The sequence below is a fragment of the Pteropus alecto genome, unplaced genomic scaffold (assembly GCF_000325575.1).
Source record: "Pteropus alecto unplaced genomic scaffold, ASM32557v1 scaffold398, whole genome shotgun sequence".
Taxonomy (NCBI): domain Eukaryota; kingdom Metazoa; phylum Chordata; class Mammalia; order Chiroptera; family Pteropodidae; genus Pteropus; species Pteropus alecto.
In genome coordinates, this window is record NW_006442497.1 from 4085040 (window position 1) to 4155314 (window position 70275).

Genomic DNA, 70275 nt, shown 5'->3' on the forward strand with positions numbered 1-70275 from the left:
TCCCTTGTGGGTAGGAGTTGGGGATGATGACATTGGAGAATGGAATCATTTCCTAAGACTGTTCTCGTTAGGCAAGACCTGGGTGGCCAGCCTCTCGTGCCAGCTCCTATTCCAAGAATGGACATCCAGCCACCAGCACGACCATCATACTCTGGGGTAGGTTATGAGGAGTCATCTGCAAAACTTGCTCTCTGTTCTCTGAGCCCCATGGGAGCATCTCATGGGAGCATGAGATGACTTTGGAGATGTCACTGTCCCTGAATCTCATACCCTGGGAGTGAGACCAGACTGCCTCTCCTTCTACAGAACTCACTGCCTTTCAGTGTCTTTTTAGGAGTTGCAGTAAGCAAGACCTAGTCCTAGCAATAAGCAGCTGTGTAACCTTGAGCTGTCACTTCCCCTCTAGGGCTCAGACTACAGACTTTTCACCCAAACCAGATAACTCAAAGGGGCAGACTGTGAGATTATAATTCTGTGATGCCCAAGACTTCCCCTGATCCCTATACTTGTTGCGGTATTACTCAAATTCCTCATTTCCTACACACAAATCCAATTCCAACCTCAGTATCAGGTTATGAAGGCCTAGGCCCCCATCCTACACCAAGGGTCCACAATGAAGGCCTCAGGCAAGACCCTTTTTCTCACCATGTAGATAGGGCTTCCCAAGTAGGCTCCAGTGATCCCAGTCAGGGCTCCAGTGGCTGCACTGAGAGCAGGGTTGACGGTGCCTTCAGCTGTGTGTAGGTAGCCCCCAGCCTCAACCAGCCCATAGGTGCCAAGCCGGATGCCATTCATCAGGAACTGGTATAGGAGGGCAGGGGCCAGGCCCTTCTGCAGGGCCGCCAGGCCATCCACTTTGCCTATGGTGATGAAGGCATGGAAGACATTTTTGTAGTGTCGCTGGTAGGTGCCAGGGGACTGCAGTTCTCCCTGCAACTGCATCCTGGTCTTCACCACCTCCAGGGGGTTGGTGAACAAACAGGCCCCGCAGGCTGCCAGGCCGCTCATCAAGAAGTCCATGGTGGGGTAGCGTTAGCAAGAACTGGTCCAGGAGTAAGAAAATCAAAATAAGCTTCAGAAACGGGGTCAGAAATCAGGGAAGACTTCAGTTTCAGCAGTCCAGATTTTAAGAGGTAGGAATTTAAAGCTCGGGAGTCAACAATATCAGGGGCGGATATCAAGAGGTTAAAAGTTCGATGAAATTTGGGAGTCAGGAGCTGGCAAAGAGTAGAAAGAGGGGTTTAGGAGAGTCTGGCGAGAAGGTTATGACAGGTCAAAGGAGTTGAGGTCAAGGAGGGGCTGAAGCCAGGAGGCCGGCAGGTGGAATGCTGAGACTGGCCGGCTACTGGGGGGCCGGAAGTAGGGAAGGGAAACGCAGAGCTGGGAAATGAGAGCCGGGGAGGAAGGAAAAGGGAAACCCGTCAAGTTATGGAGGAAAAAGATCCAGAAGAGTAGCGTCTCTGGAACAGCAACGAGATCTGGAACCCGGAAGTAAGTCGAGACTCCAGCCAGAATGAATTTCTCCAGGCAGCTGAGGGAGTCCGACGCAGCTTCCCTCCAGATGGCCTGCGGCGGCCAGGCCGCCATACTCCAGTCAGTGGCGTGCGGTACCCAATGGGGAGCCTTGGAGAGTCGTGGCCAAGAGCCTCAGCCAATCAGTGCCGAGCTGGCTCCACGACTCATTCCGCGAAACCAGCTGAGGGGCGGTTGGAATTAACTCTCTCCGCTCAGGCGCAGGGCCAGGGTCTCCGTTCACTGGAAGGAGTGCCGGGGTGCAGAGGTTTTATTACTGGCGGGGAGGGGTTGGACCCTGGGTACTGGGCGGGCGCAGAGGTTGAACGCGAAGGCAGCAGTCCACTGTTAGAATGCTTGGGGCTGCTCTTCCTGCGGACGGAGGGCTCCTTCTATCCCGGCTCATCGCCGGATGAAATTGCGCAACTGTAGATCCACACCCTGCTGGGTTCTGGCGCCAGGATAGCCGGAGGCTGCGGCTCCGCCTGCGATGCAGATGAGATGCACCTGTTGGACTCGACGGATCTCCTGAGGCTGAATAAACTATTTGTAGGTTCTAGATCCGGGATATGTGTGTCTGCCGGCACGCAGGAGAGGGCGCGAGGGAGAGTAGTCTCATCCCTACTTCTTTTGATCCTCAGCAACCTGGGGGAGAAGGTTGGCCACGCCAAGGCAGAGATTTAGATCCCTGGGTTTAGGTTACTTATACACAGGGCCAGCAAGTGGTGGCAGAGATCCTGAGAATCTGGACTCCTGTCCCTTGCTCAAGAGTCTGGTAATGGTTAATTATGGAAGAAGTTCTGAGAAGAGACTAGGGAAGCTAGCTGAGAAGAAGGAGAGGGCTTGGAGAGAAAAGCCAGGAGGATAGGGGATGTCATCTGGGATTGGAGAAGGAGGTAGAGGGCCCAACTGTATGTGAGGCAGCCACCAGACTTAGAGCGTCCTCTGAGAACCAGTTTGGTTCTTCTTCCTTACCAGCTGGAAGCCTTGAGTAAGTTACTTAACATTTCAGAATCTTCTTTGTAAGATGGGAATGATAATTATATATTGTACACACCTGAGTGAAACTATTAGACTTCCACCAAGTGTTCAGGTTTCAGATTTTCTGAAAAATCAAGAGCTGTTGGACCCCTGTCCTTGTGTGTTCTGTTCCCTGCCAGATTTGAATTTCCTTGCCCACTTCTTTTGTTGATCTCCAAATCATTATGCACTTTGAGCTTCATCTCTCCTGACCCTTGAAGCTTTTCAAATTCTTTGAGCCACTTCCATCCTGCTTTGCTTCTCAATCATTTACCCACATGTCTCATTTTAATTAGCAATTGTTTACTCTCTGACTCCTTCACTACACTGGGGATTCTTGGATATCCTGCTAACTTGGTCTGAGTCATTTCTATCTCACTAATACTGAGTCTTAGGATGAGGCAGGAGGATGGAGGATAAAGGAGATAATGGGACTTCTCCTGGGCTCTGGAAGTATCCTCAGAAAATTTCCAGGGAGTGCTCCCCAAATACCTCCACCTGCTGAATGGGAGGAGAGTTACTCATTGTTTTAATCCTTGATTTTACACCAGTGGTTCTCAAAGTGTGATCCCTGGAGCAGCAGCAGCAACAGCACTTGGGTTCTTATCAGAAGAGTGCATTTTCTAGTTCCACCCTCTATCTTCTGCACCAGAAATTCTGAAGTGAGGCCTGACAATATGTTATTTAACATAACAAGCCCTGTAGGTTATTCTGATGTGTGCTAAAGTTTTAGAATCACTGGCTTAAGCCTTTTATCTTTAACATTAGATGGCCTAGAGATAGGCCACTTTTAAAGTGTTATTTTTAAAAATAAGCTTAATTTTTAGAAGTTTTAGATTTATAGAAAAATTGTAAAGATACTATGTATGTTTCCATATACCCCACATCTAGTTCTCTTATTAACTGTTAATATGATATTTTGTTAGAATTATGAACCAGTATTGATATATTAACTAAAGTCCATACTTTATTGAGATTTTCTTCATTTTTGATTTAAGTTTTCTTTCTGTTTCAGGATCCCATCCTGGATACCACATTACATTTAATTGTCATATATCCTTGTTTTTGATAATCTTAACAGTTTTGAGGAGTACTGGTCAGGTATTTTGTAGAATGTCCCTCTATTGGATTTTTTTCTTATGATTGGATTGAGGTTATAGGTTTTGGGGGGGAAGACCACAGAGATAACTGCCATTTATCACATATCAAGGGTGCTACTAGATACATACTATCAAAATTACTTGTCACTGTTGATGTTGACCTTGATCACCTGGTTGAGACAGTGTTTGTCAAATTTCTCCATTGTAAAGTTATTCTTTCTTCCTCCTTTCCATACTGTAGTCTTTGGAAGGCAGTTACTATGCACAGCTTACACTTCAGGTATGCAGAGTTAGGCTCCCCCTCCTTGAGACAGAAGTATCTACATAAATTATTTAGAATTCCGTGTGGGAGATTTGTATCCTTTATTTATTTATTCATTCACTGAACCATTTCAATCAGTATGGACTAATGGATATTTATTGTATACTTTCTTTAGGTTAAAATCAAATATACTTTATTTTGTTGCTCTAATTGTTTTAGCTTTGACCTTTGAGAGTGCTTTTACTTGATTTTTGTGTTTCTTTAACATAGCTTCATCAATAATTTTTTTAATTAAAAAAATTTTAAAGCATTTTCTTACTTTCTGGAGCAATACAAAATGCTCCAGGCTCATTTTGTATATTTCCTGCCCCAGTCCTAGAATCAGCCATTTCTCCAAGAAGCTCTCATCCTGTGATTGAAGAATGGTATTAGAAACCAAAGTCTGGGCACTGGGTGTGCTTGTTGCTATTAGGTTGTCATTGCTTCTAGCCCTCTCAGCTGGAAGAGCATTTAAATATGTATACTAACATATGTATGTCCATATATCTATATATATATTTCTATATGTAACCATCTACCTATATTAAGTTAAACATGAGTTCATACTATTGTCTCCAACTCTAATTTATTACTACATGGATCATTCTAGCCACCTCTCTGTGCTTATCTGTAAACTCTCACTCCAACAGTGAATAAACTGGTTCCTACCATCTGCTGTCCACTTGCTTAATTGTTTATTTCCAGTATACATGTATAGGAGTATCATAATTGTTAACCTATAGCCCCATGGGAAATCACCTTATGAATAAGAATACAGTGCTTATGTACAGTTCCTTTTGCCTTTAGTCTTAGAGACTCCATCATTTCTAAAGTTATTTAGGCCAGCACCTTTCCCCTCCAGTCCTTTTAGTAAAGTCATTTCATACATTTGTAATACAGTTATTACAAATACCTCCTAAATAATTGTAATGCAGTTATTATGAATACCTCCTAAATGATTTTTTAAAACTTGCATACATTTACGTTCACTCTTTGTGCTATAAATTCTAGGAATTTTTCACAAATGCATTATATTATGATACAGAATAATCTCACCACTCTAAAAAAAAAAATCCCCTGTATTTCACCTACTTAACCCCCCCAGCAATCACTGATCTTCCTACTATCTTCAGTATTTTTGCCTTTTCCAAAATATCATATCTAAAGGTATATAGCCTTTTCAGACTGACTTCTTTGACTTAGCAATATGCATTTAAGTTTTATCCTTGTCTTTTTGTGGCTTGATAGCTCATTTCTTATCACTGAATAATATTTCATTTTATGGATGTACCAAAGTTTGTTTATCCATTCATGTGTTGAAGGACATCTTGGTTGCTTCCGGTTTTTGGTGATGAATAAAGCTGCTAGAACTATTTGCGTGCAAGTTTTTATGTAGACATCAATTTCCGAATTAGTTAATACCTAGGAGTACAATTGCTGGATTGAATGGTGAGACCATGTTTAACTTTATAAGAAACTGCCAAACTGCCAAAGTGGCTGTACCATTTTGCACTCCCACCAACAACGGATGAGATTTGTTGCTCTACATCTTCATCAGCATTTGGTTGTATCAGTTTGTTTTTTTTTTAATTTTAGCCATTCTAATAGGTGTGTATTAGTATCTCCTGCTGTTTTAATTTGCAATTCCCTAGTGAAAAAATGATGTTGAGTATCTTTTCATATGCTTTTTGCCACCTGTAATCTTTTTGTCAGCTTTATTGTGATATGGACATATAACATATGTAATCTTAAGGTGTACAACTTGAAGATTCGATACACATATATTTTGAAACGATTACCACAATAAGGTTAACATCTGATTCCTTCATATAATTACCTTCTGAGTGTGTGTGTGTTGATAACTTTTAAGATCTATTCTCTTAACAACTTTCAAGTATATAATAGAGTATTGTGGTTAATGTTGACATTCTGTACATTAGATCCCAGAACTTACTCATCTTACAGCTGAAAATTTATACCCTTGTATATCTCATTTAGTGGGGTGTCTATGTAGATCTTTTCCTCATTTTAAAATTGGGTTGTTTTCTTATTATTGAGTTTAAGAGTTATCTGTGTATTTTGGATAACAGTCCTTTATCAGATAATGTGTTTTGCAAATATTTACTCTCAGTCTATGATTTGTCTTTTCATTCTCTTGACAGTGTCTTTTGCAGAGCAGTTTTTAATTATTATAAAGTCTAACATCAATTTTTTTTCTTTCATGGATTGTGCTTTTAGTATTGTATCTAGAAACTTACTGCCAAACTCAAGATGATCTAGATTATCTCCTATATTTTCTTCTAGAAATTTTATAGTTTTACATTTTACGTTTAGGTCTATGATCTTTTTGAGTGTGAATGATGTAAGGTCTGTGTATAAATTCGTTTGTCTTTTTTTTTTTTTTCATATGATGTCCAATTGTTCCACCAACTTTTCTTTAAGAAAAGTTCTTTCTCCATTGAACTGCCTTAGCATCTGTGTCAAAATCAGTTGACTAGATTTGTGTAGGCTTGTTTCTGGGCTCTCTATTTTCTTCCATTGATCTATGTGTCTGTTCTTTTGCCAGTACTATGCTGTCTTGATTCCTGTAAGTTGTTACCTTTTTTTCCTGGGCATGAATATCCTGAAACAAATGTGAGAAGAGTAGAGGGGAAACACAAAGGTGGGTCCCAGGTGTCTGAGAGAAGAGTTGGAACTACAGAGAGTGGAAGGAGTATGAGTCAGAGGATTGGTGGTGGGCACCGGGCTATGCCTCTTTTGCACCTCTGCCTAGGGTGGCCTAGACATGATGGGTTCATTTTGGCTTCCAGGCCCCACACCTGAAGTGCTCAGACTCCACCTGGTGACAGTTGGGCAGAATCCTCTATCCTTACCTAGATCAGAACATGTATGGATTCCCAGAGCAGGCCAGCCTCTCCTTACTGCCCGCTTCCTGGTTTATTCCACACCACAGGCAGGCTACCTACCGCTAATGGCTTTCTAGACAGAAAAGAGGGCTCAGGTATTCTATACTCCATGAAGGATTCTACTTGAGTTCAAGGTCCTGGCCCTACCAGAAGCCAGATAGACTCTACACGTCTTTTATTATGAGATCTTCTCCCCTTGTAAATGATTTTTTTTTTTTGGTTGTAAGTGACAGAACCCCAACTCAAACTAGCTTACAAAAAGGGAATTTATTGGCTCACATAACTGAAAAGTGCAAACACAGATATGACTTCAGGCCAGTGGGATCAGGGACTCAGATTCGTCTCTCTATGCCTCTCCCTTTTGTTGGTTTTATTTTCAAGCCACATCATTGTTGGCTACCAACAGCTCCAGGCCTATCTTCTACCAGTTTAGCATCCACAGTAGAGAGTGTTTTGATTATCTATTGCTGCATAATAAATCAACTGAAAACTTAGTGGCTTAAAACACAGACCATATTGTTGCTCATGAGTTTGTGGATAAAGAATTTGGGCAGGGATTAGTGGGGCTGCTCCGTGTCAGATGGGTGCTTGTCTGGGACTGGAAAATCCAAGATGGCCTTGCTCACATGTCTTAAGACCTAGATGATGGCTGGGGCATCTTGGTTCTCCAAGTGGCTTTTCTCTCCACATGGCCTCTTACCATTCAGTAGTATAACCCACATTGCTGTATATGGTAGCTGGCTTCTAAGAGAACAGAGAGGAAGCTGTAAGTCCTTGTAAGGCATAGGCCCCAAACAAACAGTGTCACTTTCTTTGCATTTTCTTGATCAAAGCAAGTCACAGGGCCAGCCCAGATTGAATTGGAGGGGAAATAGATTCTTCCTTTTAATGGAAAAAGTGGCAAAGCCATATTGCAAAAGGGCATTTATGATGGGAAGGATTGTTGCAGCCATCTTTGAAAACAATCTACCAAAGAGAGTAGAGTCTCTTTTCTAATAATTTGAGTAGAAGTCTTACGTGGATTATGCTTTGGCCTTGTTAGTCACACACTCATTCCTGAACCATTCTTGGTAGTTAGGGAGGAGAGAAAGTGTTAACTGGCTGCTTCTGGGTTATGCTTTCCTCTCCAGAATGGGCCATGCGGACCTAGAATGATGGAGGGATAGATCCCCAGAAGAAACCTAGATGCTGGTTCCAGAAGAGGGGGAAATAGGTGTGGAACTGGTTTAAACTATGTCTGTCTACTCCCCTACCCCTACTCAGAAACCTTCAATGTCTGTTCTGCCCTGTTGGGTTGCCCACTGTATCGACTCTACTTGTTCTTCCAGCCGCATACCTCTCTCTATATTAGCTAAGCTTTCCTTTCACAGTTCTCCATATAGGCCTAGTTTCCTCTTCACTGTGCCTATGCCTCTGTGGTTTCCTCAAATGGTCACACATGCCTTGCCTGTGGGCATGTCCAAACTCTACCTGATTTTCAAGGAACAATTTAAGTGCCTCTCCAGTATGAACTCTTTAACAATCAGGTGAATGAAGAAGAGTCAAGGCTATCTGATATGGAGGTAAGGAAATGTTAGAGAAAGACCTGAGGACTTCTCCATCCTTCCAGAAAAGAATCTTCAAGCAAAATCAAAACCAAACACATTGAAGCTTCTAGGATTACTGTGTTAATCATATTTCAAATTGAAAGTGTTTTGTTTTGCACAAAGATGTTCACTGCAGCATTAATTGTAATGGCAAAAACTAGAAGCTACCCAAATATCCTGTACAAGGGAATGAATTAAAATGATCAAGCTTCTTTCAGCAGCAAGTGACAGAAACCCAGCTTGAACTAGCTTAAACACAATAGGGAATTCAGTGGCTCGGGAACCTAGGCAGTCCAAGGGGCTCAAATGATGATGTCAGGTTCCCCCATCTCTTGGCTCAGCTTCCCTCGGGTTTGGGCTCATTTTCTTCCACTATTGACTAGTTTCTTTTATTGTGGGGAAAAGAGGCTAAGACACAGATTGCTCCAGACTTATAGATTCCTGCTTTGTGACCTTGGAGGGAAGATAAAGCTGTTCTTTCCCAGAGCCCCAGGATGGAAGGCTGTCCTGGCTTGAGTGACTTGATAATTCCTGGGTCAATATCTGTGACCAAAGCAATGGGATACTGTGATTGACCAAACCTGTAGGTGGCCACGAGGAGTCTGTTGTGTTTGGCCATTCCACTAGAACCATATGGAGTGGGGTGGGAGATGGAGAGTTTCCTAGAAGACTTTTACTGCTATTACCAGGATGGCAAAATCTAGATTTTGCAATATTAAGTTCCCAGAAAAGGTATAGTTAGAAAGACCACGTAGCAATGTAAAAAATGGTTATATAGCAATGCTAAGAGAAGAAGGCAGAATACAGACTTGAAACTGAATGGCACCTTTGGAAATATAGAAAACTTCTGCTTTGTGAAGATGGCAGGAGAATGTATCATTACATCAATAATCTTCAGTACCTTTGCAAAAATATTTGTACAATAAATATGTGCAAAAATAATCTGGTGTATATAACATGATGTGATTTTCAGAGCTCAATTTCTTTTTGGAATGAGATAGGGCATAAATAAATAGATGGTGATTTGTATAGATCTGAAAAGTTATGGTTTTCATCTTTGTGGTTGCTTTGAGCAGTGGGCCTAATGGAACCTCTTTGTCAGGAGTGTTAGAACATTCTCACTGTAGCTCCAGGGAGCTCTCGTTCCCCAAAATATGCTGTCCTGACTTTGGGAGTGTGGGAAGTCTATTCCCCAACAGACAGGTGAAAAGCCTTCAGGCGGGTCTCTTAGGGATAGAGAGAAGAAAAGGAAATATGCTCAGACAACTCAAGGAGGACAGGTGGCCCAACCTATCCAATTCCTCTTCTGCCAACATCCCCACTCAGACCTGGGGTGGTTCATGCAGTACAGGTGCTACTCATGTTTGCAGCTAACAACCAGCACTTTTGGTTAGTTATCTTTTTAAAATATTTTTGTAAGTAGCAAAGCTAATAAAGATATTCCCATAAAAACTATACAAAACCTGATTTATTTGTATATCTAGCTTATTTAATAAGGTCTCTGAGGCACTCTTGGAGAGAATTCCTCTTCCAGGAAGCTCAGAAAGATCTAGAGTTGAGGGCTCGGAGGTTAGGTGCCTGGTACGTGTGTGTGTGTGTGTGTGTGTGTGTGATGGGAAATTGGTGGAATCAACAGAATTATGGAAATGATCTGTAGGGAAGAAGAGTCAGGGGAGTAGTGGGCTGTGGGGAGGATTCAAAGCAATTTGGTTTAATTCATCAAATATTAAGCACCACTATACTTCTGACCCTGTTCCAGAACTTTGGGGTACATCAGTGAATAAAACAGATGAAGATCCTGCCTCCAGGAAGCTTACTCTCTAATGTAAAAGATAATTAATTATAAACATGCCAATTTAATAATAAGCTATATGGTATTTTATAAGAATGATAGCTGTGGGTAAAAAGGGAGGTCAGGAATGTGGTGTGAAGTTGTGGGTTGCAATTTTAAAGAGTGGTGGGGCAGGCCTCATTGAGAAGGTGACCTTTGAGCAATGACTAAAAAGAGGTGAGGGAATCATCCATGGGAATGTCTTGGGGAGGAGGTTTCCAGGCAGAAGGCACAGCCAGTTCAAAGTCCCTGAGGCAGAAGTGTGTTTAAGAGGAGAGGTTAGAGAGGAGGGAAGATAGTATAGGGTCTTGATCATTGTAAAGACTTTGGTGTTTATTCTGAAGAAAAAGGGGTTAAAACATATTTTTATCCCAGCTTTCTGGATTTTCTTCCCAGTGTCTTGTTTGGAGGGTGTGTGTGTGTGTGTGTGTGTGTGTGTAAAGGTCTGGCAAATGCAGGCACCTGGGTGTGGGCAAAGGCCCCAAGAGTTCATAACTGCCCTTCTAATTTTCCTCCCACTACCCTACTTCCCAGGCTGGGGTGTGGCTCATTCCACCCCCTCAGTTGTTTTTATGACACACACCCCTAGCCCTGGAACTCAGCTCCTCAACCATAGAGCAAATTAGAGGTAAGAAGGACCCCTGCTACTCCCCCGCCAGGGGTACCAAATCCCAGCCAATGAACATCAAAGCCTTCCAGTGAGACATGGAAAATCAGAGGCTGGGACCAGAGAGACAGGGACTGAGAATGGTGAGCAGGCAGGGGGCCCAACAAAGTCATAGCTTCCTGAAGGAGGCAGATCTCAGATCTCTCTCCTCACCTCCCTACCTCTCCCCTCCTCCCCTCCTCCTTCCCTTCTACACACACACACACACACACACACACACACACACACATGCACGCACGCCTGACACAATGGCCGGGTGGGGCTGAGGAACTGGCTTCCTCTGTGGAGATCTCAATCTGGGCCCTCAGTTCCCGCCTGAGAAACACAGGAACAGACACTCGGAGACCTGGCCCCACACTCCTTGCTCGCCCGGGCAGGCAGGACAGGCTGAAAATAGAAACTGCTTCCAAAAAGATAAAGGTAAATCCAGGGGGAGCTACTGCAGAGTTAGGGAGGAGGAAACTTGAGGAGGGGGTCTTTCGGTGTGAAATAGTGGGCTGGCTCACACCCAGGGAAACAGGTCGGAAGCTAAAGGAATAGGCCGTGAGGTGTGGGAGAAATAGGCACACTGTGGAAGAACACACATACCATTCCTTAGCTGATACAGAGGTGTCCTACTGTCAGTCCAACCCTGTGCCATTTCTACCCCATCTTTCTACCCCCACTCCTGTTCCCCCCCAGCTGGTGAGCCCCTGTCCAAACAGCAATGCAGGCAGAACATGCGCATACAGAACAGCCCACTGTCCACACCCGAGTTCCAGCCTTTCCCCACACCCTATTAACCACCAAAACCCAGGACATGGGGGTCCATCACATCTTCCAGAGCCCCAGTGCACGCATGTGGAATACGGTGTCGTTTAGGGGGGAGGTGTCCGGTTGAGAGGAGGATCCGATTCCTGTTTCCTGCTCCTACTCACTCAGCCCTGGGAGGTGACTGAGAGTGGAGAGGACTCAAGGGTGAGTGCTTGGTCTGAGTACCTGGGTCCCTGTGAGAAGTCTGAGTTGGGGGTGGGAAAGGAAGTAAATGAAGGTACTTGAGAAATGGGGTGGGATCCCTGAGGGGAGCAAGGCTGGGGAGGAGCTGGCCAGCTGACGATGACACTACCTGGGTCATCTTCATAAGGGGCTTCCTGCCAGGATACAGAGGCCACTGAGCCGTAAGACTCACAGTCTACAGCCCCCAGCCCCTACCCTGAGTCATTTCTCAAGAACCTAGTCTGGAGCCTGTGGGGTCTGACTTTCCTACTGACTCCAGAAGAGAGTTGGGGGTCACCCCAGTCTCTCAGCCCTGACCTTGCAGTCTTCTCAGAATTACAGCCGCCTTCCCAGAGGGAGGAAATAAAGCCTAGGCTCCTGTGTCTTGGCCCTACTGGTCCTCGCCTTCAGTCTGGTCTCCCCACTACCATTCAGGCATCCTGGCCGGCCCCAGGCTTCCACTAGGGTCTCTCTCTCTGTGACCACATGGGGGGTAGGGGGCACTCAAGGATAAGAGTATGGGCCACAAGAGACCATACCATGGGCTTCCTGGTCTCTTGGGGTCAGAGGCTCCAGGAATCTTCATGGCAGGAAAAGGATACTAAAAATAATCCGGAAAGGGAGAGTCCGGAGAGAGGAACTGGGAAACGGGGGGCGGAGGGCCTGTCGGAGCAGGGAAATAGTGATGCATCCCTCACAGCCCAGGCGTGGGCGTGCGTGTGCACAGATGCACACACACTGCACATACCCCCATACAGACAGCACATAACACACATAAACCCTCTCACCCTCTCCCACCACACACTATCATATACTGTATACCCCACTCTCTTATTGCATATCCACCCGGTAAGCACATAACAAATATACTGTTGAAACACATTCTACAACACCCCTTTCGTATAGCAGTAGAAACAGCACACAGACACTGTGTCCACACATACTTAAACCACACATACAAACCTATACAACACACACTATGGACACACAACACACAATTCATCAGGCAAACATGTGGTGTCTCCGCTGATCCAGTTCTCTAAATTCCCCTCATTAATGAGGTTCTCTTGTACCCTCTCCTCCTTACTCTGCCCCACAACTTGGGTCTCTATCAAGGCACCCTCCACCCCAACCTCACTGTCTTTTCTGACCTGATTGTGGCAGCAGAGAGAAATAGAGTCTGGAAGGGCCAAGAAAGGCTGAGAGAAATAGAGTCTGGAAGGGCCAAGAAAGGCTGAGAGAAATAGAGTCTGGAAGGGCCAAGAAAGGCTGCCTGGGAGGGTCTGGGGACCTTGGGAATGAGAAGGAGGAGTGAGAAGTAAAGAGAGAAGACTGGAAATGAGAAGGAAAGAGAGGAAGTTAATCATCAGCTTTCCCTCCTGACTCCCAAATCATGGCTGATTAGCTTGCAAACAATTTCTCCTCAGAGGCCTCAGTCTACCCATGGCAAGGCAGAGGGCAACACTAAGGGTCTCTCTTTCTCCCTCCTTCTTCTTCAGGGGATGACTCCAGCAGAGCACCCCACTCCTTTGAAGAGCTCAAAGGAAGATGTCAGACCAATTTCTTCCTATAGCAACACCGCCTACCCAGAAGCCCCCTCGGATCATCCGCCCCCGCCCTCCCTCTCGACCACGGGCTGCCCAGTCCCCAGGGCCCCCCCACAACGGCTCCTCTCCACAAGAACCTCCCATCACCTCCAATGATGCACCAACCCCAATATCCACCCCCATCTTCTGGGAGCCCCCAGCCTCGTCCCTCAAGCCCCCTGCCCTTCTGCCCCCTTCAGCTTCTAAAGCCAGCCTCGACTCCCAGAATTCCCCAGACTCACCTTCCAGCACACCCAGTCCATTGTCCCGGCGCTCCATCTCCCCAGAACCTGCTCCCAGGTCTCCAGTCCCTCCACCCAAACCCTCTGGGTCACCCCGCACACCTCTGCCCCTGCCTCACACAGCCCCTAGCGTCCTGGCCCAGGATGGCTCTGCCTCGGCTTCAGGCACTGTGAGGAGATTGGCTGGTAGGTTTGAGTGGGGGGCTGAAAGCAAGGTCCAGGCTGCAGATACCATGGAGCCAGCTCCCCAAGGGGGAGTGGATGTGAACGGGGAGAGAGAGACCCAGAGAGAGACTCCCCAGGGCATCTTCACTGGAAGGGAATCCCAGGAGAATGGTGGTCCGGGTAAGCATGTCATGAGGTTAGGGTGGGCTCGATTCAGCTCATCCTCTATGTTTTCAATGCTTTAAGCCTGGGTACTTTCAGGGGCTACCTTTTCAAAAATGTATTTCATGTTTGGAAAGTCTGATTTCCATATTTCTGGGGGTTTGAAGAGAGTCAGGGCTGAAGAGATAGATGCCTGGGGCTGGACCATGTTCTCACTGCTGGGGAGGTTAAGAGGAGGAAGGTCTGGGCAGGGTGGGGCCAGGCCCAAGGGTCTTTTCCTTAGGACACCTGTTTCCCACAGATGCTTCCCTGACCTGCCCTCCCTGCTGCCCCTGTGTCTGCCATGTAGCCCGGCCTGGCCTGGAGCTTCGATGGATCCCTGTGGGGGGCTATGAGGATGGTCCCAGGGCCCCCTGCCGAGCCTCCCCACTGCGGACCTCTCGCTCCCGCTCCAACCCTCCTAGCGTCAGTCACCCCCCAGTGGTCCTCACTTCCTACCGCTCCACTGCTGAGCGAAAACTTCTGCCACCTCTCAAACCTCCGAAACCAACTCGGGTCAAGCAAGATGCCACCATCTCTGTGGATCCCCCACAACAAGATCTTGATCTGCCCTCTGAAGATGGAATCCAAATAGGTACAGGGCCTGGGGGAGTGGATCCCTTGGCTGGGAAGGGAAGGGGTGGAGGTGAAGCATTTTGAAAACCAACAAACTGTAACCCCCAACAGGCCCTGAGCTTTTTTGTTCCTCCACCAGCTGCCGCTTTGAGGCTGATGGGAATTATAGTTTTTATAGTATCAGTCTCTGCTGGGGCCAGAGTCTAGAGTTCCCAGATGGGGATCCTGGAGGTTTGTTCTCTCACTCTGAGTTCTCTCTCCAGGAAACAGTCTGGATGAAGCTCCTCAGAATGCTCCTCCAACAGCCATGGAGGGCAGGTACCAAACCCCCCTACCCTTACTCCCATGTGAGGGCAGACTCACCTTTAGGTCCCGCTGAACCCCACCTCTACAATGGTGGAGCGAAGAAGGGCTGGGCTCTAGCTCTGTCCTGTATCAGCTATGTGACCTTATGTAAGTCACTTAACCTTTCTGGGTCTCACGTCCTCATCTGTGAAATGGGGGTTAGCATACCAACTACTTCATAGAATTGTTATGTAGGACATTGGTCAAAAGCTGGTCCCTAGTAAGAGCTCCATTTTAGTCCTCCCGCCTTAAGCCTCTATTGTAATTATTGTCTGCAAGTCCATTTGGCAACCACGAACATCTCTTCTGCGTCATCTGGGCTTGTTAACGATCTTAGATTCACCACCATCACCAGAGTTAATCTGAGCCCATTCACTTGTTTAACAAATATTTACTGCTGTTCATTCTTCTGGGTTTTTAGCTTGGGCGAATGGGTGTGTGGTGGTGCCAAGGACCAGAGCAGGAAAGACAGAACCGCAGGTGGTGGGGAGGTACAAGAGTTTGGGTTTGATCATATTGAGTTTTACTGAGGCACAAATAGGACATTCCAGACAATGGTTGCTATGCGAGGGGGCTGGAGATACAGACTTAGAAGTCTCTGGTACACGGTATTTGAGATAACAGGAATGGAGAGAGTCCACTTAGTTCAGGGCCTCCCATACAACAGGCACATAAAAAAAATCTGGGGTTTGGTCTGGGGAGCCTCCAGTGTCCCTGCATACAATCTTACACTATCTTGTGTACTCCTTTACACTGTCATGTGAATAGCACCTCCTGGAGGTGTGCGACAGTAGTGGCTCTGGGGGACTCCATCCCTTTTTCTCTTCACAGGGATGAAGAAGGACTGGAGGAGCTAAAAGAGCAGAACTGGGAGCTGCCCTTGCAGGATGGTGAGGGCCTCTGGGCCTCAGGGCCCTGCTGTGACCATCAAGCAGGGGAAGTATTCTGGGGCACTGGACTCCCCTGATGTGCTAATTTGTTCTCCAGAGCCCCTATACCAGACCTACCGAGCAGCTGTGCTGTCAGAGGAGCTGTGGGGAGTCAGTGATGATGGAGGTCCCTCTCCAACAAATCATGGAGAAACTACCACCTTCGCCCGGCCCCCTGGACCTCGCAACACTCTGTGGCAGGAGCTTCCAGCTGTGCGAGCCAGCGGCCTCCTGGACACCCTCGGTCCCCAGGAAAAGCGCATGCAGGAGGTGGCACACCTGGGATCTGGTGTAGGGGAGGAGTGGGACCTGGGCCTTGAACTGGCTGGGAACTGGGCTTTCCACTACAGCCCTGCCCTTCTTCCTCAGAGTCTGTTTGAGGTGGTGACATCTGAGGCCTCCTACCTGCGCTCCCTGCGGCTGCTGACTGACACCTTTGTGCTGAGCCAGGCTCTCAGGGACACGCTCACCCCCCGGGATCACCACACCCTCTTCTCCAATGTTCAGAGAGTTCAAGAAGTCAGCGAGCGGTCAGTGGTGTCCTGTCCTCTCTGCAAACCATGTCTTGGGCTACTTACTGAGTGCCTATTCCAGGGCCTCACTTCCATAGGCCCAGTTAGTGTCCAGCTCATCCCTCAAGAAGCCAGGAGACCTGGTTTTCTGTCCTTCATTGCTTGTTCCTCCACTCCTTCAGGTTTCTAGGGACATTATTGTCCCGTGTGCGCTCTTCCCCCCACATCAGTGACCTGTGTGACGTGGTGCATGCCCATGCCGTGGGTCCTTTCTCAGTGTATGTGGATTATGTGCGGAACCAGCAGTATCAGGAGGAGACCTACAGCCGCCTTATGTGAGTGTCCCAGAGGCAGGTCACACATGTGGGAGGAAGCTGGGGGGCAGAGTTGGGGTTCGGGCCAAGGGAGGCTGGGGGATCAGGGCCTTGAGGCAGATGCCAGCCGCCTAGGTCTGCTTTTGCAGGGACACGAATATGCGCTTCTCCGCGGAGCTGCGCCGGCTGCAGAGCCTCCCCAAGTGCGAGAGGCTCCCGCTGCCGTCCTTTCTGCTGCTGCCCTTTCAGCGCATCACGCGACTCCGCATGCTGCTGCAGGTACTATTCTGGCCTGGGCCATTTCTGCCTCACCAACCCAGCTGGAGAACTCTCCTGGGGCCTTCTGCCTGGCCATCACCACCTCTTACCCTACCATGAATACACGACTCCCTTAAATTAGACCTCCTAATATGAGCCTCTTCATCTAGGACCCACCAAACCTTGCCTGGAGCTACCCAGATGTCTCAAGGAGCAATCTGGGTTCAGGAAAAGAGCCTCGGGCTACAGACATAAGTTCTCGACTTGGCTCTGCCACTGGCTGAGTGACCTTGGGCAAATTCCCTTCTCTCTCGGGGTCTTAGGGAGAATGTTGTGGGTGGTCTTTGAGGTCTCCTCAGCTGTATCTTTCTCTGCAAGCCTCCCCAATGGGGGTCAGTCATATCACCCCCAAGGAGGCAAAAATTTGTTCTTCAAGGGGTGGAAAAAATCTTAAATATTCCAATGGTCATGATACTTCAAAGGGCCATAATACATAAATAGATATATAGTATAGCTGTGGTATTAAAATTTCTAAAAAAGTTCCATAGCAGGGTGATACTGAAGGAAAAAAGAAAAGGTTAAGAAACACTCTTCTATTGCAGAGTAGAAACTTCTCCCTAAACCAGGTCACCCGGTGTGGGGATCTCAAGGTGAAGAGTTTCCAACCAGATGGTCAGTGTCTTTATGTCTTATTCAGCTTTATATATCCCCAGGGTAGGCAAGATAACTATAATCATAACCTTAATAGTTAAATAGCTATTGAATGCTCTGTTCTTGGCATGGTGCTACATGCTATATACCTGTTTAAACTTACCAATGACTGTATGAGAGTAGACACTATTATCGACTCTACTTTATAGATGAGGAAACTGAGGCACAGAGAAGTTAAATAACTTGATGCAGGTCATACAAGTAATAATTGATGGAGATAAATTTTAAGTCCAGGCACTCTTAACCACTGTGCTATTAATAATTATTAAAATAATAGCAACCTTCTTTTCTGTATTTACTATGCGCCAAGGACTGTGCTAAGTATTTTACATATATTACCTTGCTGAATCCTCACAACATTGCTATTGGTAGGCTAGGTGGGTATTGTTCCCATTTTACAGACGGGGAACTGAGGCTCAGGGAAGTAACATGACTTGCTCAGCGTTCTGCAGATGGTGAGTGGAGAGGTCTCTCAGCCTTGTTGAAGCTGGTCCTTCAGCCCTGTGAACTCCACAGTGAGCACTTTTTCAAGCCAGGCAAGGGTTTTCTGCGCTGTAGCCCCTCTGAATCCCAGGGCTGCATAATATCCTTCCTCCTTGTCCTCAGAATATCCTGCACCAGACAGAGGAGGGGTCCAGCCGCCAGGAGAATGCCCAGAAGGCCCTGGGTGCTGTCAGCAAGGTGGGCATGGGGATGCTGAGGCCAGAGGAGGTGAAGAAGCGGTAGGGAGAGAGGGAAGGGGAGGAAGGCAGTAGGGGTGGGTGACTCAGCTCCCCTTACCCAGATCATTGAGCGTTGCAGTGCCGAGGTGGGGCGCATGAAGCAGACTGAGGAGCTGATCCGGCTCACCCAGAGGCTGCGCTTCCACAAAGTCAAGGTGAGTTTCTGCCCAGGCTCCCCACCTTTCCTTTCCCCACTGGTGGTGCTGCTATGAAGAGGCCAGAATCTCCTCCCTGCTTCCTCACAGGCCCTGCCTCTGGTTTCCTGGTCAAGGCGCCTGGAATTGCAGGGAGAGCTGACGGAGTTAGTGTGCCGGAGGGGAGGCGTGCTCTTCACCTCGCGCCCCCGCTTCACACCCCTCTGCTTGTTGCTCTTTAGCGACCTGCTACTCATCACTCAGCCTAAGAGGTGTGTCCCAGGGAGGCTGGGAACCCAGGCAAGGGTGGAGAGGAGGAGTCTAGCTGGACTTCTGCTCTCCCTCTGAACTCCCTCTTCCCTGGGCAGTGGGCAGCGGCTACAGGTTCTGGACTATGCCCATCGCTCCTTGGTTCAGGCCCAACAGGTTCCAGACCCATCTGGACCCCCTACGTTCCGCCTTTCCCTTCTCAGCAACCACCAGGGCCGCCCTACCCACCGGCTACTTCAAGCTTCGTCCCTGTGAGTTGTGTCTCCTTCAGAAAACACCCTTGGGACTTCCACCTGACCTCTCAGAGCCCACTACCCTCTTCTCCAATATTTCTCCTCCGTGGCCCCTGCTTAACTCCTAGTAGGATCTCCTGGGCCAACTGTGACCCTCCCTCTGTCCTTACCAGATCAGACATGCAGCGCTGGCTGGGAGCCTTCCCCACCCCAGGCCCCCTTCCCTGCTCCCCAGATACCATCTATGAGGATTGTGGTGAGTAACGCCTAATGGGAGGAGACAAGGAAAAGTGAATCTTAAGGGAAATATGGGGGAGAAGCTAAAAAAAGTCTTGATTCCACTGTTCCCACCTTTAAGCAGACTGTTCCCAGGATCTGTGTTCAGAGTCTTCTGCACCAGCCAAGACCGAGGGACGGAGTCTGGAGTCCAGGGCTCACCCAAAGCACCTGCACAAGAGCCCTGAAGGTGAGAGATTCTTTTATTTATTCAATCAATAAATATTAAGCACCTGTGAGGTGCCGCTCTCTGTTCTAGGCACTGTGAACCAAACACTCAGATTCCTGTGCTGCTGAAGCAGACATTCTAGCAGAGGAAAAACAATAAAGAATAAACAAGATAAATAAGTAAATCATATATAGTGTGTCTGGAGGTGATAAGTGCTGTGGAAAAACAAAAGTGGAGCAGAGTCAAGCTGGTCAGGAGTCCTTGGGTTGGGTGGGCTACAGGTTTAAAAAGGAAGGTTGAGGGCACCTTGATGAGGAGGCATCATGTGAGCAATGACAACTGGGGTGAGGAATTTAGGCATGTGGCATCTGGGGGAAGAGTGTTCTAGTTAGAGGGAAGAGTCAGTGCAAAGGCCCTGTGGCTGGTGTGTTTGAGAAATAGTAAGGGGGCAACTGTGGCTAGAGGGAGTGAGGAGACAGGAGAGAAGCAGATGAGGTCATAAAGATAATGGGGACTAGATCATGCGAGCCCTTGTAGGTCCCTGTAAGGACCCTGGTTCTTGGGCTCAGAGAGATGAGCAGCCATTGCAGGGCTTGATAGAGGAGTAACCCCAACCCTCTTTGATTCTGCTGTCACCTCCACCTCCAATGGCCTTTCTATCAATGATTCCAGGCTTCTCTACTAATTCCTACATTCACCATGACACTAAGACAGTAGACCTCAGGGTGCTTCCTTTCTCTTCTGACCTGTCCCCTGCCCTGACCCCACTGAGGCCCCTCTCTCTCTTTCTACAGGCTGGCTAAAGGGACTTCCTGGGGCCTTCCCTGCCCAGCTGGTGTGTGAAGTCACAGGGGAACACGAAAGGAGGAAGCACCTTCGCCAGCACCAGAGGCTCGTTGAGGCAGTTGGGCCCTCTTCAAGCAACCCCAGTGCCCCCCAACCCTAATGCAGGCTGGGGAGGGGGTACAAGTTAAGACAGCTGGCGGTGTGGCATGGAGAGGACAAAGCTCATCCATTCACTGGGTTAGCTGTCAGTGGAAGCACTACCTCTAGTGGCATCCAATAGGGACCAAGCTTCAGGACAAGGCAGCCAATGCAAACACGACTGTCTGAGCCCAAGCAATGAGAGAGAATGAGGATGGCTTGAGTGTGTTGTCAATGGAGACAGAAGCTTAGTGCAGAGCGGCTAATGGGTGCGGAACTGGCTGAGCCCTTGGCCAATGAGTATGCCTGCCATGCTCATAGCCTAGGAAGATGAAGCTAGGTCGATGCAGTTAAAAACAGCCGCATTGGAGATAAAGTCCTAGGATTAAAATAGCCAACAGCAATTGGCAGGGACCCATCCAGCCAAAGAAGATGGTGATCTGGACCCAAGAGATAAATAGTGACCCTACTTGGTTCCACAGCAAAGACCAGTCCTGCCCTTTGAGTCTAGAAAGTGTTAGATTCCATTCCTGGATGCCTCCTGTGTCCTCTCAAGCCACTTCTCTTTCAGAAGAATCTAGAATGTGTTTCTCAGAGGATCTGTGAGCGTGTGTGTGTTCATGTGCATATATGTGTGTATGTATCTGTGGACATGGTGTGTTATCTTGTTCCCCTCCCAGATGATTGAGTAGTCCATTTCTTCCCTCGACACCCATAATAGTTCACCCAGGGAGAACTATTATTCTCTCTGAGAAAGACACTAGGTCTGAGTGCCAGAGGAGAATGTACTGGGTGTGGCTTGGCAGCCAGATGCCAGAGATGAGTATGAGAGCCCTGGGTTCTGAGTCTCTTGGAGGCCAGGGTTCCATGACAGTCAGAGAGTGATATTACGGAGTAGCCAAGCATCCTGGCAGAGGGGCCTGAGGGACTGAAGATGGCCAGTAGCTGGGGTCTGAGGCACCCTGAAGCCCACAGGCCCTTCTCCTTGTCCCAGAGCTTGGCGTCCATAATCTTTGCCTGCAAATTGCCCAACTGAACTATGATCAGTCAACCAGCCTCAGCCTTGGGCTTCAGACTGGCTCTGGACCCCTAAGTTTGGGTGAAGAAATGGAACTGTGGATCATGGGCTGACTGGTGAGCCTCCTGGGGTTTTGCCTTCATCCTGGTGCTCTCACAGAAACACTGGACCAAGCAGTGGGCAGAGAGCAGAGAGCGGTGTTACTGCCCATCCTCATCCAGAATATCTGCTTCCGGATGAGGAACTGCCCCATACGATGCCAGAAGGAGATGAAGGATGGAGACAGAGTGGAGCAGATAGTGGCTGGCGAGTGGAGCTCAGGCCTGGCATAAGGTCTTCCTTTCAGCTCATGCATAACAACTTGCCCAGGACAGAAGCTGCCATGCTGACCACAGAAATGAAAGAACTCTGGGAGACTCAGAGGGAGAAAGGCACTGGCGTATGGAATATTCATGACTTTGGAGATTTACCTAGTACAGTGCCTGGCGTATGAAAAACCCTCAATAAATGTTGGTGGAGCTGTAATGAGCCTCTTTGGGGCATTGTGTACTTAAAGGAACAGTAGTTTCTAAATGTGGCTTTATGGGGGCAGGGGCATGGGACTGGTTGGAAAGGAATTCTTTGAGAGTGGAGGTCAGTTCTTCTGGGAACTGGGCTTGGAGACTAGGCACAAGGCCCTAGCATGTGGCCCACTCATAGTTACAGAGGGATCTAAGGCAGTGGGGGTGGTGGATTTCCAGATGTCTAGGGGAGTTGCCTGGGGAAGCTGGGCCCCATTGGGAGTCTCTCTCTCTCTCTGAGTCAGTATATGCTCTCTCCACCCACAGCCCTGCTCTGGTGAGTCAATGATAAATACAGATAGGTCAGGGCACTGACCCCTCTTTGCGCTGGTCCTTCTATGGTCTCTGGGACAATATCATTGTGGCCATTACCGCCGGTGATCTGAGGGGGGTTGCAATCATGACCACAAGTAACAAATGGATGAGAGGAGTTCCTCCTCCCTCGCCTTTCCCTGCAGCCTGCTCATTAACTCTGTTCCCTCTCCTTCTAGCCCCACAGATCCTCTAGCCCACTTTCTGTGGTCCTTTCCAGAGCCCTTCCGTCAGGCTCTGTCTATTCCTGAAAGCTTCTTTCTCTTTCCTCCTTCTTTCTCTTTCCTCCCTCTTTCGCACGGCTCGCCTCTCTCTTCAGCTACCGGGATATCTTCTGGTTACTGTTCTCTGATATGGCCAGTTTACCAGGCAGGCACACCATCCCATGCAGGAGTACGTCTCCTCCGACAGTTCCTCCCCCAGACTGGTGAAACCGGAAGGCTGCCCCGACCTTGCTCCCCAGCACGCCCTCTTCAAATGGGCGGGAGCGACGGGAGTAAAAGGGTACAACTCGCGGACAATTCACTCTAACCCAGCCTGGACACACCTCAATGTCAGGGGCATGACCGGCCCTCCTGGCCCCTCTAGGATTGGCCCCGCCTCCAGGCTGGGCTCTGTCCCTTCTCTCCGCCCTGCGCCCCTCGCACTGTCCTAGGTGGACCCAGATCTGCTAGGCGAGGCGGGCTTCCAAATCCCGGCCTTGGCACGCTTTCTGGCCCAGCTGCTTCAGCTGGTTCTCAGCGCTCGCCTCCCACGCGAGCCAGGGCTGGAGAGGCCCGCGGCCCCGTGGAGGAATCCTTAAGACGTTGAGTCGCAGGCTCTGCGACTACAGTCAACTGCGCGTCGACTCGCCCGCCCTGAGGGCGAGTGCTGGGCGCCCCTTCTCCTTTCTACTCCTACTATCCCACTCACCCGCCGACCTTCCTGAGGCCCAGGGCTGTCGTTTAGCTGGTTGGTTGACCTCGGACCCAACTTGTCATCTCCGAGCTCAGCGCCCAAGCATCGCAAGCGGAGTTGGCGTTTTCCATTCTTCTCTGCACGCATGCCTGTCTCTGATAGTTCAGTCTTGCCTTCGTGTTTAAGCTCAAACTGCTCCACATTCTACCCACTGACTTCTGGAGTCCCATCTCATTACTCCTTGCCCCAATTTTCTATTTTCTCTTTTCCACTAATCTGTTTACCTTCCTGTCCCCAGGCCTTGGAATCACCCTCCTCTTCACTTTGGAAGCCTTTGCCCACTCTGCACAGGTTGGAAATCTCAAGCTGCCTTGTGTGGGAGGGGGCTGGGGTTGAATTCAGGTTTTATGCGGTCCTTTTAAAGAAAAGATACAAAATATGAATTAAAAATTAGGTACAAAAGTGAGTTTTTTATTTAGAATGATAAAATTAACAAATCACTTATTTTAAAAAGCTGACAAACACAAGGAACAACATAAAAACCCAGAAAAGTAATTTTATTTTCTTTGCCATTCTAATAGGTGTGTAGTGGTATCTAAGTGTAGTTTTAATTTGTGTTTCCCTAATGACTAATGGTGCTGAGTATCTTTTCGTGTGCCTATTGGCCACTTGAATGTTTTCCTTGGTGAAGTGTCTGTTCAAATCTTTTGGCCTTTTATAAATTGAGTGATTTATTTTCTTCTTATTTTTTTCTCATTAAACTTTGTTTTAATGAGTCTCAAAATTCTGTAACAGATTTTTGGTCAAGTTGTTTCTATTAAAAAGTGCTTATTTTAAAAACAAAAACTGCCACACACGCTAACCCCAAAATGGTTCACAAAGCACTCTCCTTACCTTCTGAAGGTTTTACGATGCATTTTAATCATTAATCAGTCTTTTACTATTACACTTAAATGACCAATTGAGACCAACAGTTCTAAGACTGTTCTGCTTGAAACCTGGGTGGCAGGTATTGGGGATAATATTTTTTAGCCTTCTAAGCTTTCTGGGCAGACTTGGTGACCAGCTCCAGTTGCCTTCTTGTCTACTGCTTTGATGACAGCCACAGCAACTGTCTTATGTCACAAACAGCAAAATGTCCCAGAGGAGGTTAATCAGAGAAGCTCTCAACACACATGGGCTTGCCAGGAACCATTTAACAATGGCAGCATACCAGATTTCAAAAACTTTGGGCTATCTTCCAGCTTTTTCCCAGAATGATGATGAATTTTCTCCTTCAGTTCAGCATAGTTGCAAGCAATGTAAGCTATGTGACAATCCAGCACAGGTGCATATCTGGCACTAATTCAGCCTCAATGGTTTAGGATAATCATTTGAACCATGTAGCTGGCTGCTTCCATTGGTGGGTCATTTTTGTTGTCACCAGCCACATTGCCACGACGAACATCTTTAACAGACACATTTTTGATACTGAACTCCACATTGTCTTCAGGAAGAGCTTCATTCAAAGCTTGATGGTGCATTTCAATAGACTTCAGTTGTTACTGGGAGTTCACTGCAACGGAGATCACCACTGGCGTGTGTTCTGGGGTGAGCTGTCCTGACATGGGACTGTTTCTGAATGCCATACAGGCAGCAAAGTTAGTTCACATGGACAATCAAGGAATGACCAATAAGCCTGTGTAAACCCAAGTCCATGTTCCACGGGTTGGCTTTGTCCAGTCATTGAGAGGCTATCATCCTATGAGGGATGTCCAGGCACTTGTCCTTACCAATGGAACAGTGGGCAGTTTCCTTTTCAGAAAACTCTTAGGCTTGCACTCCATTCTGACTGCACTACGTACCTGTGTGAGCAAGTTATCATTGCTTTTTGAATGCTTGGCTTTCTTTCTTTTGAGAAACTATTTCTCCCTAAGTCCATTTGGTTCTGGTGGACTATCAGTCAGAACATCCACCTTCCCACATTCCCTTGATTTCTTCTTAGTTCTAGGCCTGGATGTTCAGCCTCCTCTTTGAGTCCGTGTTTACTCAGTATTGCCCCAATAGATTCTTTTCTGCCTAACTTAGTCTAGGTTTGAGCTTGCAACCAAAGAATTCTCACTGATACACAGCCTTACAAGATAGTTGCTTAGAACTGCTGCTAGCCCATAAGGCACTTTTGTGCTTTTAACCTTGGGGTTAAAAGATAGCCCCTCTGAATAGATGTAGTGGTAACTGACTTGGGGGGCAGAGAAGCACCTTTACGAAATATAAAATAAAGTGCCTCTTCCTCTAGGCCAATGAAGGTCTCTTAGAGGGGCTTAATTTGTCAAGCAAAACGCAGACTGGAGTTCAGTTCTCACTCACCCCCTCAGCACTCTTGTGCAGTGCACATACTGCACAATCTTATGTGGAGACCCTTTGTCAGGTCCCCCATCCTTCCTTTCAGCTCTCGTCTCCTCTTTTCATCTTCCAGTTTACCTCTTCTAGGCTTTTACTTGGACAATCTCAAGACTGATAACAACTATGTTTACTTTTGTAGCTGTAGTTGAGTCTTCCGTGCTTTGTCCATCTGTTGATTCTAAAAGTTGAAACTCAGTTAACAGTGTTTAGCTTATGTATTGTGACTTAGAAATATCTTTCATTACAGAGCTAGTAATCACTAAGATTACATTTCCTTTCTTGAACTATTTTTAATTACCTTTGAAAAACAATATTTGATATATTCACAGGATTATATGAAATATGTTAGTTATAAATGCTTCTAATATCATGAATACCTGTGTACCTTTCACTCAGATCAGGAACCAATAACCTATTGCCAATAATATGTATGTGCCATTGTAATCCTCCCTGTCCTATTCCCCTGCTTCCTCTGAGAAATAGACACTATATTATATTTTGTGTTTATCATTCCACTACTTTAAAAAAAAACATGTATGTGTAAATAAATGTTTTGTTAAGTTGTGCTCTATAAGAATGGTTTCATATTTATGGTGTAGTCTTTTGGGTGTTATGTTTTTCGTGAAACATTATATTTCCAAGATTCTTCTATAGTGTTTTGTTTTGCTGTTAGAACTGCTTGTTATGATTAGAAACACTTAGAAACTCCAGGAAAAACTAAAACAGATCTAAGGAAGGAAATAAAATCCTGATGATCACTAGCTCTGCATGAATGACATTCCCAGGAGCCTCAGCACCCCATCTTCTAGTGCTACTCCCTCCTGGTGCAGAACATTCATCAGAGTTATCCTAGCCTATGGCCGAGGAAGCTAGAGAATTTATCCAGCAACTCTCTTTCTCTCATTAGTTCATGGGTCAGCTTCCAGACCAAGGTGCCCCTGACTATGGCGGATTGTTCCAGGGATGATATTTGTCTCTGGAAGGGCCAAAGAGTGTTTGACTTGAGACTGAGAGGTTTCTGCTCTGATGGCCAATGGTGAATATTCTGGGTGTCTCACAATGTGGACCAGAGATGAAGAAGAGGGTAGTCTGCAGAAGAAGAGCAAGATGTTCAAGGAGAAGCAAGACCAGAGTCAGAATGCTAAGGTCCGAATGTCTTGTGTTCCCTCAAATCCATATGTTAGAAAACTGATGATATTGTGATGGTGGAGCCCTCATGAATGGGATTGGTGCCCTTATAACAGAGAGCCCACAGAGCTTCCCTAGCTCCATGTGAAGACAGAGCAAAAAGTCTGTAACTTGGAAGTAGGCCTTCACTCCACTATGCCAACCATGACAGCATCATGATTTTGAATCTCCAGTGTCCGAATTCTTGATTCCAATCATTCTTGAGGTCCAGGTGTGCGCATGACCTCAGGATTCATGATTAACTCCCCTTTTGCTTAAATTAATTTAGGTTCTGTTCCATCACTCGCAGCCATTAATATGCAAAGATATCTGCCACAAACCTCTGTGCTCCTTCTCTGTTTGCTAGTGAAAGAGTGCAAAACAATTAAATTGTAATTTAATAATAATAAGTACCACTTTCTGGGAATTTACTATGAACCAATGAATGCTTTTTGTTCATTATCTCATTCAACACTTAAACCAAGACTGAGACAAGTATTAGTGTCCCTGTAAACCAAGGCATAAAGAGACTATATGGCTTATCCAGGTTCACAAGGCTATTAAGAGGAAGGCCCATTATTCACACCTCTGCTTGTTGGACCCTAAAGCCTGGGGTTTTCAATCACTTGTATCACAGTCTCCACAAAGTAAACCAACTCTGGTGGGATTCAAACTCATACCCCAAATTTGAAAGGCTTTCTCTTCATGAGAATTCCAGTGTCTAACAGGTCTGGAAGCCACTATAATTGGGCTGCCACAGGTGACATAGATTTCTTTTAACATAACTTAAAAAGAGAGGTTAGAAAAATCTCCTCAGACTATGTGACTCCTATATACCCTGTCTTTATTCTATGTCCTCCCCACTTTTGGTGCTGAGAAAAAAGGAAGGATAAAAGAAAGACAGAAGAGGGAAGGGAATGACAACTGTTAACCAGAAGTGAGTAGTAGTGGGAGAGAGGTGAAGGGGTTGGGGGAAGTAGTGAGAAGGTTGATTACGCATCTGGAAGATATTTCCAAATGTTTTTCTGGAAACAAGCTGCTTCTCCCTCCTCTAGTGAGCATTTAGGCTCAGGGTTAGGGCAGAGGAAATAGAAAGAGAAGAGGAGACCCTCCGAGACCATTGCTCTCAGGTGAAGGGAAGCCACAGAGCCACAATTCTGAATTAGGACCTGAGGAGCAGGGTTTTGAGAAGGGAGTTGTGGGCCCCTTCTTCCATTTGCTGCCTCTCAGGAATATTCCATGGCAGTTAGGGGCCCTGTCCCGCTGAATGAGTTGTTCTTTCCCAGGTACCCAGCCCTGTGGTGGCTACTGCTCTGCCTGATGAAAATATTTAGAAGATGAGGGACAACTGAGCCTAGCAAGGGAAGGAACAGTTGGTTAAGATGGAAACAGGAAATATTAGGAGTGAGTTCTCTGGATCAGGAGAAAGTGATGAGCATTAGAAGCCTGGAAAGAAAGGGGAGGGTTGGGAAGGATGAGGGGTTGGCAGTGAGCCTGAGGCGAGGTTGTGGAACTCCATCTCTACCCCCAACAGAAAAAGGTTGTTCCCGAGGGTGTACTACTGGGACTTTCTGTTGTCCCTGCAATGGAGAATCACGCACAGCTCCTACTGGAAGGTGCAGGTGCTGGCCTCAGAGCTCAGCCTGGTTGCCTTCCTTCTGCTGGTGGTCATGGTCTTCTCTAAGAAATGGCTGTACCTCTTTAAGAACAGCTTCTTCCAGCGCTGGCACACATATGTTAGCAACAGAATCTACATATTGGCCTATATGATATCCATAAGGCTCCTGGAAATCTGCAAATCCAAGAGCTGTTAACTCAGAGAATAGAAAAAGTGAGACCCTTCATCCCTACATCCCACTCCAGGCCTCCAGCTTACCTTGGCCTCTCCATTTGCACCTTGATATTCTTGCCCCCTCCTTCTTGTCATCCCCACTATTTTGGCCTACGAGATGGCTCCAGTGGCACTGAGTCCGCCAAAGATCATTTTAGCCTGGCCAAATCCCAGATCGAATGGAAAGTGTCACTGCTTTTGATAAGGCTCATAGCTAAGTTTGTACTATAAAAATGTTGTGAGGGGCGTGGACTTGCAATGCATGTGAATCACTCATTAATCACATAATTCACCATTATCCTGGGAGAAGAGCCCCAGTGAGGGGGCATTACTTCCTCTAGGCTTGCAAACACACAGCTTTGAGAGGAGTCCCTCAGGCCCTGGCCCCAGCCACTATTCTTCCCTTTGACTTCACTTTGCTTTTCTGGGCCAGCTCTGGGTATCCATGTCTGATTTCCTTGTCCTTTTCTTCTTGGCTTCTTGCAGCCACTTCATTCCCCATTCTTGTTAATCTCCCATTGTGCTGTCCTCTCACTTTTGAGATTTGAGCCCTCCATTTCAGATCTCGTGGAAAACCAAAGCTTTTGACCTCCCATTTCCATTTCTTCATTCTTATTAACCTTAAAAAAAAATTTAAAAGGTTATACAGCTATTATTTTCTTCTGTTGGGAAAATAATACACCTTTCTTACATTTGGGGAAACAAAAGCTATCATTTATTGCATATATATTCTATTTGCTCAATTTAATCCTCAATCAATCCTAATAGAGGTAATTATCCCTATTTTACAAATGAGAAAATTGAGACTCAGATTAAGTACCTTGCTCAGGTCATCAAGCTATTAGATTGAACTACATGAAATGGCTTTTCATTTACAAAAAAGAGAAATTCATATGGATAAACCTCATAACGGCATGTTTAGAATTATAAACATGTGTCTAGTTCCACAACTCACATTAGCACCTAAGTTTCTCTATGATGCTTACTCAAAGACAGCCACTAGTAGCAGTGTGTTGAATACTCAATTTTTTCCAGGCTTTGAAAAATTTCTAAATGACTGTTACAGAGTTGTACTAATTCTTTATGAATAATTATATATCTTTCATATTATTTTTATTATTTAATTTATATTATTTTAAAATTTATCTTTGAAATATAATAAACTTTTCTATATTATAAGTGACTATAGTATTCAACTTAATAGATTTTTCACCTATTACTTGACTATTTTATTTTCTTATTCTTGGCAAATGTATTTCCAATTTCATATTTGAGGAAAAAAGAGCAACAAAATTTGTTAATCATAAAGTTTTTTGTGTGTGCTTAAAATTAATTCTTCGCTTTATTTCCCAAAGTGGGTTTACTGGATCAAAGAGTGTAAATATTTTGAGGCTCTTTATAACATTTTCCATGTTGCTTTCAAAAAGTATGATAACAATCTGTACTTCCACTAATAATGTATGAGAAGTCTTATTTCTTTGTACCTTTGCCAGAAATAACTGTTAACTTTAAATATATGTATTTAAATTTAAATATATAATTTTTTTCATTTAAACAAATTGCACAGTTATTATGGGAAATGCAGAAAGTTTAAAAAAGAAAACAAAAATCACCTAAAATTTCCCCCTACAGATATATTCACAATTGACATTACAATAGATTTACTTCCTATCTATTTGTATTTACTTACACATAAAATAAATACAAATATATTTATTTACTTTTATTTTAATAAATATAAATATTAATTTTTAAAAATTATAATTATTCTACATGCTCTGTGCTGGAAACTCTTTGGTTGTGAGCATTTACTCATATCATTAATAATTATTCTATAACATCACCTATGTTTAAAATTTATTTGATCAGGTAATATATGAACAGAGTGAAAATTAAAAAAATACAGAATATTACATAGTGAAATGAGCCTTCCACCTCTGGCTTTTAGGCTCCCTTCTCAGTCCCTCTTTTTTTTCTAGAGATACTTTATTTGGAGACAATCATCTAGCGTATCATCATTTTTAATGAACACATAATAATCCAGTTTATGGGTACACTGTAATTAATATAATAAATCTCTTATTGGACATAGAAATATCTGCAAATAAGACTCTTGTACATAGATTTTGGTGCAGACCTTGGATTATTTCTTCAACACAAATTCTGAAAAGAAGCATTGCTGGGTCAAAGGGCCTTAACAATTTAGATTTTTTTTTTTTATATTTTGTGCCATATCACTTGCCAGATATGCTGCCCATTAGCAGTGTGTGAGAATGCCTCTTTTTTTTCTAAATCCTTTCCTACACTAGTTATCATCACTTTTGTTTTGATCTTTAATAGATTAAAAAAATCACATTTAGTTTGCAATTCTATGTGTTGAGCTTCATGTGTTTATTGAACATTCCGATTTCTTCGAGAATTGCAGTTCAAGTCCTCTGCCTATTTTTGAGGTATTTGTTTCATACGGTCAGGCTTATCAAATGAACTCCATATCAAAAATCTCTGCCTGTATAATAAGTGAAAGCAATATTTTATTGTTATCTCAAACGTACATTTCTTTGATTATTAATGGGCCTGAACATTTTCTTGTATTCGCTCATTTGATTATATTTTATCTTTTATGAATCCTTAGTTCATCCTGTTTTCTCCTTTTCCCCAGAAAGTTTTAAGCTGTGGACAAATGATCCAGTTTTTTGAATGGCCAAGATAACCTTCTGCCTCACCCGGGGGCTGGGCTTCATCTTTCCCATCTGGTTGCACCTGCCATACTTGCCTGGTTGTCAGAGATTGCTCTTCTATGGCTGGATTGGAATTGTCGTGAGCTTCTAGGAAGGTGCTCATTAGCTCTGGAAAAGGTGCTTAGTTTCCCCTAACCCACATCTCTCTGGGCAATGGGGTAGAGGTTTTGGGAATAGGGTAGAGGTTTTGTGGGTGGTAGTAGAACAGACTGGTAGTTGTTGACTAAGAATTGATTTTCATCATTTCCTGGTCACTGGAGAGGTGGAGGTGAGCAGTTGATTCCCATGAACCTTTGGGGCTGTGTACTCTGTGCGCGCTGATGGGAGCTGTAGTTTGTGGCTGTAGCTCAGCAGACGAGAAGAGTCCCTACAGGATTCTTGTGTGAGAATGACCTCACTGCTTCCTGTCTCCTAGCTATCTTCATTTTCTTCACCCTTTTGTTGTTTCCTATTAACATCTGGATCTTCGAGTTGAAGAGAAATTTATCAATCCCTACCGGCTGGAGCTATTTCATTGGTTGGGTGGTGTTTGTCCTATATGTCACCTGTAGTAAGTGGCCTGGAGGGCCCTGGGAAAGAGGGGACATGGATGGGTTAGGGCAGAGAAAATGTAGAGAGAGGGGGCTGGCAGTCCACAGGGATAGGTTCTTAGGGACTTATTTTCCCTTTGATTTCACCCTGCTTGCCACTTTCTTCCCACTCTCTGACTTCCCTCTCCTGTCCCCTTATTCTTTTCCAACGTTCCTCTGCTACTTCAACCATAAACATTTCTGGAGTCTGATTGTGAGCCATCCCTCCAGCACCGTGCCCTGCATCAGCAGTTCCAGGTCAGACTCTCCGAATGATCAGATCGTCTCAAACACCTCTGTCAACCAAGAAGAAGTCCTGGATCTTGAGTAAGAAAAAGCATCTCAGTAACCTTTTTTTGAACTCCTGGCATCAAGTTTTGTCCATTCATCTGAATTGCTTTCCTCATTCTTCCCACAAACCTTGAGGATACTGGCCCTCTTCCCTGCAAATAATTAGAAAGGAAGGATTTTAGACAAGCTTTCCCCTCCTCCTCTTGTCTCTGTTTTACCTACAACTTGGGCGATGTGGAATAAATTGTGTGCCTCTTGTTTATCATGTCTGTCAATTGTTGAGACAAGACAATCTTAAAGAGAGGAAGGGAGAAAGAACAAGTTTGTCTCTCAGTTCTTTCTGCCTAGGAGTGTTTTGGCACCCTCCTGTTTAACCTGTCCTAGTTGTCTTCATTACCAAACCTGTCCAACCTCTCCTACAGCATACTTGTACACAGGTAAATCCCTCTTTGAGAGCTAAACCTCTTTAAACTTTGTTACCCCAGCTCAACATTTGTTAGTTAATAGGTAGGGGGAAGTGATCAGGAGAGAGATATCACTTATGAATTTGTTGGCATTATTATTCACAGTGAAGAATTCAAGAGCAAAATGACCCCAGGGTAAGAGGCAGATTAAACAATGAGAAAACTATAGGGGGTATGGTTCTATGATGTGCCCTGGGCAGCAGGCCCACGCTCTGTGTCTAGCTCAGATGACTGATAATTCATAGAGCTCTGTGCTTGAATACCGCCAGCGCAAACTCCAACTCTACCTCCATCTCCTCCACCTCCACCACCACTAACTGCATCAACTTCACTACCTCCACCACCACCCACCAAGCCCACTCTCTGGCTGCTATAGCTCTCCACCCAAGCCTCGCATATTTTCTACCCTGTAACGGCAGGAATAAAACATGATAAGGAAGGAAACATTGAGGTTGGGCCCTAAAGTCAAAAGAAAAGTTGCACATTTGGATATAAACTCAGTTTCACAAAGACATGCAGCAGCTAGCTTGGACAGTGCTAGCAATGACTTTTGGGATTCCAACATCTTGCACAGAAAAGGTAGCCTCCCAGGAGAGCACTTAATGACTGATATTTGTCATGTAATATCTCTCCAGATGGAGCCATGATACCAGCCAGCTAGAGAAGTGGAGGGACAAATTGTGAGTGGATTGGATATGGTAAAAATATATGTATTATTAGGTTGAACCATATGATACTGCTGTTTTAGCAGTTAAATGTTGGCAATTTCATTGTATCAAGCTACTATATATGACTGATTTCTATTGGAGTTTTTTAAGATTATTATTCTTATCATAGCTGATTAGGAGATGTGGAATTTCCAACCTCATTCCAAGCAAATATTTTGAGCAATGAACCCAATACATGGGCTTGAAAATTAGGCAGAACAAAAAAAAGGAAAGAAAGGAAGAAAGAAAATTAGGCAGAATGACATTCCACAAATCCCTACTCATTATCCCCGTTATATTCTAGCTTGTAAGGTTTTATTGGAAGACTTGTTTGTTTAAGAAAGGAAGGAAGAAAGAAAATTAGGCAGAACGACATTCCACAATCCCTACTCATTATCCCCGTTATATTCCTCTCCTGAGGTAGCTTGTAAGGTTTTATTGGAAGACTTGTTTGTTTATTTATTTATTATTTTTTAATAAATAAAAAATAGGTAGCTTGTAAGGTTTTATTGGAAGACTTGTTTGTTTATTTATTTATTATTTTTTAAATGCCTACAGCACCTGTTCCTAGATGGTCTCCTATCCAAGTACTAACCAGGCACGACCCTGCTTAGCTTCCGAGATCAGACGAAATTGGGCACGTTGAGGATGGCATGGCCGTAGACTGGAAGACTTGTTGAATTAATCATCTTGGAGGAAGAGATACAAAACAAAGGGATGTCATAACCTCTGTCTTAGAGACTTCTGTCTTAATTGGAGAAAGTGACTTTGTGATTTTGTAGAAGTCATAAACTCAAATGCCTACAGAGGCTAGGCAGGGAACGTAAATGAATAAAGGGGGCCATTCTTTCAGTCTATACATAATTTTCCTCTTTTGATAAAAACCTAGTATATTACCTATTGCTGGATAAAAATTACCCCAAACTTAGTATCTTAAAATAATAAATATTTATTATCTCACATAGTTTCTGGGGTCAGGAATCTGGGAGCTGCCTAGATAAATGGTTCTTGTTCAGGGTTTCTCATAAGGTTATAGTCAAGATGTCAGCTGGGGTTGCAGTCATCTGAAGGCTTGACTGAATCTGGGGGATCTACTTCCAATATGATTCACTCATATGGCTGTTGGTAGGAAGCCTCGGTTCCTTGCCACAAGGACCTCTTCATAGCCTGCTTGAATGTTCATAGCTAATTTCTCCTAGAGTGAGCGATCTAAGAGAAAGTGATAAGGAGGGAGCTCCAGTGCCTTTCATGATCTCGTCTTGAAAGAAATACACTGTCCATGATATTTTATTTGTTGGAAGCAAGTCACTAAGTTCACTCCCTACTCAAGGGTTGGGGGGACATTAAACTTCATCTGCTGAGGGGAAGAATATCATAAATTTGTGGATCTGTTTTAAAATTACCACTGTCTGCTTCTGGTCACAAATTATTTACATTTTTCTCACATGAAAAATACACTTATCTCTCCCAAGGCCCCCCAAAAGTCTCATCCCACTACAGCATCAGTAAGCTGAAGGTTCAGAATCTTGTTGTGTTGTAAAGACCCCTCATGGGGTCTTTAAGAATTATTCCAACCAGGATGTGGAAATTACACACAGAGGAATATGAAAATTGAGAGTTTATTATAGTCACAGGTCCTAGAAGAAGGAGCCATGGCATGCCATGGAGGGGGCCACTTGGGAGGAGTACCAAGGGAGTGGGTTCAACCAAGCAATGGGGAGCCAAGAGAGTGAGGACCCATGAAAAATTGACTTTATTGGGTCAGCGTGGAGTACACAAGCAAAAGACATGAGGTGATTTCATTGGTGCATTTGAATGTCACGAGGTCACAGTCAGGAGAGGGCAAGAAAGGGAAGATGTGACAGGAACTAGCTTTATCACACAGGTGTACCTGGTCAGCTGGTAAGGTGTTCACAGCTTGTTTGGGGGGATGTTAAAACATCAGGAAAATGTAGTTTTAAAAATATACAATACATTAGCCATCTTTTATAGGCTTAATTGTGTCCCCACCACCCAAATTCATATATTGAAATCCTAACCCTTAGTACCCCAGAATATTTGGGGTATTTGGAGATAGAGTCTTTAAAACAGTGATTAAGTTAAAATGAGGCTATTAGGGTGGACTCTAATCCAATCTGACTGATATCCTTATAAGAAGAGGAGATTCGGAATACAAAGAGACACCAGGGCTGTGCGTGCACAGAGGAAAGACAATGTGAAGACACAATGAGAAGGTGGCCATCTGCAAACCAAGTAGCAAGGCCTCAGAAGAAACCAAACCTCTCTACACCTTGATTTTGTACTTCTAGCCCCCAAAACTGTGAAAAAATAAATTTATGTTGTTTAAACCATCCAGTCTGCGGTATTTTATATGGCAGCCTGAGCAAACTAGTATACTATCTAAATTAGGTTCGGGTGTAGATGAGATTCTTTGTATATAATTCCTTAAGTACAGATCCTCTCAATTTGACTACCTGTGACCTAAAAAGATAAATTAACATCCCCCACATATCAACACAATGATAGTACAGTTAAAAGATAACCATTATAGACATTATTGTTTTAGAAGAGGAGAAATGAGAGGCATGCAGGAATCGCTGGTCCATAGCAATTCTGAAATCCAGCTGGGAAAATGTTGAAATTTCCTTATTAGGACAGTCTTTTTTTGTCCAGGAATGAGTCTTCCTGGTTCCTTTTCCTTTTAAACATAATTAACATTCCATAACATTTACCATTTTGAAGTACACAATTCAGTGGTTTTAATGTGTTCACTATGTTGTGCAACCATCACCACTATCCAACTCTAGAGCATTTCCACTCTTCTAATCACTCCCCGTTCCCTCCAGCCCCTAGAAACTACTAACCTACTCTCTGTTTCACAAGATTTGCTTATTTCAGACATTTCATATAAATGAGATTATACAATATGTGGCCTTTTGTGTCTGGCTTCCTTTGCTTAACATAATGTTTTCAAGGTTCATTCATGTTGTAAAATGTTTCAGTACTCCATTCTTTTTTATGGCTAAATAATATTTCATCATATGGATATGCCATATATTGTTTACTTATTTGTAAGTAGATAGACATTTTGGTTGTTTCCATCTTTTGGCTATTATGAATAATGTTATTGCGAATAAGTTTTCATACAAAAGTTTTCAGCTCTCTAAGGTTCAAAGTAGGAATGGAATTACTGGCTCCCGTGGTAATATAGAAGTTAACTCTATATTTAACTTCTTTACAAACTTCCAGACTGTTTTTCAAAGCAACTGCACCATTTTACACTCCTATTAGTAATGTGTGAGGGTTCCAGTTTCTCTACATCCTTGCTAATACTTGTTATTGTTAATTTTTTTTGACTCTTGCTGTCTTAATATACATGAAGTGGTATCTCACTGTGGTTTTGATTGACATTTTCCTAATGCATTTCTCCAAGATGGCATCTCATGTGCTTATTGACAATTTGTACATCCTCCATCATTCTGCCTGCTATGCTTTTGGCTCTACCTTCTGAACCATCCTTGCTTTTCCACGAAAGGCAGCCTGTGTTTGCAGCTGTGTTGTTTTCTCAGCCTACTTTATGCTAGTAGAATTTTGGGATCTAAAGCCTTCTTTTCCATTTGTACCATCTCTATCATTTTCAGACCAAGCTGATTGTGTCTCTGCCAACATAATTCTGTTAAACACTTTGTAGTTTCCTGTGAATCTTATTGAGAGTCACTCCATTAGACAAAAATGGCTTATAGGCAAAGAACAAGGTTAGGAATCTGAGAGCATCTTAGCTTGTTTGTTCTGGCTCAATATCTCTCATGAGACTGCTTTCAAAGTGTTGGCTGAGGCTGTGCTGATCTGAAGTCTTGACTAGGGCTGGAGGATCTTCCTCCTAGATGATTTTCCCATGTGACTGTTTGCCGGAGGCCTAAATTTATAGCCATGTTGACAAAGGACTTTTCAAGAATTTTTGTGACATAGTAACCAGCATTTGGTCATTTTCATGACATAGCAATCAAAGGCAAGCAATCTATGAGAAAGAACAAGGTGGTAGCTGTAATGTCCTTTAGATGTAGTCTCAAAAATCATACACCGTCACTTCCATCATATTCTGTTTGTTAGAAGTGAGCCACTAAGTCCAGCCCATATTCAAGGGGAAGGTAATTAAACCCCACTTGAAGGGGGAGCGTTAATGAATTTATGGACATATTACCATTACATTTTGGGTACAAGGCATATTTTACAACAGGGCAGCATGACTGCAAATGGCAAGGAGCAAGGCACTATTTCAGTTCAAGAACATTGTCATTTTTTTGCTGGCTTATCTGGTTGGCTTGGGGCAGCCCGCATGCCCATGGTTCTTCCAGTTCCTGCCATATTCCCCATCAACTCCTCTAATTCCTGGGTGAAGTTTATGTTCAACTTCATGATGAAAGCAGAAGCTTTTCCCGAAGGGTACTCCCATCATCAAATTTGGAGACTTGGAAGCAGTGAGAGACCAACACAGGTATCAGTCCACCCTCAGAAGTTCTGGCTCAGTCATGCAGGTTCCAGTTTTTTGTTTTTTTTTTTACTTTCTTGTTTGACATCTTCTCTTCCTGACTGCCTACTCTGAGGACCTAAGGTTCCAAAATCAGCCAAAAAAACCAACAGCGTCACATAGACTGTTTAACTGGCTCTCTGCTTACATAAGGTCAAATCTCTAAAAGAAATCCCCTATAATATGTGTCTCCTAGTGGTTCTGCTTCTCTGGTTGAACCTCGACTGATACACCAGTGAAACCACCTAGAGTTGCTATTAAGCTCATCCTTCGAGTTTTTTATTTCAATTATTGTGTTTTTCAGCTCTAAAATTTCCATTTAGTGGTTACATTTATCTTCTAGTTTTTTGCCAAGAGTTTCTATTTTTTTTTTTCATTTAAGCATGTTTGTAATTGCTCATTGAAGTATTTTTATGATGGCTGCTTTAATATCCTTGTTAGAAAATTCTAACATGGAATCGTACAATATCTGTCCTTTTGTGTCTGGCTTATTTCCACCCTGCATAATGTCATCAACTTTCATCCATGTTGTCATGTATGTTAGAATTTATTTTTTCCTAACGCTGAAAATATTCTATGTATATACCACATTTTGTTTATTCATTTATCTGCTGATGGACACTTGAGTTGTTTCCATCTTTTGGATATTGGGAATAGTGCTGCTATGAATATTGGTGTATAAATCTCATATGTGTAATTTTAAGCCAAAGATCCTACTAGATTCATTAGTAGCCATTTATTTTTCTATGGTAGTCATTAATGCTGTCCACCAAATATTTCCAGCTCTTCGCCTTCTGGGAATATGCTAACATTGTACCTTCTGACTCTCTTGTGATTGGGTGGGGTCATGTGACTAGTTCTAGCCAATAAATTTTGAGACATACTTCTACTTCTGGACCAGAATATTTAATTGTGAAACCCTCTAGAGATCTCATTCCTTCTGCCACAGTAACTGGCAATATTCAAAGTAGTGGCTGGCCTGTCACCCTGGGTGCTAGAATGAGGACACATGGAGCCCATGTAATGCTATGGACTGAAGTGTGTCCCCCCAAAATTCATATGTTGAATCCCTAACTGTTGTGTGGCTGTATTAAGAGATGAGGCCTTTTGGAAGTAATTAAGGTTAAATGAGGTCATAAGAGTAGGGCCCTGATCTGACTGAATTAGTGTCCTTATAAAAAGAGAGACCTGAGAGTTTGTTCTTTCTCTCTGTGCAATGCACCAAGGAAAGGCCCTGTGAGGACAAAGCAGGAGGGTGGCTGTCTCCAAACCAGCTCTCACCAGAAACCTAATTGATTGGCACTTTGACCTTGCATTTCTAGCCTCCAGAGTCGTAAGAAAATAATTTCTGTTGTTTAAGCCAATCAGTCTATGGAATTTTGTTATGGCAGCCCAAGCAGACTAAGACATGTAGTGTGAGTGAGAATTCAGCCTAGTTGTTACAAGCTACTAAGATTAAAAGGTTCTTTATTACCTTAGCATAACTGAGAGTGTCCTGATTGACATAACTCTTTTGACTAAAGGGAAAAGAGAAAGATAATGAATCTGAAGCTGTTCTGCTTTACAAAGACAACTCCTATGAAAAGATGCTCAACACCACATGTCATTAAGGAACTGCAAATTAAACAAAGAGAAACCCTGACACACTCATTAAAATGGCTAAAATCTAAAACAACAGCAAATGCCGACAATGATGTGGAGCAACGGAAACTCTGTTGGTGGAAATGCAAAATGGTACAGTCACTTTGGAAGACAGTTTGGCAGTTTCTTACAAAACTAAACTATACAATCCAGCAATTATACTCCTAGATATTTACCCAAATGAATTGAAAACTTACACGCACACAAAAATCTGCACATAATAATACCAGCTTTATCCATAATTGCTCAAAAATGAACACAACCTAAATGTTCTTCAGCTGGTGAATGGATAAACTCTGGTACATCCATATGATGGAATATTATTCAGTTAAAGAAAAATAAGCTATCACAGGCCGTAAAAAGACATGGAGGAAACTTAAATGCATATTGCTAAATGAGAGAAGCCAGTGTGAAAAGGCTACACACTATATCATTCCCACCACATAACATTCTGGAAAAGGTAAAATGAAGACAGTAAAAAGATCAGTGGTTGCCAGGCATTTGGGAATAGAGAGGGAGGGATGAATAGGTAGAGCACTAGGGATAGGGCAGTGAAACTATTCTGTATATTATAATGGTGGATACCTGTCATTTTACATTTATCAAACCCAAAACATGTACAACACCAACAGTTAACCCTAATGAAAACTATGGTCTTTGGGTGATAACGATGTGTCCATGTTGGTTCATCGATTATAACAAATGTTATCACACCAGTGCTAGATGAGGAGGGTGGGGTTGGCTATGTGTGTGTGTGTAGCAGGAGTATAGAGATATATGTGAACTCTGTACTTTATGTTCAATTTTTCTGTAAGCCTAAAGCTACTCTCAAAAATAAAGTTTATTGATTAAAAAACAAAAACAAACAAATAAACAAAAAACAAGTGTCAAGAAAGAGGTTATGGAGTTTAATTTTTGTACAGTGGAGAAAACACGAAGCTTATAATTTTCTGCCTTCACAGAGCATTTGACAGAAACAGGCTAAGAATCTGTTTTGCAGCAAGGAGTGTCACTGAGGATTCAACTAATGAGAAAGAAGAGTTGTTCTCAGTAGGGGACCATTGTTTGAGGTGAAGCCAGTCAGTGGGATAGAAACTGTCCTTGGTATTTGTTAGAAATTGGGGCTCCGCATCTCTTTAGGTGAGCAGGGAATTGTCAGACAATTCCCTGGAGAACACAACATTTCTGTGATACTTCTACCAAAACAATGCAATATTTTCTACCAAAACTATATTCTACTGAGTCCCTGGAATATATCTGTGTACAGAGAGGGAAACGACACAGGACTTGTGGACTTTCAGCTCCTTTTGGGATCTGCAATATGGAGAATTGCCAAGGCTCAAAGACAGCATGATTCTTGCTTCCATGGAATCCTGCCTCTGCAGGCTCAAGAGCAAACTGCAAGTTACTGCCCTGTATTCCTCTGTGCACAGGTCCTGAGGCCTAAGGGAACGATTACAAGAAGGCAAAGCTCTCTGTCCTCTTTTGTGAGACTCTTGCCAATTCTTTTTTTTTTTTTTTTTTACATAATTTCAGATATATAGGAAAGTTGCAAGTACAGTACAAAAAACTCCTTTATACTCTTCACCCAAATTACTACATTTGGTTTATATTTCCCTTCCTACCCCTCTTCTCTATATATACTTTTTCCCCCCTATTGTTTGAGAATAAGTAGCAGACATGATACCTCTTTACCCCCAAATACTTAATGTGTATTTCCTAAAAACAAGGACATTCTCTTATATAATCACAGTACAATTCTCAAGATCAGGAAAGTGACACTGATACAATACTATAATTTTCAGACAATATTCAGATTTTACCAATCATCTCAGTGATGTCCATTATACAAAAGAAAATCTTAGATCATGTGTTGCATTCAGTTGCTATATCTCATTAGCCTACTTTAACTGAAACAGTACCTCAGTCTTTCTTGCCTTCCATAATACTAACTTTTTGAAGATTATAGGACAGGTATTTTGTAGGATTCCCCTCAATCTGGGTTTCTCTCTTGTTTCTTCATAATTAAATTTAGATAATGCATTGTTTTGGTAGAAGTATCACAGAAATGTTGTGTTCTCCATGCATTATATCAGGAGGCATCAGTAGTTGTACCAATACTGGGGATGTTAATATGATCACTGGGTTAAGATAGTGTCTTCCAGTTTTTTTTTCTACTGAGGATCTTGCCAAGTCTATTTCCCTTGCAAGGACTCCCCTAATACAAAGTAGGCAGAATAGAGAATGTTCACCAGTGAAATCCAAACCACCCTTCAAAACTCAACTTCAGTGACCTTTGTGTGGAGTTCTCACTGAGTCTCCCTTTACAGACCCATAAGTCTTTGCTTTGTGTCCTATTTCAGCATTTAGCACTCTCTATCATGACCGTTCACTTGTTGGTAGTTCCAAAGACAAGCACCATGTCCGGCACATAGTTGGTATTTATAAACGTTGAATGAATGAATGACAGTGATAGGCTAGAGAAGTGGGCGGGTAAGGAGAGATGGAAGAAGAAAACCAAAGACTGACAATAGATTTTTCAGGAAGGAACCTCTCTTCCTGATACAAACAGTATTTGCATCTGGAGAGGAAGAGTGGCGGCTTCCAGGTGTCTGGACTGGCTCCACTCCATTTTGGGCAGAGAGGCAGTGTTTCAGGACAGGAAGGCAGTTAGGTTATTTCATTGGTGATCTGAGTTATGTGTTGGGGCAGAATCTTAGTGGTTCCTACATCTAAGAGAGCCATTTCCCAGGATTCTCTTCATTGCAGGAGAAAGATAGGAAGAAAGAGAGGTGATGTCCTTCAAAGAACAGTACACTCAGTGCTGAGATGTAGTAGTGGAAGGAGAGAAGCAAACATTTGGTCACTAATTACTTGCCAAAATTAGGAGTGCCCTGTCTGTGCAAAACCCAAAGAGGAAAGGCTCACAAGAGCCCATCTGCTAATCGCTCACAGTATAATGTAAAGGGAAGTGCCTAAAAGTAAAAAGAAAACTTAGGCCAAAGTTCCAGGTATAGAGAAGTTATTCTGAGCAAGGAGCTAATTAACAGAAAGGATTTAGCAGCTCAAATTAAATAGAACAACAGAGTCTACAAAGGAGACTTGGGGAAGCACAAGGCAAAATATCAGGACCGAATTTTGAGTGGAAAAAGGTAAAATCTAATTAAATCCAAACCTTAAAAATAAATCTTTAATCAATTATAAATAAGAAGAGTAGATATAAGATAAACAACCTTCTGAAAGTCAAAGTCTTACATTAAAACGGAAAGCTAATTTGCTCAGGAAGCTCATATTTCCTGTCTACTTTGTTTGCTTGGAAAATACTGTAGAGCAGACCATCTGGGGTTATTAATTCTGGGGTAAAAATTTCAGAACCTGGGTAAACAAAGATTAGCACCAAGATAACAAAAATAAAGAGGAACCAGAAACTAAAAAAGAAATCAAATTTCAATAAATTCAAAGGAATAGAATTCTGGAAAAAATTCAGAAGATTCCAGGGGCAAAACTATTCTGCTATCAGTTAACTTTCTGAGCAAGAATCTGGGAAGGCTCGTGCTTTTTTATATTTAAAAGTATCTCAGGTTTCAAATAAATTTCTGTAAAACTTCCACAAAACAAATGGAAAGATGTGAAAACCACATATTTAAACAGAAACTCCTCCAAAACATTCTCCCTTAAAATTTTATAACCCAAATCCACCAAATCTGAAAAGGTTAAAATAAATGTGCAGAGGTAATTGGCCTATACGCAGTGACTGAACCCGGCCTTGGCAAAACATGATTTAACAGTCTATTACACTAATGCCCAGAAAGCATGCAAAATATTTTGGAAGCAGGAGTGTAAGTCTGAGCTTCTCATGTGCCTCCTCTGCCCCCTCTCAGTGTTAACTAATGACATTCCAATGCTTAGCCTTAAAAAACCACTGGGAATAGAATCTCAAAAATAGCGGACAATGTTCCTTGTTCTCTGAGAGCTACAGAAAAGCAGATTCTATTCCACAACATAAAGCTAATTGTGATGAAGTGGTAAATGGAGAACATTCACTCAAGTGTTGATACTTGAGTCTCCCATCTTGCACCTCTCTGGAAGTGGGGACATGAACCCTAAGGGAGAGATCAAGCATTGGGGTTCTAGGAGAGGCAGGAAGCACAAAATCCTACACGTCGCTATTGCTGGAAGAGAATTTTAATACGAGCTGGTTCAATTGCTCCTCACTTTTCAATGAGGAAACCAAGTTCTGTAAAGAGTAAGTGATTATGGCAGGGTCTAAATCAGCCAACAGCCTGAATTTCTTTCCATCACCCACACAGAACAAGTGCAACTGAAAAATTCACATACCTAGACCTGAGGCCACAATATCAAAGCTGCAAAGGTAGTTGGGACCAAATCGTGTCCCAACTGGATATCAGGTTTGGAGTAAGGTTTAAGTCATTAATCTGTGAGCAATAGGAGCCACTGGAAATTCTTGAACAGGAAAAATGGTTACTAGCACTGATCTTGAACTTAGAAAGATTTAGATTTGACTCTTAGGCTAGTTAGTAACCTTTCTGAGCATCATTTTCTCCTTTATAAAAGAGGGAAGTTAAGTCCTTAAGTTACTTCACCTATTTAAATTCATTTTTTCAGCTCCAAACCACTTTGCAGATTTGTCATTAAACATCATAATAAATTTAAAACACTTAGCACTGTAGATAAACCATCATTTGATAGTGTTAACTATTATTTTGAGCAGAGTTTTACTTCTAGAAGATTCACAGGCAGGTTGTCTCCCAATAAGCAATGTAACAAGGGCCTGACCTGGGGGAATGGAAATATATAGTAGATTTAAGAGACATTTCCTAGTTAGTGTATCAGTTACCTCTTGCTGCATAACAAACCACCCCCGAACTGAATAGCTTAAAACAATAATTATTTATTTTTCACATGAATCTGAAATTTGGCCAGGGCTTATCTCTGTTCCATACAGCATCATCTGGGGAAGATCAACTGGGGCCTGGCAGATCCTCTTTCCAAGATGGCTTACTCACATGGTTGGCAGGTTGGTCTGGCTGTTGGTTAAGAGCTTAGTGAGGGCTGAAGGCTGGGGGCCTTGGTTCCTTTTCATGTAGGCCTCTCCACAGGCTGCGTGGGCTTCCTCAGATCATGGCAGCTGGGTTTCAAAAGTGAACATTCCAAGATAGTGAAGTGGTATTTTTGTGACTTAGATTCAAATACCATAGAGACAAATACCATTACTTCTTTTGTACTCTATTGGTTAAGGCAGGAACAAAAGGTCTACCTAGGTTCAAGAAGAGGTGACAAAAAACCCATCTCTTGATGGAGTTTTAGAAAAACATGTGTTATATAGATAGAGGGTGCATCCATATTTGGAAAATATAATATGCCGCTAGTAGGGATGACATAATTTAGCCAACAAATGGCTATGGGCAGTGAGGGAGAATGAAGCATTGACAATGACATGATGCCATTCATAGAATTAGAGAACACAGAAGTAAGGGTATTGTTAAAGTATTTAAACAAGGAGGCCATTAGACTGAGGTGGCTCTAATGCCTTGGTAGCCTACATAAGTGAACCAAAACCTAAGCCAGAGTCAATGCACTCAAATCTGAGAAAGTAAAACTTAACAAACAACTAATCACAAATAACTAACTAGGCTTTCCCAAAAAAGGCAACTGCTTAAGCTATTACCAATCAAATAATTTCTTTGCTTTGCTTCCACAGCTTCTGTATAAAACCTTGCCCCTAGCTCCTATCAGTGGAGCACTTCTAACCACTTTCAGTTTGGCACTGCCCAATCTGAAGCAATGTTTGCTCAGATAAACTTCAAAAAAAAAGTTAATGTGCCTCAGTTTACCTTTTAACAGTATGTTTAGGTGATTATTGACACTGAGAAGCCCATAAGTAGTTAGAAGTTTGGAGCTTGGGAGAGGGTAAAGGGAGTCTTGCACAAAAAAGGTCTTTCAGTTGAAACAGATGAGAAGAAATGGTCAAGGATGAGAAAGGAAAAAATAAGATTCTTGGGAAACAGTATCTCAAAAGAGAAAGGAGAGAGTAGCAGAGACAGAAGAATGAATGAGTGGCGGCCATAGGTAAAAGAAAAACACTAAAGTTCAGTTTCATGCAAATCAAAAAGTAGGTGGGATAGGGGCTGAAGTGCATTTAACCTCACAAAGAAGTTAAGATGGATTAGAACTGAGAAAAGGCCATCGAGTTTAGCAAATGGGGGTGCACTGGTGACCTTTCAGAGAGTAATACACAGAATGTATCATCTAGCATACATGGGTGGAATGCCCTGCTAGAAAATAAAGTTATTATTTTTTTCTCTGTTAATAGCAGAGATGAATAGGTTAAATGCTTAAATGTAAACCTGGAATGATATAACTCCTAGAAGAAAACGTAGGAGAAAACCTCCATGACATTGACCTTGGCCATGATTTCTTGGGTATGACACCAAAAGCATAGATAAAAAGCAAAAATAAACAAGTGGGAACACATCAAACTAAAAAACCCATCTCTTTCTTCACAGCAAAGGAAACGATTAACAGAGTGAAAATACAAACTATGAAATGGGAGAAAATATGTGTAAACCATGTATCTGATAAGGAGTTAATATCCAAAATATATAAAGAACTTCAACTCAATAGCTAAACAAATAAACAAACAAAAAGAAAAAAACCCAAAACAAAAAACCAAATAGCTCAATTAAAAAATGGCAAAGGACTTGAATGGACATTTCTATAAAGAAGAAATACAAATGGTCAGCAGGTACGTGAAAAGATGCTCAACAGCACCAGTCATCAGGGAAATGCAAATTAAACCACAATGAGATATCATCTTACACCTGCTAGGAATGCTATTATCAAAAACAAAGAAAGATAAGTGTTGGCAAGGATTTGGAGAAATTGGAACTCTGGTACACTGTTGGTAGGAATGTAAAATGATGCAGCTGCTATTGAAAATAGCTGGGAGGTTCCTCAAAAAATTAAAAATAGAAACATCATATAATCCAGTAATCCTACTTTTCCATATTTATCCAAAAAAATTGAAATCAGGATCTAGAAAGATATTTGTATACCCATGTTCACTGCAGCATTATTCAAAACAGCCAAGATGTAAAAAAAACCCTAAATGGCCATTGAAGGATGAATGATAAAGAAAATGTGGTATGTATATATAATGGATTATTCAGTCTTAAAAAAGGAGGAAATCCTGCCATATGGATGAACCTTGAGGACATTAAGGTAAGTGAAATAAGCCAGTCACAGAAGGACAAATACTGTATGATTCCATTGATATGAGGTATACATAAAATAGTCAAACACAGAAGCAGAGAGTAGAATGGTGGTTGTCAGGTGCTGGGAGGAGTTACTATTCAACAGGCATAAAGTTTCAGTTTACGTAAGATGATTAAATTCTAGAGCTCTGCTGTACAACATTTTGCCAGTAGTTAACAATACTGTATTGTACACTTAAAAGTTGTTAAGAGCGTAGATCTCATGTTGTGTTCTTATCACAGTTTGAAAACAAAAAGCAGAAATGTGTTTGAAGACCAGAGTAGCTCTTTCCACTGTGTTCCTGAACCCTGAGAGTAGATGAGGAACTGCAAGGGTGCACTTGACCTTGAAGGGCTGAGCATGTCCTGACTCAGGGCTCCAGGGCTGGCTTGTGGCTTGGAATGTGGCTACGCATGTGAAGGTCATTGTATTGAACTGTGTCAATGGCAGAAGCCAGGATGGAGAACTCAGGCCAGCATGAACCCAGATAGGACTCGTCCAGTTTGGCTGCTGCGCTGCCTCCAGCTCTCTTGTTTTCTGTAGGAAAGGACTTGCCCTAGTTTGGCTGGTTGTTCTTGGTAGAGACTGAACTCTATGAAATCTCCCTAGACTGGAGGGAAAACAGTGCCCCTCCCCCCATGCCCATAAATACCCTAATCAACCTCATCACAGCTTTATGAAGTTGGAACTATCATCCTCATTTTATAGATGAGCTTTGAGTTCAGGGGATTCGTGCAAGGTTGAATATCTGGTTTATATGCAGAGGGAGAGCTTGAGACCCATCAAAGAAAAGTGCTACAGAATTCTTACTTCACCATTAAGTAAAACTTTCTTTAGCCCTCTCTCTATTTATTTTTTCCTAGTACAACTGAGTTCCATGGGTCTCACAACAGAATCCAGAGATTAGCCTTAAAAAATACAAGTCTTCATAATTAACAAGGAATCTCAGTAAGATATGGCAATAGTCTCCTGCAGATGTGGAGGGAGATCCACCACTCTGTATCATAAAACTAAGTTGGACGAGGTATTAAGATTCTTCTCAAGAATATTAATTTGCTTCTCCTGTGCAAAATGAAGATTTACATGCTTTTTACTGGTACCGATTTCTTGTTTTCTGTTAAAATAAACCTGCCCTGCAAGTGTTATGCGAACCAAGGGATTTTGTAAGTTTTCTAAGACTTTAGAAATTGTTGCCATGCCTCATAAAAATCACCTCTTAAAAAACTGTCATTCTGATTGGCTGCTGCTATGAGTTGAACTGTGTTGCTCCTAAAGATAAAGACTTAACTCCCAATACCGTCAATGTGACCTTATTTGGGAAAAAAAAAGGGTCTTTGTAGATGATCAAGTTAAAATGAGGTTATTAGGGTGGGCCCTAATCCAATATGATGGGGTTCTTAAAGAAGGGACATTTGGACACAAGACAGACATGCAGGGGGAAGAAGATATGAAGACGCAGGGAGAATGTCATCTATAAGGCAAGGAGCACTTGATGCTACTAGAAGCTGGGGGAGAAGAATGGAATATATTCCCCTTCACAGCCCTCAGAAGGAACCAACACTACTGACACCTTGATCTCAGATTTCTGGACTCTGGAACTGTGAAACAAATTTCTTTTGTTTAAGCCACCCAGTTTGTTATGGCAGCTCTAGGAAACTAATACAGCTGTCCTGAAACTAATGTAGTAATTATGATATCTCCTTATCGGTAAGATTTGTTAAATCCAGACAGGATCACTGGGTACTTTCCTCCCACATGCACGATAGAAAAAATAAACTCTCAAATAACGTAAATCTATTTAAATTGATAGCCCTGATCTGATTACAAGTCCAGTGCTCTTCCATCACACCACAGCTGCACATGAGCATAACACTAAGCATAACTACCAGTTTATTTTTCTTCTATGATTAGCTTTTGCTTATTTTTTTTCATTGGTTGCTCTTTTCATTATTAATTTGTAAGTGCTTTTTAAAAAATTAGATACCTCATATTTGTTTTAGATGTTGCAAATATTTTCACCCAAGCTGTCATTTATCTTGAGCTTTTTTTAGAGGCATTATTTTCCATAGATATTAGAATCTTTATGTAACCAGGTATATTAACCTTTTCTTTTATGGCTTTTGAAGACTTTCCCCATTTCAAAAATGATCACAAAAATCTATTTTTTCCCCAATATTTTTAGTTTTTGTTTAGGAATCAAACTTCATTTTTTCCCAGATGGATAGCTAATTGATCCAGTGCCATTAATTGAATAATACAATCCCTCCCACTGATATGAAAGGCCACTTTCATCATAAATTCCTAAAGATACATGGGTTTGCTTGTGGCCTTTATTCACATTCTGACTTCACTTGCCTTTTTTTTTAGCAATGGGCGCCAGAATCGCATAAGCATATATTTCGAGTGGCCCTGATGGTGGACAACTAGAGTGCATGCATGGGCTGCCTTTTGGGGGTTACTGCTTAGCTCCAGTCATTTGCTGCCATGCAGAAATGTGGGCCTAATGTGGCCAGGTCTTCCAAGCTTTCAAGAGGTGCTAGACATCCAGATTTTTATATGACATCTGAAGTTTTGAAAGTGCTGGTAATTAGTTTTAATGTTAAAAACCATTATGTGGACAAAACATATTTGCAAGCTGAAAGCACAGTGGGGTATCACTTGGCAACCTGTTCTAGATGCTGAAATGTAATACAGAGTAAGGCCAGACTGGGTCTAGGTGTTCACCTCCAACTTTCTTCCAATGCCAACATTAAGAGAGGAAGAGTGATGCAGCAGCTTTGGAAACCAATGTTATTTTTAGCCATACCCTGGGAGACAGTAGTGTTGTGTCTCATCTCTTCTTACCCACTTGAGTTGATGATGTTGTTCCTGGCTTGCCCAGCAACCAAGAAGTAGTAGGTCAGTTTGGGGAAAGGGATGGTTGCATTAGTCAACTTGGGCTTCCCAGACTCTGCCAGCTGAGTGACACAGGAGGAATGAAAAGTGATAGAGCAAGGATAGAGCAAGATTCTGGTCCTCCAAAACAAGCTGGAAAGTGATGTCATCTCCTTTCTAATAATAATGCTGCCTCCCTGGATACTCAACTCGACATTGTTTAATCAGTAAAGTAATGGCATTTAACAAGAAGACTCCAACATGGAGAATAGGATTTACTAGCAGCAAAGACAACTCACGTGGTCGAACATCAGTGTTTATAGAGAGAATCCCTTCACGCACATTGCCTCACTGTCTCTCACAACAACCCAGTGAATTAGGCACAGGGAAGAGGAAACAGAAGAGAAAGGCAACACTAAAGGGCAATTAGAATGGTTTTTAGATGGCTCTGAGGTATGCAGGAAGGATATATGGGAGAATAAAAGACTGCAGATCCCTTTTCCTCGTTTCCATCTCTGCAGAATCATTTATTCACTCAACAAGTCCTACTGAACACCTCCAATGGGAAAGTCATTCTCCTAGGCCTTGGGAATCTAGCAGCACCCGGATCCTAGGCATTATCCTTCCCTTTGGCTGGGTTAGTTATCCTTACTCTGAATCATTACCCAGGCTGGCCTTTGCTCTATTCTTCTCTGGTTGTAGTAGTGACCTCAGGCCAACTTTCCCATTTTGCTCCAGAGTCCTTGGTTGTTTTCTTGGCTATCGATCACTTCCTGGAATGCACTGATCCGTTCCAGGAATACAACGTGCTTTTCTGTTTGAGGCATAGACAATGGGTAGACTAAGACCCAAATCCTAACCGCGCCTTAATTCTGACCTACTTTTAAAATGTTTCAGGCAGTTCACACAATTCTTGAGGGCGGGAATAGCATATATTTTCTCTTGAAGGAGGAAATAGAGCTCGGCTGATGAGGTGGCAAGTCTCCAGGAAATGGTGAATAAACCTCTTCTCAATATTTGTCAACTTACATCTTTGTCCCTGATGCCCCCATCTTTTGGGGTATGTGTCTGAGGAGCACGAATAAGCAGGGGAAGGAATATGTAGGGCATATGCAGGGCAGCCCACCAGCTCTACACGTTTAAGACCCCATCAGATTATGTTCTGCAGGCAAACATATTCTCCCACTGACCGTAGTGGGTAGAACTATATCCTTCCAAAAAGATATGCTCAAGTCTGAAACCTCAAAACCTATGAATGTGACCTTACTTGGGAAAAGGGTCTTTGCAGATGTAATTATGTAAGGATCTCAAGATGAGATCATCCTCGATTAGGGTGGGCCCTAAATCCAATGACTTAGATTTGGTATCCTTATAAGACAGACAAGGAGAATACAGAGATGGAGGGCCGAAGGCCAGGTGAAGATCCACATGAAGACAAGGCAGAGACTGGACTTATGCTACTACAGGCCGAGGAATGCCAAGAATTGCTGGCAGCCATGAGAGAAGGGAGAAAGGCATGGAATGGGTTCTCCCTCAGAGCCTCCAGAAGGAACTAACCCTGCTGACAACCTTGATTTTAGGCTTCTGTGAGCAAAACTGTGAGCAAATAAACTTATGTTGTTTTAAGCTGCCAAGTTTATGTTACCACGGTCCTATATCGCAGACATGATTCACTTTTCCCCTTTGAGCAAGGACTACTTTGGACAACTTGACCTGAGAGTACAGCCTTCATTCTTTCCCCTGAGGCCTTAGGCAACAGTTCATAGACAGCTGTATGATGCCCAGAGACACCATGAGTGTCCACCTAGCCGGTGTCTGTTCACCGGCAGAAGAGACCTGGGGACCCTTGTGAGGTGCTGGGCTCTGTAACTTCAGAAGGAGTGGGATAGATGGGGTCGATGTCTTCATCCATGTCAGATCTCTCTGTTCCAATCTCAGCCCTTTCTTCCAGTCTGATCCAAAAGCTGTTTTCCAGCTGTTCTTCAGCAATTTCTAGCTCTTCCTCTGTTTGTAAAATGGCCACGGTTTCCCGGGGTAAGTGTGAGGAATACAGCCCAAGTTTGGCTTTAGAACCAAACTTTGCCTCATAAGGACTTTGCTGCAAGGAAATGTTGAAGGCCTGATTCCTCATCATCTGCATGAAGCACAGGCCTTCGGCCCAGTGACATGAGTGGTTACTTTGCATCCAGGCACTTAGCATGTTCTTGATATCATGGTGTGCTCGCTCCAGGGAGCCTTGGCCTTGGCCAGGGTGGTACTTACCAGAGACAATCTTTAGGTCTGGCCATACTTCATTGAGTTCATTAACAACCTGGTTTCTGAACTCTACACCACTGTCAGATTCTAACACGTTGGGTGTACCAAGAATTGTGAAAATATCCAATAGTACACTGATGACCTCATGGGCTTGTTTGGCTTTTAATGGTCACGAGAAAATAAACTTGGTTAAGTGGTCCTGGTAATATAAAATAAACTTGAACTTGCCATTGGCATTTGACTGCATGCCAAGTGTTTCAACTTGGCATCTGGAGTCAATGTCCTTGAAAGGCATGGGCTTGGGCACAAGGCCTCTCTTGGATGGATATAGGGTTCCTCTGATGGCACTGTTTACACAGAGTCAGATATAAGACAATGACTTCTTTGGTCATATTCTCATATTTTCCTTGCAGCTCCTTGAGCATGTGTGTCCGCCCACCATGTCCAATATTGAGATGTGTATCATGAAGAATATCAAACTCTATGTACATAATACCGTGTTTGATCTCGTTCTCCGTAAGTAGCCTCTATTAGTTTCTCTGTGCCTTGTACAGAGATCATGTCGTATTTTGCTGCATGGCGATAATCATGTGATGACTTCTTCCCCTTCTCCTTAGCTTCTTTGACTTCCTTTATTGTTTGAAAGTACTTTTCTTTGGAAAATACATTGCTGTTGTAACTTTTGCTTTCTACTAACTTTGTTTCGCTTAGAAGAAACTTTTCTCTCATGTTACTTATCTTCATTTCCATTTCACTTGTATTTGAAACAATGGTGGGGTCACTTCTAGCTCTCTGTGGCATCATGGAGAACTGCAAGAAGGATCCTAAGAAAGGAAGAAAGAAACAGGACAAAGTTAAATTTTCTGATATTCCATCTGGAAGACCTTCTCTCCAAAATTCCTCATTAATTCTTTTATCTGGTTTTAAAGACTACTATATGGAAGAAAGATTAAATGTAGTAATAGAATAAAGTGGTAACAAAATAAAGCAACTAGAAAGCCAATTAGGATGATTCAAAACCAGAGCATGTCAATAGAATTTCAAGTCAACATGCAGTAATTTTAGATTTTAGACAAACAAAATAAATAATGAAACCATTAGCTCATATAATGAAACCTAACTACTAGTCTTTATAAACTGAATAGGAGTGGGGATAAATGGAGATCCCTAAGGCAGTAAGCTAATATCTTACCTTCCCTATCCTCTAAAATAATATAAATGGGAAAATGTTGCTAGAAGTTGCCACATGATACAGTAGTCCCCCCTAATCCGTGGTTTTGCTATGATTTTGGTTAATTTGGAAAATTCCAGAAATAAACAATTCATGAGTTTTAAATTATGCACCATTCTGAGCAGTGTGATTAAATCTCTTGCTATCCTATTCAGTTCTGCCTAGAATGTGAATGATTTCTTTGTTCAGTGTAACCACACTGAAGACACTATCCAACCATTAGTCACTTAGTAGCCCTCTAGGTAATCAAATGGACTGTCCCAGTATTCAGTGCTTGTGTTCTAGTAGCACTTATTTTACTTAATAATGGCCCCATAGATATTCACATAACATTACAGTATATTGTTATAATTGTTCTATTTTATTAATTATCGTTAATCTATTACTGTGTCTAATTTATAAATTAAACTTTATCATAAAGATATATGTTCAGGAAAAAACATAGTATATGTAAGTTCGGTACCATCTGTGGTTTCAAGCATTCACTGGGAGCCTTGGAATGTAACCCCCATGAATAAGGTGTGGGGCTACTGTAATAGCAAACTCTGAACTTGAAATTAGCACCAGGGAGAGCTTTTAGCCTTAAGACAATTAACATAAACAATTTCTTGTGGCTGAAGAGGTCTGTCCCCAATTTAGGAGAATCAAAGAGAAAGCGGTAGGATATTTTTATATTATGGTTTTACCCTGTCAATTGCACATAGGATTAGCAAATGAAGATTCTGAGTCTTTACCATGAGGGACCATGTTCTCCTATCTGTCCAGCAGTCCTTCTGAGAAGCTTCCAAATACTTCCAACCTTTGGTCATGTCCTCAAATGTTGCTGCCACAGGGACCATTCTGTCTGGGGAGCCTGGGCTAAGAAACAGCTGCAGCAGGACTGGGGAACAGACAGTGGAAGGTGCCAGGAACAAAAGCGTGCCAACATAAATGACTCTGAATGTGAGTCATGTGAACATTATATAACAGGAAAGATAACAGAAGTAAAAGTCTCATATTCAATAAGAGGACTCCAACTCGGTGGGTGAGGAAAAGGAGTTTTGCCTTCCTGGAAGGTCTCTGGGCCTAGCTTGTTTTGACACTGCCTGAGCTGAAGCCTACATATTTCTACAACAAAGCAGAGTCCAAGGGAACTCAAACACTCCTAAGCTGGGAAACACTTTCTGATACAGGCTTGATGATTCTGAATAGAGGTAGCAGGATATGTTTCCAGAAATGGAAAAATTATACCTATGTACATAGAGACACATCAGATTATCATGACCCCCCAAAAGAGATACCCTAAATGGAGTCCATACTCCACCAAAATTGGAGAATTCCTCAGGGAGAGAACTTGATACTCAGATTATCTAAACCAAGATTCCTTTGTTGGAACAACTCCAGGATATGTGATGGTGATGAGGCCAGGGGAAGAGTTCGTATGATCACAGGCATTCCAACAATCTTAGGAAAACAAGATCCTTGGGATCCCAGCCATTACATGAAGAGTTGAGGGGCAGAGCTGAATCCTGAGAAGCAGAGAGAGATGGAAATGTTTAAAAGCCCTAAGTAAGAGTCTTACTTAGGCTGAGTCTGCTTCCAAGGTCCTGAAGTTTCTCCAATAGAAATATTTCAAATTCCCTTGTTCAGCATGGTTAACCATGGAACATTCCTGATTCTAAGACATTACTGTTAAACCATTAACTTAATGACAACTTTGAGAGGAAAACAGAACCTAGATTAAATGAACACATTCAAATTTAAAAACGTGAAAATACACATTTCAGAATTGAAGAAATAGAATGTTTGCACAATGCTCTTTAAGTGTGAGCTTAAGATCCTTGGTGCAAACTGAAATTTAGAGTACTGAGAAGTCCTGCAACAAACTAACGCCCCGCCCCGCCTGCCCCTCATTTGTTTCATTTACCAGTGTCATTTAATCACTGACATGGAACTGTTTTTGAAGAAATATTATCAGCCCACAATCCTAGTGGCCTCAAAAGGTGTGACCTTGAACCAAGCCATTCACTCAGGTCCCCTGCAGCAAAGTTGAGTTGATCACCTATTTCCCTACATTGTTCATAAGAAATGCCTCTGGCCTGGAAAGAAAACTGCCTTCATCATTCTATTTAAATTCTTAAAGTGAGGAAGGGCAGGGGCACACATAGTCAACACTGTACACCATTTTACTCAACCCTTTGCGAACTTCCATTTTAGATGATATTTTAAGTTTTGGTCTAATGGAACCAGCACCTGCATAAATGATAGTAAAGGATGTCCCCAGGTAGTCCAGACTGAGGCTTCTCAGTGTATCCTAACAGCTCGAAGCAGTGGTCTAGATGCTACTGGAAAGCCCCAGCAGCTCCTCTCATACTTTATCCAATGGCAATATAAAACTCTTATGCAAAAAGTTTTAACATGCTGTTCACATAATAATATCCATTAGGAGGAAGGCAGTTAAGACTAGCTTTAAGAGAGGCAATGTTCCCAACTAGCTTTTCATCTAGGCCTTATCAACGAACCATATGTACCCCAAAATGCTGCCTGTTTAAAAAAAAAAAAATCACTATCTTATTAGGCCTGATTTCAGAGAACTGTTAGAAAGCCACAAAGTAGGCCTGACTCCAAAAAGCAAATGTCATCTAAACTTCCCTGAAAACTAACCCACTGAAAACTAGGTATTATCCCAAATCACCACGCATAACACAAAAGCTCTTCATTTACAAGTTTTTAATGAAAACTGTGTATGATTACTTTATTCCTGCATCTTCTCAATTGTTTCTTCCTTATATTTGCCCTTTTCCTTTCCTACTTGGCGAGATTTGGCTTTACGTTCAAGGATCTTTTTGCGGTCTTTGTCCAGCTTTAGTCTAGTGATAACCACCTGCAGAAAAATTAGAAAACAAAACAAAGCACAACACTTCTAAGTAACAGTACAGAACACACGGGAAGGCCCAACCAACATTCAATTCAATTTACCAAACTTAGGGCAGTAGAAACCTGATCATTAAATGTTTAACTCAGAAGTGCCGGAAATGATTCCTCAGCTCCCATAACTACAGGAGTGGGCAAGTAATGTAAGTTAGCAGGTGGCTTGGGACCGAGGGAAACAAGAGTGCAGCCTCTATCTAAAGGGAGCTGCTGTATCTCAACTCCAGCTAGGTAGCAAAGTTCCCAGTATGGCTAGATCTTCCCATTTTCCAGGAAAGTCAAAAATCTAGATTTTTACATGAAATCTCCCAATCTGTAAATATAGGTAAATTATTCAGATTGTTTTTAAAAAACACTGGATGGACCAACCAAAATAAGTCTCTTAGCCAAATGTGGCTCTTAGGCTGTGCTTTAGAATTTCAAGGTATAGAATAAGGACCATATCTCATATTAAAGACTGTGATTATCCATCTTTTGATTATAAATTATTTCCAGCCTTTCTTCTAAATTCTTTTTTAGAATAGAGATGAGGCTTTTACTTCCTGTGCAGGCTCTGGAAGGCCCTCAGATTGTGGGCAGTGTAGCCACTCAATTTCTGAGAGATTCTGGTTTTAGTGAGGAGTCTAAAAGGTACTTTCCTGGATCCTACTGAATACCTGGAACTTATACTAGTATGTATGTGTGTGTGTGGTGGTGGGGGATGGAATGATGGAGAAAAGGGGCTAAATCATACAGGGTGATGAGGCGAAGCACTACCAATAGGGCTACATTTGAACAAGACACTGGAAAAATATCCTGAAGAAAACAGCAAGTACGAAGGTCCAGAGACAGGTGTTTCTCAAACTTGAGTGTGTCTAAGAATCCACTTGAGGGCTTAAAACAGATCCCTGGGTCCCATTCCCAAATTCTGCTTCAGTAGACCTGGGAACAGAACTTATAATTCTATCAAGTAGCTAGGTGATCTGGCTAACCACTGGATACACTCTGAATAGTTGTAGGAGCAGCAAGGCCAGTAGACTGGAACATGGAGAATGGTATAAGATGACATGAAGTGGCTAGCGAGGGTATATTAGCTAAGGCAGGAGTCTCCAACCCCAGTATGGCTAGATCTTCCCATTTTCCAGGAAAGGGTCTCCAACTCCAGGACTGTGAACCGATACCAGTCTGTGGCCTGTTAGGAACCAGGCCACACAGCAGGTGGAGAGTGGTGGGTGAGTGAATGAAGCTTCATCTGTATTTGCAGCTGCTCCCCAGCACTAGCATCACAGCCTCAGCTTCACCTCAATCATTGGGCATTAGATTCTCATAGAAGAACCGGTCCCTGGTGTCAAAAAGGTTGGAGACCACCGAGCTAAGGTTTTGCAAGGCACTCTGATGGTTAACAAGCAGTCAGGATTCTGGATTTAACGAGACAGTCGTCAACAAGTCTTAGTGACTGACGTAGAACATATTAACACGTGGCAAACTGTGAGAAGTTTCAACGATAAAAACAGGAGTTTGAACATGTCAGGTCTGAGATAAGTTAGACATCCAAGTGGAAATGAAAAATAGACAAATGGACATTGAGGTCTGGGTTGGAGTCATCTGCTTCTAGATATTTGGAAGTGCTAAAGCTGGAATAAGAGATGAAGATGACTACTGAACCACAAACTGAGGTGGAGTGTCATGATGCCTGTAATGCAGGGATGGGGAAAAGGGGGAAAGAAAATGTGGCAAAATGTCAGTAGTGAATATAGGTCAAAGATACGCACGTGTTTTACTGTACTAGTCTTTTGACTTTTCTGTAGTTTGAAAATTAGATTTATGGTGGCAACTTGAAATCATAAACCTCAGTATCTGAACATTTACACATGCACTTATTATGTTTACGGTAAACATAACTAGAGACAGTGATATCGGAGAATTCACATTAAAGTCCAGGCAGAGGACAGATATTTGCTATGGGTATCAAGATCAGATTTTCTATCTTGGCTGAGATATCATTTGTAAATGGCTTAATACCTACTTTGCAGAGTTATAAAGCTGCCTTACTGCTAACTCAACTGTTTAATACACAAAAGCAAACAGGGTATAAGCTCCATTTCACCTAAGATTATCCTGTTTCCTGGATTTTAAGATCTGTTCATTGTTAGATTGTTGACTGAGCAGCTTACTAATAGCTTTTGAGGAAAAAATACTTTATATTTCTATGGGACTGCCTGGTAAACAAGAAATCATATTTGCCAACAATTGCTTTAATTTTCTTCTCCCCTCTCAAGCATTCCCAAAAACACCTACCTTGCTGGGGTGAATGCCGACATGAACAGTTGTGCCATTAGCCTTCTCCCGCTGCACTCGTTCAATGTAGATGACGTATTTCTTCCTGTAAACCTGGACTACTTTGCCAATTTGCTGCCCTTTGTAGTGTCCTCGCACAACCTAAATGCAAATTCAAAAATAACAGAAATATGCAGACAAAAAACCCCCCACTAATTTTGTTAAGTCAGGATAACTGAATCTTGTGTACATCATTCAGTCAGATCTATAAGACCTTTCAATTTTAAAACACTTAGTTTTTAGTGGAAATGAGCCAATAATTCTATCTCTGGCTTTAATTATAAACCTGTAAGCAAACCACACCCTTATATAAATCTACAGTCACAGGCAGTTGCACCTGTACAACTGACGGTCCAACAGTGTGGGCTTGTCACAAGTTCACCATGGCTTTCTGTAGCCAGTCAAAAACAAGGAAATCAACCCATCTCAAAGGGAGCAACAGGCCACGAGTATTTCATTCACAACCCATTTAAGTGTCCAACCTAGTGTCAGAATAGGCAGTAGCAGATACTTAATGAAATAAACCACTTCTGTCCCAAAGGTTACATAACATAGTTTTCCACCCAGGAGTCCCAGTGATCTCCAGCTTGTCAGGAGGGAACCCAAAGTACTCCTGGACTGATGTTTCTTTCCAGTTGCAGGCTTTCTTGGATTAATATATCTTGAGAGCAGAGAAGACTGCCTTCTAAATCTAATGGCAATCTTAGCACCAGCAAGCAACAGCCAATGGTTGTTTGCAATTCACACCACTATTTGGGAACTGGTTTCATTTACCTAAATGGGTGCTAACCTCATGAAATAATATTGGTGATATGCAAGCCACTTTAGAGACTGCTAGAATCCTTGCTGAAGGTTACAGCTAAGTAACATTTAGAGAAATTTTCACTTAATAGATTTGACAAATTATTTTCTAGTAAACTCAATCACATGAAACCATGGTTCTGTTAGAACTCCTGTATCTGGATTTTGATTCAGATTGTTTACTGGTCTTCAAATGCCCCATCAATGACTAAACATATGAAGAAAATGATCAACCCAAAGTAACATTCTGTCCTTTCTTGTTCTTGTTTAATCACGGCTGCATCTGATGCTTGGGGAAAACTAGTAAAAGTGAAGTAAGAACTGAAAAGCAGCATACTTTTTAGTCCCTGGCTCAACTCCTTTTGCAATCCTGGGAGCAAACATCTCAGATGTATCACTCTCAGAATGCATTCCCTTTTCTATGCCAAGTGTGCAGGATATTTACCAAGATAACCTGAACACAGTACATACCTGAACCTCATCATCTTTTCTTATAGGCATGGATCGAACATTGTACTTCTGTCTCAGCTCTTTGGAAAGAGGAGAAGACATAATCTTCCTGCGAATGTGGGAAGGTGCATTGAAATGCCTTTTACGGTTCTTGCTCCGGTCAGAAGTCACAAAGGGGTTGAACTTCATACTGGCTAAAAAGTTAAAATAGGTGTAAACCCTTAAATCACCAAAACCTCATTCAGTTTCCAAACCAGTAACAGCAACAATCTCATCTTCAAAATTTAGAATGCTCACAGAAACTGTAATGTTCTTTAACTCTCATCAGAAATTGCTTGAACTCAGCGGCCTATTGAAGCTTAAAATTAAAAAATTCTGCTTTCCTGAGATGCCTTCAATATTTGTTTACAGAAAAATATTTTTCATTACTAATACAGTTGTTTTAGTTATTCGACTTTGTTTACTCTCCAAACTGAAGTCACGCAACAGGACTTTTACCTCTGCTGAATTAGGGTAAAGCAGACAGACAACTCAGTTCTTCAAACATATAGAGATCAACCAACGCTAATCTACGGACTTGAATATGAACATATATAGCCCTCTCCAAAATGAATGCATCAGGCCACCCTTAGGAAACCTAAAAAATTCTGCACAGATCACGGGTCCAAAAAGCCTTACAATGGGTGAACACGGCCTGGAAATTTCATGGCTTTGCCAAGAACTTATTTCGAGACCATTCTTTAGGAAACTACACAGCCCAGACCTGACTTCACCTCGACAGAAAACCTCCCTCCTAGCTCCCGTTTGCGTCCCAAAATCTATTCTCCCTTCCCCAGCCCGGCCCTTGTGCTAAGGGGAAAACAGATTGAGACCATCTTAGTCCCTCTCTTTGGCTGCTACTCGGCCACTAGAAGAGTATCGAGGCTCCCAGGATCAAGAGCCACCGCGTCCGTGAACGGATGGCTACGGATTACGGATGCGTTCCTAGTAAATCCTCACCCGCTGGAGTTTCAGCGATGGCCACAGAAGGGAAGAGACCCACACGCTACTTCCGGTTGTGTAAGTTTACGAGAGCTCTCGCGAGACCGATGTCTCTTAAAGCGAGAGGGGCGCTGAGTTGGGACTGGAAGAGGAAATCGGGAAAGAAATTGATGACTAGTGTCACCTCGCGGCTAGGAGGGAAACTGCGAGGGACTGAAAAACCAGGTCTTGTAGCCTTTCTTCTGAGTTCTGGGTTCTGCAGCTGCTTCTTCTGGGATGGGCCGTTATCCTAGTGGCGGGGATTGCTCAGGGTATGACTGTCCCGGTGGCTGCTGAGAAAGCGAGCAGCCTCAGGGGACCCCTGTCCTTTCACTCCCGAGCGCCCAGCACCCCTTATTCCAGAAAGGGCAGGTCCTGTATTGACCGCCAGGTGACGCTAGGACTCTAGCCGGCCGGTCACCTCGGTTACCCAGACACCACCATCCCCTCCGCGGGCGAATGCATGGGCGTGTCGTGTGCAGGTCCTTTAACAAGCTCCATCCGGGCGCTGGCTGCCGCCCCGACATCACGACGTGTGCTGAATGTGCTGCAGAGCCAGCCCGAGCTTCGTTCTCCGGCCGAGATTCGGGGGGCTTTTGGAGGACTCGGGGCACGGTTCCGCTTCCCACCCCGAGGGAGTAGGTCTGAACCAGCGTTTCTCCAGCGTTTCTAACGAGCTCCCAGGTGATCTTTAGGATATTGGTCCGAGACCACACTTAGAAGGAATCTTTCTATGCGGAGAGCTGTGCCCCTTTCTGAATTTTACTGCCTACTGTCATTCATTTCAGTATCTGATGGAAGCCGGGTAAGGGGGTGCGCACCCTTGCAAATGAATTGCAGAGCTGGGTAAACTTCCAAAGCATGCCCCACTGCGCACCTGGTCGGGGCTCGGTTTCTGTTGAATGAATAATAGAGGTGTCATACTGAGGGAAGACACATTTCATATTGCATAAGACGTAGGGAGCTCGCTAAGTGCTAAGGATACCTTTCTACTCACTTTACATTTTTAGCTGCTTTAATCCACTAAATAACCTTGTGATGCTGATATTGTCCCCAAGAAGTGAGAGAAACTTGTGCAAGGTTATACAGAACCCATAGGTTATAGATAAACCCATGCAGGCTGGCTTCCTAACCCCTTCTGGTGACTCTGTATATTGTCTCGATTTGTGGGAACCCACTGGGTCAAGTCAAAAAGTGATGAACCATATTCTTGAGGGCCCAGAGTAGAGTCAATAAAGAACATGTGTTTTTATGATTTAAAAATAGTCGTGGGGGGAGGGGGTCAAATATGTGGTGACAGAAAGAAATGTAACTATGAGAGGTGAACACAGTGTAAATATATGTATGCCTTACCATTAAAGTGTACAGCTGAAACTTATTGGATTTCGTTAACCAATGTCACCATAAAAAATAAATTAATTTCAAAAAAATAAAGTAAAAAGCATAAATAAAAATAGTTGTATTCTTAAATATGCAGTGAAGGAAATAGCCCCAGATTTTATTTGTAATTTAAAAATTTAGCGAGAATTCTTCTGCAAATGTTTCAACAAATGTTTTTTACTTATATTATATTGAAATAGACTAGTAGTTGCTTATATTTACATTGTACGATTCGATGAGCTTTTTTAAAATTATAGTTGGCATACAATAATATATTAATTTCAGTTATACAGTTGTACAGTTTCAGTTGTACAGTGATTAGAGATCTATATAAATCACAAAGCGATCACCCCACCAAATCTAGTACTCCTCTTCCCCTTTACATATGTATTACAACATTGTTGACTCTTTTCCTTACGCTACGCTTCATATCTCCACGACTATTTTGTAGCTATCCATTTGTACTTCTTATTCCCTTTGTCCTTTTCCACCACTAGTAGCCCTCAAAATACTCTTTGTATCCATGAGTTTGTATCCATTTTTGTTGTTTATTTTGTTCTTTAGATTTCACATGTACTTGAAATCGTGGTATTTATCTTTCTCTATCTGACTTTATTTGGTGCAATACCTTCTAGGTCTAACAAAGCAATATCTTTTTCCATCCCCTTCCTTTTAGTCTCTGTGTGTCTTTTAATCTGAAATGAATCTTGTAGGCAGCATATGTAGGGGTCTTGTTTTCTTATCTATTCAGCTACCCTATATTTTGGTTGGATCACTTAATTCTTTTCTATTTGAGGTAATTATTGATAAGAATGTAGTTATTACCATTCTTTATTCCTGTTTTTGATACATATTTTTTCCTTAAAGAAGTCCCTCCAACATTTCCTGTAATATTGGCTTAGTGTTGATAAATTCCTTTAGCTTATTTTTGTCAGAGAACCTCTTTATCTATCCTTTGACTCTAAATGATAGCTTTGATGAATAAAGCATTTTTGGTTGTAGATCCTGGGTTTTCATCACTTCAAATATTTTGTGCCAAGCCCTTCTGTCCTGCGTAGTTTCTTTTGAAAAATCAGCTGCCAGTCTTACTCTCTTGTAGGTAACTAACTGCTTTTCTCTTGCTGCTTTTAAGATTCTCTTTGTATTTAACCTTTGGCATTTTAATTTAGATGTGTCATGGTGTGGGCCTCTTTGGGTTCATCTTTTCTGGGACTCTCTGAGCTTCCTGGGGTCGTATGTCTATTTCCTTCCCCAGGTGAGGGAAGTTTTCCATCATTATTTCTTCAAATAACTTTTCCTCTTCTTGTTCTCCCTCTTCTCCTTCAGGTGCTACTATGACACAGATATTTTAACATTTAATTGTGTTCCATAGGCTCCTTAAATTATTATTATAGTCCTGGCTTTTATTTTTCTTGCCATTCTGATTGGGTGTCCTTGACTTCTCCATCCTCTATATCGGTGATTTGATCCTCTTCTTCATCCACTCTGTTGATTCCATCTAATGTACACTTCATCTCAGATAATATGTCTTCATTTCTGACTGATTCCCTTTTATAATTTCCACTTGCATTTTTATGTTTTTTATCTCTTTGTTAAAGTTCTCACTGAGTTCATCTACACTTCCCTTAAGTTCATTGAGCACCCTTATAACCAGTGTTTTGAACTCTGCATCTGTTAGATTGTTTGACTCCATTATTCCTGGATCTCTGTTCTGTTCTCTCATATGGTTTCTGCTTCTTTGTCTTCCCATTTTGGCTGCCTTTCTGTGTCTGTTTCTATGCATCAAGCAAAGTTCCTAAGTCTCCTGGTCTTATTAGCATGGTTTGTGTAATAGGTGTCCAGTGGCACAGTCCTGAGAGGGGTTCAGCTGCAGGCCAAGTTTAGCCCCACCCTGTGCCCCTCTTGGGCCACCTGTTAAGATTTAGCAAGCAATCCACGGATGCTGTACTTATAGTTGCCTCAAGAGGCCACGCCAGAAACTGAGGCCAGCTGTCACCAGTGTGAGTCTTGGTGCTGCTCAGCAAGGAGCACCTGACTCACCGAGGATATACTTGGATGTGGCTTGGGTGGGGCCACAAGTTAGGGGAGGCAGAGTTTCAGGAACTCCTCTGGGTGGAGTGACCTCTGTTATCCAGTTCGTTGACATCTCAGGTATGGCAGTGCTGCATCCACACACTGGAAGTGAGGAGGGCTCAACAGAAGATCAATGGATACCACTAGCACTTCTGCCCAGGAGAAATCCTTGCATTTGGCCCTTGCTCCAACAACTCAGTGTCTCCTTGTAAGTCCTTGGTGCCCCTGGAGCAGCCCACTGGGCACTGGTGCTCAGAGCGAATAGGTCCGTCACTGCCAAAGTTTACTCACAGACACAGCCCCTTGAAGAGGATGTCCGCAGCTGCCATCTGTAGCTGTTGTAGCCTCTGTCCCATAACGCTGCTTGGGACCAGGCAGTCTCACATCTTCACCGCCTCCTACTTCCTATCGTTGTAGGGTGATTTCTTAATTCTCTCCCTAATTGTAGGGCTTCTGTTTATCTAGACCCCAGGCGACTCTGCTCGTTGTTTGCTCTGTGTTTCCATCACAACTTTGATTTGGTCGCAAGAGGGGATGAACAAAGCCTCTATCATCGACACCATTTTGCCTGGGCTCCCAACAAATGTTTATTGTCTTTCATGGGCCAGCCCTGAAATAGACACTGGAGCTACACAATGAAATTAGTCAAAGTTTCTGCCTGTAGGAAGCTCATTGCCTAAAGGGAGAGATAAACAATGAAATCAACAACCACAGGACCCTAGGAAAAGCACTTGCTGAGCTGAGCCTGGTGTCCTTGGTGCTTTTGTGCTTCAGGAACAGAGAGAGCTCTGGGGTCAGGGAAGACTTATGGGGTGAGGTCACCCTTGACTGAGTTTTGAAGAATGTAAAATTAGCTCCATGAGGCAGGTGGGAATAGCCTGAGGGCAGTCATGGGTGTGAAGCAGTGTGACACATTGTCTCCAGGAGCCAGGTCCTTATGGCTGGAGTGCTAGGCGTTCAGAGAGAAGCCCACAGGGCTCTGAGGCCAGTGGAGTTTGATTTGGATACTGAGAGCCAAAGGCTCCTGTCTTTCTACCTTGCCTTCCTTTCTGGTCTTCACATTCTCACCCCCTTCTCTTCTTACTGCCCTTACTTGTTTCCTTAACCCCCCTCTTTTTCAGGTCTCCCTGTTATCTTCCTCTCTTCCCACGCAAAGGCTGTCTCTGTTTCTTCAGCCCAGCCACCCCATTATTTTTCTGCTGTCAACCTTCCCTCTGAGGCCTCCTTATCTCTCCTCCTTCATCGAACACTAAGTCATCAAAATTAAACCTCAGCCCACCATTTGGATATCATAACCACTTTGTACAGTATGAAGATTACTGGGGTACAAATTGTACACACAGATGCAAAATTACTGGTAGCTTAGTTATAGAGTCAGTTTATCTTTGCAAGTGTGTGTTGGATATCTTGGCTCTACCCTGCCTGATCCTGTGGCCACCTAGCCTGGCTGCCCTTTCTCTCTCTCTCTTCCTTACATTCCTTTTACATGATTAGAAAAACTGGCTCTTCTGAATCCTGTTGACCCAGAGCCCACCAGCAGCGTATGGATCCTTTGTTCAGTCGGCCTACATACACTGTGCAAGTATATATTAGAAGTAAAGGCTATTGTGGGATGTTAAACAAAAATTTTAACTTCCAAAGCTGAATGTCTTTTTTAAAAGAAAGGGTTTATTGGGCTATTGCTAGCAAGAGAAAGACCAGGTCCTGGGTCATGAAATCTAAACCACCAGCAACGATGCCAGATGGACAAGCCAACATGTCCACCGTCCTGAAGTCAGTGGCCTTTTTTATACATCAAGTAATGGGGGGAGAGATGTAAGTTGTTTTAAAAGAATTCACATTGGCTACAAATAAGGATAAGGTGAAATGGGGGTAACAGCCTGAAAAGTTTATGTGTAAGCAAGAAGTGGAGGCTCCTGGGGTGATGCCCACTGGAAATAACCACCTGGGAGTTAATTCAAAGTCCCAGCATACACTCTGGAATGTAAGCAGTCTTTTGTTGGTTTTGCACTGCAGTTGTTAACTGATTAACTCCTACTTGTATCTTCCTTCCACCCTCTGGCCTGCTGTAATATAATTTAGGTCATCTCAGAATTTTCTCCTTATCTGATGAGAAGTGGCTCGTGTCTATGTGTGTAAGTGGGGATGCCTCTGGACAAAGGGAGGAAGAGAAGAGTGAGAATTTATATTTAACCACAGGCCTCCATCTGTCTGTCTGTCTGTTTGTTTACCTGCCTACCTGTCTTTATGGAATGGTATTTTCCTGTAGTGCCCTGACCCGAGGGTGGTTACTTAAAGCAAAAGATTTTATTTGAGAAAGGGAAGGAAAGGTAGAGAAGAATCAAAACAAGCATGTAAAATGATGGGGCCCAAAGAAATCCATAGGAACATAGAAACACTGAGAATGTTAAACTTTTTGCTTTCCTTCCTGGGGTTCCTGTTAAGCATAAAATGTCACACCTCTAACCAGACAAACCAGCCCCACTGAGCCAGTAGCTGACACTCTCGAACCACAGGATAAGCAGTCTGTCAGCTTGTGAATGTTCTTGGGCCAGCTCCTCATGGGGCAGTAGGTATGTACACTGAAGATATCTTTAGCTTCTATGTAATTTTTCAATTTAATTTTTGAATATGTACTATGTTTACTTGGTTTAAAAATCAAAAAGTGTCAAAGGGAAAGGGAAAATTCTCCCTCTCATTTCATTATTTTCTCACCCCCTTCCACAGTTAATCACTGTTATTTGTGTGTGTGTGTGTATTTCCCCCAATTTTTTTAAGGAAATAAAAATGTAAATTCTTATTCCCCCACTTTCTACACAAATTGTAGTATGTGATACCAGTGTTCCACACCTTGCTTTTCTTCATTGGCCATTGTATCTTGGAGTCTTTCCGTGTTGGTGCATAGACTCCTGCCTTGTTCTTTTTACAGCTGCACGGTAGTCCCTGCATCTTACGTTATACAACCAGTTCCCCATTCATTGGCATGTAGAGTTTCCCCAAGCCTTTGTTATTATGAACAATGCTGCACTTACGTAACACTACATATGTCATAGGCAAGTATATGTGTAAGGCACATTTCTAGAACAGGAATTGCTGGGGAAAGTGGAAATTTTGATAGATACTGTCAAATTTCCTTTCCTAGAGGTTTACCAATATACATTCCCACCTCTTCATCTACTTCCCTTTAGCTCTGGCAGCGGAGTGGGTTTTGAAACTTTCATGGTTTAACAAGCTAATAGGTGAAAAATGGCATGTCAGCAGAATTTTCATTTTCATTTCCTTCAAAGAAGTGGCTGAATAAATATTTAAGAGCCATTTGCATTTGTATTTTCAAACTGTCTTTTTCATCTAAAGTGAATTATCTTTAAAGTCCAAGCTCAGAGCTTCCCACATGCATTTGTAATGTCTCTGGAATCTTTGAGAAAATACATACTTTTATTTAAAAAATAGCTTTTGACATTCTTTGATAATAAAAGAATTGCTATCTACAATTCACCTCTGAACAATATGAAAACACTACAGGTATTTTGAAATTAACTTCTGGCAAACACAACAGAATCTGAAAAGAATAAAATCAGGTCCCCAGAAATCCATGACACTATTGAAAGGCTCATTAGAGCCTTTGTAAATGTAACATTTTCATTCCTATAATAAATATTTTCCCCATGAATCCATCTGTATCCCCCTCCCAAATAGCACCTATCCTCTTCCCTAGTCTTGAGAAGAGCATAAAGAAGCCTATACGTGCTTTAAATCAACCCTCCCTGTGTCCCCTGTAGCGTGGATCCCATTCCCCAGCAGTCCCCAAATGACCACTACTTCAGGCATTTGGGAACTAGATAAGAGGCAGAGCACTATGCATTTCCCCACAGATAGCAAACTGCTGAGAGACGCTCAGCTGTTAGTAAACCTGGGCTGCAAACAACTACCTCTTTGAGAGAATAGTTGAACATTTTATTTTGTTGTTTTCAATCCTAAAATTAATTTAAGATTATGGCCCACAGACTTATGGACCTTTAATAAACAGAAAGTGGCAGTTCTCAAATGACTTTCTCCCTAGTGGTCCTCATCAAGGACCCCCAGGACAGTCCTGGGTGGGGGTCCCCAGGTAAAGAGGCCCTGGCCAGTGGCCAACAGCACCTGGATTTCAGGATTTGTTGAGACAGTAGCGTTCTGACGAGCACAGCTGTTTTCTTCCCCACCCTTCCTCACCCAGCCCAGACTGGGAATCCACCTCCTAAACTGGCCCAGCTGGTGTGGCCTCTAATGAGTGGTTGGGTCATAAGGAGGACTTGGGCTGGGAGAGAGGCTGGAGCCCCCAGGGGTTAATTTGCCCACATAGTTTTCAGCTGACTCAAGTCTCGGCCATCAGGCTTCCCCTGCTCTCCCTGCCTACCAGTCCATCCTTGAGAACTCAAGACTCAAAATTTGGACTATTCCTTGGGCCTGGGAAGCTTGGGGAAGACCTCTGATTCTGTTTGTGGGCCAGTCTGCTGGCCTCAGCCTCTGTCAACAAACCCGTTTCCCGATGTGGCCTCAGCTCCCCATGAAGACCTTTTTCTGTTAAGTAGCCTCTTAGATCAGCTACTTCCTTAGGGAAAACCTTCTGTCTGGCGATTTGGGGGTGGGAAGGTACACACTGGCCCAGCTGCGAGGGTCATGGATGGGTGCTGAGATTCCGGGAAGCACATGTGCCTTCAGGCACTGTGCCACCCCTCCTGTTTGTTCCTGAGAGAAAACTAGAGAACCCTGGGTGGGAATTCTGACCCAGAAGAGTCCTGCCATTGGGACCCCATCTAGCAGAATTCCTTGTCTCCACAAGAGAGCCCCATCTGGCTTCAAGTAGGTCACCTGGCAGATAAAGGCTACACCTCAGGGTTGGTGACCCCACAGGAAGGGGTAACCACCCATCTTCCCATCTTGCTCAGTTCTAGCCTAGAGAAAGGGGAAAATATCTGCTGAAGATACACAGGGGTGGGAGGATGGCACAGCTGTTGTTTCTGAGGAGGGGCTTCCATCACATTTTCCACCCTGGCCTAGAACCTGGAGTTTCCAGTTCAGTCCAGAGCTCACTTCCTCAGCTCAGCTCTAGCCTTGGAGATCACCAGACCCCAGCCTCCTTGTCATGCCTGAGCCCCTGCCGGGAGCAAGGAGCTAGAGGTGACGAGATGCCACCATACTTTCAGTCAGCACCATCCTAATGCCATCTCTCTGTCCCAGGCCTCCCCTCTGCCCACCTGCCCTTCAGGGCTTAGTTGGATCAGCTCTGCTATGGGGGCCCTCTGGCCGCTTCCAGGCCATGGCCAGTCTGGCGGGGTGGAGTGGCACAGCTTCCAGGGCAGCTCTCTGGCCAGGCCTCGCTAGGCGGCCTCTATAGATGTCACCACTCATGCCTTCTTCCTCACCAGCAGCACCCAGGGCAAGATGGCGGCTACCACAGCCACCACAGCGATGAGGGTGATGAGCAGGAGGGCCCGGGAGCGGCAGCAGAATGACCGGGTGGAGCTGGGTGCCGGGGATGCCTCAGAGAGCTCTGCCAGGCTGCGCCGCGGCAGGACACTGTCCTGTTCCCCCAGAGGCATCCCATGGCGGCTGATGATGAAGATCTGTGGCTCCCGGGGCAGGCTGGGCAGCAGGTCCAAGGGGAGCTGGCCACTCTGACTTGGGGATGGTCTCCAGACAGGTTGGGAGATGGCCAGGGGGTTTGTGTGGCCCAGGGTGTCTGATGGTGGCCCAGAGGGCAGGCCCATTGGCACAGTCAGGGTCTGGGAGCTCTTGTCCAGCATGGAGGGCCAGCGGGAGCTCTTTTTGCTGAGGAAGGTGACGTAACGGCAGATGGGGCAGACAATGGTCCTCTGGACCTGCCCGTCCACGCGGGTGGAGAGTAGGTACTTGACTAGGCAGTCATGGCAGAACACATGGCCACAGCTCAGCGTCCGGCTGGCGCCCTCCAGATCACGGAACTTCTCATAGCACACGGGACACTCGCTGCCGGAGCTGTCCTTACTCTCCCCTTCCGACATGGCCGCTCTGGGAAGGCGGGGCCTTAGCTGTGGGAAGGAAGGGCTGTGAGCATCAGTGCCTTTTTCCTCCTTTGCTCCCCTCCCTAACTCCCTCCA

The 70275-nt window shown here is 43.3% G+C and overlaps 6 protein-coding genes across 10 annotated transcripts in view; 2 read left to right on the top strand and 4 right to left on the bottom strand.

Annotated features, from left to right (window-relative positions):
• The window catches only part of SLC25A35 (solute carrier family 25 member 35), a 6156-nt gene extending 2088 nt beyond the window's left edge, over window positions 1-4068 (bottom strand). The window contains exon 1 of one of the 3 annotated variants that reach the window (XM_025040196.1): window positions 646-4068. In XM_025040196.1, the coding sequence (XP_024895964.1) occupies window positions 646-1020 (375 nt within the window). In that variant the 5' untranslated portion in view covers window positions 1021-4068. The remainder of the gene's footprint in view (window positions 1-645) is intronic. The other 2 variants (XM_015597331.2, XM_006922367.3) reach the window with 2 other exon arrangements.
• Window positions 4069-11278: 7210 nt separating this feature from the next.
• On the top strand, window positions 11279-20662 carry ARHGEF15 (Rho guanine nucleotide exchange factor 15). Its single transcript, XM_006922369.2, has 16 exons — window positions 11279-11343; window positions 13398-14071; window positions 14355-14687; window positions 14932-14986; window positions 15845-15903; window positions 16001-16212; window positions 16312-16472; window positions 16637-16789; window positions 16918-17047; window positions 18344-18418; window positions 18522-18614; window positions 18705-18865; window positions 18962-19114; window positions 19270-19352; window positions 19458-19562; window positions 20336-20662. The coding sequence occupies exons 2-16, from the start codon at window positions 13447-13449 to the stop codon at window positions 20485-20487; spliced, it is 2550 nt and encodes an 849-aa protein (XP_006922431.1). The 5' UTR covers window positions 11279-11343; window positions 13398-13446; the 3' UTR covers window positions 20488-20662.
• Window positions 20663-26693: 6031 nt separating this feature from the next.
• Window positions 26694-32270, top strand: ODF4 (outer dense fiber of sperm tails 4). The gene is given in 5 exon segments (XM_015597367.1): window positions 26694-26788; window positions 28336-28611; window positions 28613-28632; window positions 31786-31923; window positions 32113-32270. Coding segments are annotated over 5 exon segments (687 nt in total).
• Window positions 32271-50019: 17749 nt separating this feature from the next.
• KRBA2 (KRAB-A domain containing 2) lies at window positions 50020-55751 on the bottom strand. The gene is given in 5 exon segments (XM_025040120.1): window positions 50020-52297; window positions 52299-52455; window positions 52457-52799; window positions 53941-53961; window positions 53964-55751. Coding segments are annotated over 5 exon segments (1362 nt in total). The 5' UTR covers window positions 54046-55751; the 3' UTR covers window positions 50020-51538.
• Window positions 55752-55898: 147 nt separating this feature from the next.
• RPL26 (ribosomal protein L26) lies at window positions 55899-60833 on the bottom strand. Of its 3 annotated transcripts, none has more exons than XM_006922370.3 (4): window positions 60683-60833; window positions 59705-59877; window positions 58394-58534; window positions 55899-56069 (listed from the first exon to the last, which is right to left on the bottom strand). In XM_006922370.3, exons 2-4 carry the CDS (start codon window positions 59870-59872, stop codon window positions 55941-55943), a joined length of 438 nt encoding a protein of 145 aa, XP_006922432.1. In that variant the 5' UTR covers window positions 59873-59877; window positions 60683-60833; the 3' UTR covers window positions 55899-55940. The 3 variants fall into 3 exon arrangements, with proteins under 3 accessions (XP_006922432.1, XP_015452961.1, XP_024895890.1); XM_015597475.2 differs by having other exon boundaries at window positions 60556-60689; XM_025040122.1 differs by lacking the exon at window positions 60683-60833 and having other exon boundaries at window positions 59705-59896.
• An 8710-nt stretch (window positions 60834-69543) lies between these two features.
• RNF222 (ring finger protein 222) lies at window positions 69544-70179 on the bottom strand. The gene has a single exon (XM_006922371.1). The coding sequence runs from the start codon at window positions 70177-70179 to the stop codon at window positions 69544-69546; it is 636 nt and encodes a 211-aa protein (XP_006922433.1).
• Between the last annotated feature and the right edge of the window lie 96 nt (window positions 70180-70275).

Excerpts from the sequence above, each read along its gene's own strand:
- ARHGEF15 (XM_006922369.2), top strand. The coding sequence starts at position 13,447 with ATGTCAGACCAATTTCTTCCTATAGCAACACCGCCTACCCAGAAGCCC. Across the intron at positions 14,688-14,931 it reads TGAAGATGGAATCCAAATAG|GAAACAGTCTGGATGAAGCT; the intron begins GTACAGGGCCTG and ends TTCTCTCTCCAG. Across the intron at positions 17,048-18,343 it reads GACTCCGCATGCTGCTGCAG|AATATCCTGCACCAGACAGA; the intron begins GTACTATTCTGG and ends CCTTGTCCTCAG.
- RNF222 (XM_006922371.1), bottom strand. The coding sequence starts at position 70,179 with ATGTCGGAAGGGGAGAGTAAGGACAGCTCCGGCAGCGAGTGTCCCGTG.
- RPL26 (XM_006922370.3), bottom strand. The coding sequence starts at position 59,872 with ATGAAGTTCAACCCCTTTGTGACTTCTGACCGGAGCAAGAACCGTAAA. Across the intron at positions 58,535-59,704 it reads GAAAAGATGATGAGGTTCAG|GTTGTGCGAGGACACTACAA; the intron begins GTATGTACTGTG and ends ATTTGCATTTAG. Across the intron at positions 56,070-58,393 it reads TCGGCATTCACCCCAGCAAG|GTGGTTATCACTAGACTAAA; the intron begins GTAGGTGTTTTT and ends ATTTTTCTGCAG.